Genomic DNA, 56,855 nt, shown 5'->3' on the forward strand with positions numbered 1-56,855 from the left:
AAGTAACTACTAGTGGGTTTAGTACCTAAAGTAAGTAAGTAATTACTATAGTATGTATAGTACCTAAAATAAATACTCAATTACTTTAGTAATTTCCATACCTAAAGTAATAGATTGCTTGTATCATTTTAGAACCTAGAGCAACCAATTACATTAGTAATTAATCCACCAAGTACAATGTTTGTTTGTTTGTTTGTTTTTTTAATTCAGCAGCTTTAGAACCTCTTTTAGCAAAACATTTCACAATTTTAAAATAAAAACAAAATACAAATTGGGATTGAATATCTGGACTCTTAAAAAACGTAAAAACAAGTTTATGGGATTGATTGAGTTCATTGCAGCATGTGGAGCATATTATGCCTGAAATGTGACTTTTTTAACACAAGCAGTAGTGCCTTCTGAATTACTCATAAACATCTAAACAATGTTTTTAGAGAAGAAACATATTTCTTATCAAGCCTACTGTACAATACCCCATCCGCCCTCAATTTGGAATCTTTTTATTAATTCGTATAATTCATAGGAATTGACCATAGTTGCACTTTTTTTCTCATAATGATTCCAGCATGTATAACTATGTGAAATGGCTTCCCAGCATTCACTTTTATTTAAAAATATTACAATAATCAATTAGCAGTTCCCACACAAATGGCTGTAAAGCAGAAAGGACGATTAAATAAAGACTTTTTGTATTATTCATGACAAGCACTTTTCCTAGGGGTGAAATTGAACACCCGTGCCTTTAAACGTGGACCATGTCGGCAATCGCAGCTGACACATTAAACATTAGAATAAATTACCTAACCTTTACAACTTGCAGTGCCAATAACAGGATAAATGACAGATCATGGCTTATTATTCACTCGCAGGTCCTACACACAATAATGATGTCATCAATAATGGCCTGCTGTATTGCTTTAAAAAAAACACGCGCGCACACATTCAAGGCAGTTAATTTCTCCCTTTTTTAAATCGGCCATCTGGAAAGAAAGACTGAAAAGATTGTATGGGACACAAAAAAAAAAGAAAAAGAAAAATGTGCTGCATTATGTTCCTTTTAGCAAAGTGCACTTATGAGTCAATTTGCCAAACAATTGTGAGGCCAACTTGACTGAGGAGGCACATCAGCGGCGCTGACACGGAAGCTTGTCAGTGACCAACCGACAACAAATGGATCTCATCTAAAAAATATCCTGCGGGGCTTTTTTTTTTTCTTCTCTCCCCTTTTTCTTACGCCCGTTGCTGGTCTTTCATTTTAGCCGCGTCATCTGCAGTCCTCAAGTAGAAGTCATCTTGATGGACACCCGCACATTAAGCCGGTAAGTGTGTATGTACGGCACACATGGTGTCTTAATGCTTGTCACACTCCACTGTCCTTGTCTTTGCCGAGGGAAAGGCTGTTGAGCTTCACACTCGTGAGGAAAACTGGCACATTTTGCACCCTAAATGGGCTTTTCAAATAGTTTGTGCTTGATTGGGGGTGCGTGCACATATGTGATCTGTTTATCTTTAAGGGTTTTATGTGCTCACTAATTGGAATAAACTTCCCGAATGGTACCAACCGCATTCTTCTTTAACGTCGGAAAAGTCCGTTTTGCTTATTTTCGACGCTGGAAACTTTTCAAAGGGCATGTTTCAAGGTCATTTAGGCTTGGTTAAATGTATGCAAATTAATGATGGAATCGTACCAATCGAAGAGCTGTATTATCCGCACTATAAGGCGCACTGGATTATAAGGCGCACTTTTAATTGATGGTCTATTTTAAAACTGTTTTCATAATATAAGGCAGTCCGCATTATAAGGAGCACGGAATAGAAGCTACAGTAGTGGCTGGGCTTGCGTTATGAATCTACTAGATAGTGCTGCGCTCAAGGGAATTGCAACAAAACAATCAGATAATTCAAACTTTTCAATCAGTAATTAAGAATAAAGATGATTTGTGGAAAGTACCGTGTTTTCCGCACGATAAGGCGCACCTAAAAGCCCTTTTTAAAAAAAAAAAAAAGCTGATGATGCGCCTTATATATGGATCAATATTGAGAATATTGGGATTCGTAGATGGGGAATGAACTGATAAAGTAATCTTAACCTGTTTCTTTTGTGTGTTTAAAGCTGAACAAGGTTGCTCATATTGACATTTCATTATTATGCTATTGAGAGTTTAGAGTTATTATTTGAGTTATTATTGTTATTACTTTGAGTATTACGATATTGTGATTGAAAAAGTTTCAAAACCTCATCAATTGAGGGTGCGCCTTATAATCCAGTGCGCCTTATATATGGAAAAGGTTTTAAAATATGCCATTAATTGAGGGTGCGCCTTATAATCCGGTGAGAGTTTAGAGTTATTATTTGAGTTATTATTGTTATTACTTTGAGTATTACGATATTGTGATTGAAAAAGTTTCAAAACGTCATCACTTGAGGGTGCGCCTTATAATCCAATGCGCCTTATATATGGAAAGGGTTTTAAATAATGCCATTGATTGAGGGTGCGCCTTATAATCCGGTGCGCCTTATAGTGCGGAAAATATGGTACTATCTGAAGAAAAGAACAAAATACCTCTTGAGTACATTAAAAGACTATTTAGATCAATGCCAATGTGAATCAAGCGTTTAAAAGGATATAACAATGATTCAATTAAACATTAAACTTAATTTTTTAATCAAAGTGCAACCGAAAACCTTAACATATATAGCTTTAAAAAAAACAGTTTCTGAATGTATTTCATAAAGTCTCACTTTTTTGTTTTGTCCCCACAATTGTTTCAAAATTGGAGCAGATATAGCACATCAAAGTTTGGATGTTATCGAATTTTTCATTATAAAAATAAAAAACATTTATAGCTAAAATGCAGAGGTAAAATTGGAAGAATCCAAGCTCTAGGGGAACTTTGATAGCTCAGATGTGACAACAAAAACATTGAGGGGGGGCCGTTTCAATTCATTTTACTGGGGAAAACTGATTAAACATACAAACCTAAAGAGTTCTAACTTTTAAGCGTCTTTCCGTATACGTCAAATTTACGTATTTGTATGTGTGCCGCGTCGCGGGAGCTGTACGCTCGTCTCATGGTTTTCCGAGATCATTTGCAACGAACAGCAGACGCGGCTCCTCACTTTCAGATGATCGCTCGTGATTGATGCCGTCTGTTCACGCTGATCGTCCATTATAGGACACATCACATGTGGCGCGCGGCATCGAGGGTCATTTCCAGACAGCCTCGGCTGAAAATCTTAAATAAATTTAATTGTCTGCATCCGCCATCAGAAATGACTTTATGGATTTTGCTTCATAATTAAGAGCTTCCACATCCATAAACTTAAATCACTGCGCACAGATGTTGAGGTGTAATTAAAGCATTAAAATGTGCGAACAATCAACTGCCACTAAAAATCATCAACAGCCACGCCGCCGCCGCCACTTTTATTCAAAAGAAAGGACCTCCAGCGTTTCTGCCTTTGCTCTGTTTTCCAACGCCGGCGAGTCATGGCCATAAATTTCAGCGCTCCGCTTCGCCATTCTTAGCGCGAGTGATGCTAACGCCATTAGCTGATGATTTAATGATGTTCTTTCCGTCTCTTCCCCTCCTGCTGGCTGAGGACGGCGGGAATGTGTGTGTTTTTGAGAACGAGGCGCCTGCAGACGCTCATATGTCATCCACCTCCATTATGCCAAGGTCACTCCATTGCTTTTCTTAATGTGATCAGGCAAAGTGTCACTTTTGCAGTTCCGTGGCAGTAAATAAGAAGTGGCTCTAATTTGAATGTAGCGTACCAAAGGCCCTTTATGGGTTGTTAATTTAGTGTTTAAATACGTTTAACAGTTGAGATTAGGCAGGCTCTCCCATTGACTCTTCTTTTTTCTCCCAATTACTGGACTATTCTGTCCGGATTTGTGTTTTCGACTGATGTAATTGTAGCACTCTTTTCCAAAACGTGTGTATAAGTGTTTGTAGATTGCTGGTGGGACATTTAAATTAGGATAGTTTAAAAAGCTTTAGCCGTAAATATGACAAATAAAAACATCCGTATAGAAATGCCTCTTTATATATAATATTTAAAGAATGATATTGTTATTGTGGAAACCTTTAACACCATAAAGTCATAATACTGGAAAAATATAATATTGACCTCTGCATTCTTATACTCAGAATTTACTTTTTCAGTGCCAATTTTTATGTGAGAAGGCAAACCCGAGAGTGCCAGCCCATTTTGAGCATTTTGACGCAACTTTCAAGGGCGACGCCATATAAAAGATTGGATTCCATTTTTTACCTGGAAAAACAAAATATGATACTTTCTTATTCCGTTCTTTAGTGATCACTGTTTGAAAATAGGTCATTTACATGACACCAAGCTATTTTGGGCAAAATTAGAAAATGTGCTTTTTTTTGTGAAAAGATGTGTTTACTGCACAACAGTGACTTTGATGCAATAAAAGAAATGTTTAGTAGCATCTGAAACATTCTTCCCTTCCATAAAACTTGAGCAAAAACAGCGAGAATGTGTTTTGATGGCAAAATAACTTGTTTGCGTATGTCTATAATTACATAACAGTGTTCAATTGGCGTAGTATTAAGAGGAGCACTGGCCACGAGTGTCATCTATCCATTTAGTCGATAAGAATTCCTGTCACTGGCACACAACCTAGTATAAAGTATTTTACATGACAAAAATTCTCCTCCATGGCACTGAAAGAGTTAAGATTCATCATTCACAAGACAGTTTTTGTTTTACAGTTTTGTCAAACTTTAGATTACTGTCCTAATTTTCAGCCCCTAAAATTGCAATACATAGCCTATATCCATTCATATAGAACTGTACAATAACAATGTGACAGCAAATATCCTAAGATGTAAATTGATACATAAGAAACAAGACATTTTGGGGAGGAAAACTGAATGACAAATTTGTAAAACTGTAAGTCAAAAATTTAACAGTGTGATTACCTAGGTCGGTGAAACTTTAACTTATCTAGGACTTTGAAGCCTGTTAAGTGACGATTATACTTAATATGCAGCCGTTAACTGGTCTCTACTGCCACCTACTGTCTTGAGGTGAAACACAAGTCAAAAGAGAATCTTTTGTTTGCTGACAGTTTGATCGCCGCTCAATGGAATATTGCAAAAATCGCAGGAAAATCAATGTCATAAATTCTATTCAAATGCATCCCAAAAATTGTAATTATAATTTGGTCCGAAATTTGGACAATGATTATTTTTGTACACAAAATCTCGCAGGTCCAGCTGCAATCACAAAGAAGCATCAGATTTGTTGCATTTTGAAATTTTACATGTTTTAATCATCCGCTGGAAATTTCAGCATCCTTGTCTTTTCCCATTGATTCTTTTATGACAGCTGGTGCGCCACTTCCTTTGAGTATTATTGCTCTTTAAGCCAAATCTTCCAGGCACTTCCTCACGCCAGCTGTGCGGCGAAAAGTGGCTGGTGAAAAGCCAGCGTGCTTCCCGACACGGCAGATTCTTCCTGACACCTCATGCCGTTTATGAAATTGGGGGATAAGTTAATGTGTCACAGTAACATTGATTTTTCATTTGCCTCCCTCTGCCCCGCGTCCCTGCAGCCGGCCGGCTCCTTTCCTTCAGGCGTCAGGATGGATTACGGGCCGCCGCCGTTGGGAGCCAGCGCGGCGCTGTGACGGGGAGGAGGGGGCGGCGGATCACGCGGGTTCACCTGAGAGCTGCCGCGCCTGATTACAAGTGACGTCATCTGCACGCGCAGGTAAAGTGATAATTGATCTGATAAATCTGAATTTTAATCCGAAACTGTAAAGATTTAATCAATGCGTCCACTATCAGCCTTTCAATATTTTTTTTAGGGGGGGTTGTAATTAAAACCAGAACTATGCTAATTTCTTAGCACATCATGTTAGCATTGTTAGCGTTGTATGTTAGCGTTGTATGTTAGCATTTAGCTAACTGATTTTCATTAGATGCAATTATACTTTTTACATTTTGGTGTTTAAATTTACAATGTTGAATGTTTCTTTGTCTTATTTGTTAGAATAAGTTCAAAAAAGTACTCTACAAGTATGTTTTGATAAGTTTAAAGGTGCTAATCAAATCTCATTTCTTTCAATATTGCAATTTATTGTGATTATTTTTTCGGCATCCTCTTCCATTTTATGTTTTAACAAACACAAATAGAGCAGTCACAATTGATGAATGACAAGTAATTGATTATCAAAAAAATAACTTCAATAAGTGAGTAATCATTTTGGGCTACTTAAAATTGATTTTAGCCTCTCAACAGTAATAATCCCCCAATTTCTGTAGTGTAGACAGAATCTCTTTTGGGTTTAATCAAAATACGATATTTGCCAACATCTAATTTTACTTTGGAAAATGATGACCAGACCAGTAACTCAATCAGTTTCAGATGTTTTGATGAGCACAATATAATATGGCATTCCTTAATTGTTGATTAGTTGATGTTTTTCCCACTTAATCACACTAAATAAACAGTTATTGGTGAAAAAAAAAGATTTTGCAATACCCTTTAAGGCAAAATGATTTTTCTTGCGCAGTAAAATAATAAATAGGATTATCGATTAAAAAATATATATTTGATGGTGACAGCCCTAAACACAATTAGGAAATCAAACTGTATTGATTAAAGGTTTTGATCTTGCTGGTAAGTCTAAAAAATACTTTATTATTAAAGACTTTTTATTTTGTTGCTTAATTTATAGTTGAGTTCTTCTGCGCTAGCTTGTGTTGGGTCAGTGAAACCAGGAATTATTTTTTGATCTCTATATTGCTTCTATTCACCTACTGCATTAGTCCATGTTGAAATGAATTAGGAATCAAAATAAGACGTCTGATGGATTATTTTTGGACACAAACAACAAATCACAATTACTTTTTGGATCATATTAAGAGTGTTGTTTTTGTAGAAATCCAAAAATGATTTTTTTTAAAGTAGAACTAGTTTTAGCTAGCCCATGTGCTAGCCCTTGTGTTTGCATTAAGCTAGCCGACTTTAAACAAAGTTATTTGGTTAAATATATGTATAGCTGTTTTTCCATGTAGTTTTACAATATTCTCAAGCAAACGTGTTTTCTGCTTTTGTGAAATTTAATGCTGCCATCTAAAGTACGAAAGACAAAAAAACAAATCAAAGAAAAAAAAACAGTTCCGTAGTAGATCCCATCTTGGGAACTCCTATGTCGGGTCACTCTTAAGTCGAGGTATCACGTTATTCCTATCAAATACTTTCATTGTAATTTAGACGCTACAGAATACCTCCCCCCCCCGACAAACACACACACACACCAACACGCGTTGTGCTTGAGAAGACAGGCTCAGATTTTCCCTCTTAATTGCCTTTAAATCTAATCGAAAGTGAAGCGAAAAAGTCAGGAAGGCTGGCTTTGAACTCCTTTGAAAATAAAATAAAATTCTTGTGACAAGATGATGGATCACCTGTAAGCCTACCTGACACTGAAATTAGGCTTTTTTAATGACACGCTGCCTCCTCCTAGATGTGAAATTCAAATTGGCTCCCCTGCTCTCCCTCCCTGTCGTCACCTGTCCCTTTGACTCGCGCGTACGCCAAACGCAGGCACTTTGTCTTTGTCACTGGCAGCAGGACAATGTTTTTCGCCGGCAAGCTTTTGTATTAACCAATCTCATATGGAACTGACGACATAGCTCATTGAGCAGGGCGTAGTTGTTACGGGAGCGCTTTCTCCCCCTTCCTCTCGCTCTCGCAGGAGCCAGGTAGATTTCTTACCCCTCTCGTTTTAGGCCCGGCCGTGACTACGGAAACCGATTGCTAATTGTCGGCCATAGAGAAGAAAAAAAATGCTCGAATCGTTATATGAGACACAAGGGACAGTTTATGCTCTTATTGTAGAGTTTAATCTTTTTGCAGTGTTTTGTCAAATCCTCTGCTCTTTACATCAAATGCATTTCACATCAAAGGGAAAGAGTTGAAAGAGGACACCAGGGAGCTGAAATTTCACCCAGTTGTCAAAGTTCAATATGGCACGACCACTTTGTTATCACACAACCAGGAGTGTGCCATCTAGTGGCTAAAAATGAGCCAAAACTGAACAAATATGTTCGGAATTTTTCGTATAGTCATTGCTGTTCTGTTACATGAAAGTCTGGACTTTCATTTCCCAGCAGCCAAAAAGTTCAAATTGTAATTGGAGTGTATAAAAGATTAGTGGGCAACGTGCACGGTTGCTAAGATTTTTGTTTTATTTTATTTTTTTAATCGGACAAGCTAGCTAGCGTGCCCTTGTGAGACTGCCTTGAACGACCTGAGGTTCCTCATCTCGAACGTCATTTCACGAACGAGTTACTTGAGTGGACAAAACGACCAATGATCGTCGAAGACACCAATAACATGACCCTTTCGCACCACATCCAACCGAAACTGATGAGCAAACATCATGCTATAAACTATTGCATCATGTACAAAAATGCTATTCCTTACTTCATGGCAGGCAGATCATCATGTCATCCCAACATCAGCAAATAATCTAATTGCGATTCTTCGTCAATTCTAGGGTGTCTTTCCTTAACGAGTCTATTTCTACTTTTAAATTGATATGTTCATTTGTTTACTCGAGCAAGTAGTGTCACAAGGCCTTTCGATGTTTTGTTTCTCTCCCCTCCCACATTGGAAAAATGAAAAGTTTAAAAAAAGTAAACGTTTTGAAATACATATTGAAATATCATCACGCACTCTAAAAATGTATTATATTGTAAAAATAATGTAATGTGTTGATCCCTCCTCAATGTTTGTATGTATGGCATTGATTTATTGACAGGGTTATGTTCCAAAAACATATGCGGAAGTTAAGTGAAATATTTTAAGTAGGGTTAGATTTTTTTTTTTCAGTTATGACTTTCATTTGTTCTTTTTTTATCAGCTGATGGTTTTTTTTCTCTCTTGTTTTTTTTTTATTCTGTTTTTGTTTGGTTTTCTTTTATCGTATGGTTTCTTTTTTAAGCTTATATAAGGATACTATGTCATTTTATCCATTTTGATTTGTTTTTGTAAGTTATTTTCCCACTTTGATAAGATTTCCTCACATACAATGTTATTTTATTATGTATCCCATTCATTTTTTCCGTTATTGCTTTTATGTTTATTATTTTCCTTTTTATTACTGCATACTCGCTGCCTTTTTTTAATTGTATTTTTTTTTCAACCACACATTTCAAATCTTTGTAGAAGGTAAGCAAAAAATTGTACTGAAAAAAAATCTGAGAAACAGCGAGGCTATGAAATGCTAACCGTGATATAACGAGGGAACATTGTATTTTATAGTTCTGTTTTTCCTCTTAAAGAAAAACATTTTAAACATCATTTTTGGATAAATGGCATATTCCGTTCATTCCTACAAGGAACGATGATTTGAGATATGTCACTAAATAATTTCAAGTCAAGGTGCCACTGTACTGTGTTGCACACTTTGGCTCGTCAGATCGCCCCAGCAAAGTGCACATCAGCACCCCAAGAATGCCATTTATTGCTACATTTCTGAACCTAAACGCCTGTCAGCTCCAATCTCTCCACAGGAAGGCGTCCTGGTAATAAAATACATCTGAGGGGGGCGGCGAAGGGGGGGGGGGGGGGGGGGGGGCAGCGAGGGCTACACGCGTTTTCCCAGATAGGCTGTGACAAAACAACATTACCATGTCCGCTTCACATAGCGACATGTACAGGACAGATGGTTGTCTCCGCCGTCTACCCGAGCCTCAGACACATACACGTGCACGGAGAACATTTTTAACAGACTGTGGTGATTTTTTTTTTTTAATCTTTTAAATATGTCACTATGACCGAAATCGTTGCATTAGTTTATATTTAACTCATTCACTGCCAATGTTGTAGCGTATAGTCTGAAATGTACGGTATATGTCTTTATATTATGTGGGGAGCCCATTATTTTTTGCAGTGATAATTGGAGTGAAACATTCAAGAACCTGTAGGTTAGTTTATTAAGAATGCTTAATGGGATATAAATGCTGAGTTAAAAAAAAAATCTTGCTAGTTTGCCATTTATTTGACACTGTTTACCACTGACATGAGATGAAATGAGATGTTGTAGATATATGGTACATCTCTTTCAGCTCCATATGGTCATCATAGACATATTTTATAATACGCGTTTTAGCAATTTGGATGAGATGTCCACTAGTTTGTATAAAGAAATTGTCACTGGTGTGCATGACAGCATTACTATTCCAATATTAAAAATGTGGCGTACTGAGAAACACATTATGTCCTTTAAAAATGTTCTGTTTTTATTAACTCATTCAGTGCCAGTCCAGGAAAAATGGATGTCTATAGCCGTCATTGGCAAGCTGAACAGTTTTTCCGCAATGCTCGTGGAAGTTGGCATGGACAAACACCTTTATGATTTGAGACTTCGGTGATTTAGGGCCATACAAATAAAATTTGATTGATTTGATTATGATTCGTCTAAAAAGGAATACCGTGATCTAAATGGGGAGAGATGTGGAGTCTGTTTAAAATCACTTGGAAGAATTTAAATCGTTTGAATGTAGTAGGATTGTCCACCTCTTTTATAGGGTAATGTTGTTTGTATGCTGTAAAGTCCATTTACTGCCACCTAGAGTATTGGAGAATATCGTCTGACTGCGGGAAAAAGACGCCTCAGAATAAAGTGATACAAAACACGTGCCGTCGCGTCAAGTATAAACCAAGGTAGACTTTTTTTCTGAAGGCTGGTTTTCTCTATAGTGAATTTCAGTGCAACGCGAATCCGAAAAAAAAAAACATGTCGTATTGTGCAAGGGGGTCTTTTTCTTGTATGAGGAAGTAAGAAAGAGGGAAAGGCTTCAAGGCTTGGATTTTTTTCACACTGGGGGTATTTTTACACATGCAGGTTTCATTGTAGAGGAGTTTTACTGTATTTCTTAATTTTCATCCTTAGTCTGGCTGTAGTTAATAATAAATCCAACCTTTGCAGAATTTGATCTTTACTGCAAAGGCATTTCATATCAGCAGAAAAACATTGACACTAGGGAGCTGAAATTTCTCCCAGATGGTAACAACACATCTTAAAGCTCTACATGACACAACTTCAGGAGTGTGCCTTCCCTTGGCAAAATAATATGACAAGAAAATGTCCCCCAAAATATTCAAAATACTGCACAAAGGTTAAATTAGCATTTGTATCAAGTAGTAAATATTACTTTGACTCTGTTAACTTCATCGATTGCTTCGTCCGAGCAGCCAAAGTTCCTTGTGACTTTGCTCACTCAAAGAGGTGAGGGAGGAGGGCGGGGGGCGGAGTCCATACGTGCGGGGAGCGCGTACAATGTTGGCAGAGCTCCGAGGGACGCGGCGTCGTTACATGGACATGTAAGCACCGTCGCCGGCGCATCACGCCGCCTAAGTGGACAAAAACGCCAGGGCAGCAAAAAGTGGCGAACAAACGCGCGGATTCATTAGGCGAGCCCTTCCCGGCATGCTTTGCAATGACAAATGATTGACTTGGAACAATATCTAAAGTGATCAGGATAAAGTACCAGCCATTTCAAGGCTCAGCAAAATTCAAATTCTAATTAGACCTTGCACCACATTCCAAATAAAAATGGCTCCCTGGGTGCTTCAGCCTATCAGGTGTCTCTCCTAGACCACTGGAACAAAACGAATAAAGAAAATGATTAAAGCGATAACAAAGGCATAAAATTCAAATTATAGCAGCATCACATCTGGGATCTGTATGTCACCGCGCTGCCGTTTCTGCCAACCACACACACACGCGCTCGCTCAATTTCCACACGAGGACAAAAATGCGAGAAGGAAAGACGTGAAAAGGGGAATTAAAAGGTGGAGAAGGAGAAGGCAAATAGGCTCTCAGCTTTAAGGTTATTAATGACTCCTCCCAAAATGTGCGAGCTTTCCAATCTCCGCGAGAAGCGCTTGAAGGAGCCTGCAGATGAAGCTGACCTTCACAATGTTCTTTGGTCTTTAGTTAAGAAATTCACTCACCATTATGGCATCATTAGGGAAACAAGGATAAAATTACTCCATGCTTAATGACCTATAGGATCCCCACCAAAATTTGTTTCAGATCTAATAAAAGTGAGCCTAACACAGTCCAATGAATTATGAGGACTGCTACGCCGGGTATTAAAATGTGCGGGGAAATAGATTTTCTCAAGCTAGGAGGACTGGACTTTTCAAATCAGATAGTAGAATGGAATTTTATGGGCAATAAATTCCACCATGTCTCAATTTCATTTTTTTTCTTGCCCTCACAGAATTTTTCAGCCTCTGATGGAATCTGTGAGTGGGATGGCCTCTAAAAATTCATTGCCAATTGCCATCTCCTCCTCTATCCCCTTAAGGTAGATAGATTGATGGATGAATGGCTAAATGGGTGAATAAGTGGAGAAAACGTAGAAGCCAAGGAAAACTCGATGTATGATGGAAATAAATGATTAGATACACATATGGTTACTGTGGAAGAAAAAAAAATCCCCAGAAGGGGTGATTAAGAATAAGATCTCTAGAGAAGTATTTTTCAAGGAGAAATTAATCCCAAAATTTTCTTCACAATAATATGTTATATGTAGCCCTACAGTTTTTAACCAGTTTTCTAGATAATATTGTGGAATATGACCTAAACTGCAAAATTTTATCCATCTCAGAGGGAGCCGTTTTGCCTGTCAACTAAAAATGACATCACAGTTCCTCAGGGCAACTGAGATACCGACCAATCACGGCACAGCTTGCAAATATGTGTGTGCAATGTGTACAAGTCTGCGTTTAAACTCTTGTGTAGTATTTTGACCATTTTTGGCTCATTCATTTCTATCCAAAGAATGCTGCACTCCTCGTAGTTTTACTACATCAACCCATGTCCAGTATTTCGACCGTTTTTGGGTCATTTTCTTTCATTTCCGCAGAATTTTATCCAGGGGGATGGAACACTCCTGGTTGTCTGATAAGTAAGTCATCGTGTCTTGTTGAACTTTGACATATTGTCACCATCTGGGTGAAATTTCAGCTCCTTAGTATGTTCTCTCAACACTCTCAATGATGTGAAATGTCTTTGATGTAAAGATAAAAAGATTAGCCAAAATCACGCACAAGGGTTAAAAATACGACGTCACTCCTGCTATCATGTAAACATTCCTTTAGCACATAGCAACCTGGCCGTTAGCTTAACGCGGAGGCAGTCGAGAACGCCTGCAAACTCAAAAGCCAAACCATCCGCGTTCAAGAAAGGGGTCGTCATTTTTTTAAGCGCTACTTTAAAAGCGGCGTTGGATTATGGCTAGTGGGATGCAGCCCCCAAGAAGGAGCTTGTGAGCTAATGGCATTTGCTCTCTTTAAACTTTAATCTTTCCTATTAATTCCCTGCAACTGGAGAATGTGCGAGAGTTAATGTTCCATGAACGTGTTTCTCACTCTGCACTCTCCTCAAGCTAATTACCCTCAGGTGCTAAATGGGGGGAAATTGCAATCCATTTGGAAGGGAGAAATTTTACCTCCCCTTCATCGCCCGCCCTCCCGCGCCCGCCGCCCCCTCGTGTGCGACGGGTGCAGCGAAAAAGAGAAAATCAAACATAGAGTACGTGGATTCCAAAATGGACAATCAGCGCTAATGTGCGATGGGCTCGCCCTTCTCCAAGGTGGCTTCAGGGAGGGTAAACGGCTCGCCCCCGTTTCCCCGCCTCACCGCTTAGCACGCGGGTCACGCCGAGGTCATCTGGCTCAGCCGCGGACGACCCGATGCAGAACAGATGTTTGATTGACGTGGATGCCGCAGATCGGCCATCAAAGTTTTTTTTTTTTTTTTCTGATGGCGAAGGAGAAGCAGAGAGGGCGAGACACCCGAGCAAGTCAAAATCCAAATTAAAAGCGACTTATGCGGCGGCTGACGGATTGGCAGTTGCCGTCACGGGACATTAAACGGAGGAGAATGACGGCGTATCCGTCAATGACAAAATCAAGTTGCCGGTATACAAATGGTTCCAGAGTCCATCGCTAATCAGTAACGCGGGATCAACGGTTGTCGCGGCAGACAAATAGCTCTGATAAGTTTTCGCTTTTAAAGGGAGTAGAGGAAGGAGATGAGAATGGAGTCTGGTTTGGGAGGCCTGGAGGGGGGTCTCCTCTCCACTGAGGAGTGTCACTTTGTCCTCCGTTTGATCTTTGTCTTCACACGACATGGCAGGAAATTAAAGATGAGAGGAGGTGCTGACTACTGTCTCATAAACTCTCGGGCCTCCTTCTCTGGACAGCGAAAGTCATGGCTAAATTTGCTGTTTTAGCAATAATAAAGATTATACGCAGTTGCGCCTTGGGATGCAAGTCGCTCGATTTAAAATATTTATTACTTGAGATACTCAACTCAGTTCATAATGAAGGAACAACGCTTTTTTATTCACAACAAAAGCAAAGCTTGCGCTAGCTGAATGCTAGCGTAAAATGTAAAATTACAGTTTGTTTAATGCTAGCGTAAAATGTAAAATTACAGTTTGTTTACGTTCTAAATTTGCTGTTTTAGCAATAATAAAGATTATATACAGTTGCTCCTTGGGATACAAGTCGCTCGATTTCAAATATTTGTTACTTGAGATACTCAACTCAGTTCATAATGAAAGAACTACGCGTTTTTATTCAAAACAAAAGCAAAGCTTGCGCTAGCTGAATGCTAGCGTAAAATGTAAAATTACAGTTTGTTTAATGCTTGCGTAAAATGTAAAATTACAGTTTGTTTACATTCAATCTCATCTTGCAGCAAGTGTGAGTGAAAACGTGCAGGCTGTCATCATGGGATTACAATTTTCTCAATTTTTCAACTGTAATGAGAAGAAATATAATTCCTGGTTTGACTTACATATTTTTCTACCGACTGTCACCTTTCTAATTTTGACCATTCCCAATGATTCACACCATGCAGGCTATTACATTCCACATCCCTAAAATTCAGTTTTCCTACAGTTCCACAAAAACTCCACATTTATTCATAATGGCAGCTTCAACTTTCATATTTTTTGACAGATTGTTACCATTGAAACTTCAACACATTCCAAAACCTCGCATAATGCAGGCTAATACTTCATATTTTTAAAATGAAATTTTCCTACAATTTTTACCCCTTCAAAATCCACATTCATTCCCAATGATAGCTTCTACTTCCCTATTACTTGACTGATTGTCACTATTCCAATTTCAACAAAGTCCAACTATTCACCCCATGGAGGCTATTTTTTTTCAACATTATTAAAATCTATTTTTCATAAAATTCCTCAACTTCCACATTAAAAAAGTCCACATTTATTCCCAATGACAATTGCATAGCCTTAATCCCATTCAAAATTCAAAGTCTTCAACTTCTCCAGTTTCCAGCGAATGATTTTCAACTTTTTCCCATCCATACTAAAATTTTCACCATTTCAGATTGCCTATTTATTAATATCAATATATTGACATTCCACGCAACAATTTGTTTATTCATTATCCAGCATTCATATGCAGTTTTGCATTCTCCCAATATTTTAATTATTATTTATGCACTGCATTTTGTTAGTTGTGGTTGATAAAGTGCGGAAGAAACCAAAAAGTTAATAACTACTAACAGTATTCAACAAAATGTCAGAATTCCAACACTTTTAAATTAAAAGGAAGAAAAAAAAAAAAACAGAACAGTGCACCCCTACCCCGAGCATATTTCTTGTGTGCAATAATAAATGAATTAGTGGCAAGGAGGAGGAGTGAAAACAGCCCATATCTTGGCCAAACAATCGTAGTACCAGCTCTGAGCTCCCACTGTGTGGAGGAATCCCTCCCTCCCATTCAAAGAGCGAGCAAACATCAAAAGAACAGATAAGTTTGAGTTTCTTGAGGAGAAAAAAAAAAAACACTTCCACGCTGTAACTAAAACCTGAAAAAGCCAGATAAGTCAACTCCATTTCACCCTGTGTGGCCTTTCCCGACATCATCTTTTTGCCGTTTGCTTCAAGGCAAAAGTAAACAAAACAAAAGTAAAATATGATGCCATCCCAAAAAAAAATCCCATCCTGGAAAATGTCAAAGCTATTTGGTTAAATCATTAGAGGTGTGTGGCATCTCTGTGAAAGGTTATTTTCTTCACGAACACTTGAGGGTCCGCTGAGCTCCTCGTAAGCGTCTGCTGGAAAACGCATTGACATTTTACATGAATAGGGAATGGACCCTCCTCGATCGACTCTGTCGGCGCTCCCCACGTTTCAGGTCATTATAGCAGCAATAGAGGACCACTCAACCCGTGTTGGTATTACCTTGGAGGAAAGCCTTATACTAGGAAGGCTATGCTATCAAAGTGGGAGACGTTAACCTTTGACCTAAGCATGTTTTACACGTGTGACGCTCGGACTGTGCCATTTTTATTTACCTTTTTATGTCATAATATTTTTGTCAGATTTCAAAGGGGTCAGGTGTCCAAACTTTCTTGCGCCAAGATTTTAATTTTATAAGTAATTTGTTTCCACGCTAATCAACATTAGCATTATTAGCTTAGCCCTTAGAAGACTAAAGCTCCAAATGTCACCTAGCAACTGAATAAACGAGCCGGGATATCTTTACAATTGATTAATCAATATAGCGTGACCCAATTACTGTACCTGAATTGTATTAGTTAAATCATTGAGAGTATGGGTAGAGCAACGTAAACAAGCCAAGGCAGAGGCACGTGCACCAAGCATGACGTCACCAAGCAATCCACAACTGCTCACGAGTCATAAGATAGAAATAGAAAACAAATAATGTATTATTATTCCGAATAAAAGATGCTTTTAGCGGAACAAAAACAAGGTTGTTTTCCTAAATTATCTATATTTAGTAACCCTCTGCAACTGATTGCCAAGTTTGAGCCATTAAATGAACCGAATATTTTGTTTAGTTTAGTTTAATTAATTAGCATGTACAGTTAATACATTTAAAAACTGTCAATTGAACATAATGTCTTATTCTCAAAGCCCAGGTAACGACCAATCTTGACTTTTCTGAGTTTGGTCATGGAATGGCAAAATGATTGGTTGTAATTTATGCCCTGATTAAATAGGATTTAATTTTCAGTTGTCGACAAGTGGAAAAATGTGTTTTTGAAGTTATTAATTGCATAAAGTGATTGAGTCCTCAAATTACTTCTTGACAAAGTATCAATGTTTTCTGTTGAAAATAGCTAAATAAGTAAGGAATGCAGTAAAAGTAATAGATTCAAGTATTCAACAAAATCAAGGTTTTACTCTTAAAATGTATTGTTTGTCAAATATGCCCTTTTTGAACATTGGCACTGTAATAATTTAAGTAATTATTAAATTAAAATGTGTGGTGGGAAAAGGTAAAAACATGTTACAGTACATGAAGAAAAATCGATTATCTGATTAACTGAACTGCATTTAAACTAAGTACAGTGAATTAAAAAAAATATCCGGGGGACAAATTGAAATCATTAAAATTAAAATGCATTGCACTAACATAAAAAATAATTGTACACTGAAATAATTGGGATGAATTTACAATCATTTAATGAAATAATCTGGGCTCATATTCTATTTAAAAAAATATCTGTATTGACATGCATTTTTTTTTTGTGCAGCACCTTGACAAAGTGAAAATTGAGTTAATTCGACGCAACACTTTATTCACAGGATAAAAATTTGATTAGAAGCCATTCCTAAAAGAAATGCAAATGTCAATGGAAACCACAACGGTACTGTACTTAGTGTACTTTACTAGATTTAAAAGAAAAAAAAAAGCTTAAGAAACTGCCAAATTATGCAGTTTAATGAATCTTGCGTGTACCAACAGTGTTTGATAGCACAAATCTGATACTAAATAAATTTCAAACTGGTATTGACAATATGTGCCGGTGTGTCTAAGAGTGTGCGTGTTTTTGCGGAGAGGAGGTGTCCGGGCTTCCAAGTCCACTCAGGCTGAGTCGCATGCGGCCGATAACGTAGGTAATGGTGTTTCTGGAAGAGTGAGGCCAGATGAAAGCGGCACATGGCCAGATAGCACAGGCATACTGGCCTCTTCTGTCGGAAAATTCCATTTTTTCCGGCAGGGAGGCATGAATGCCAAGGCTGAATCCAAATCCGGTTTTCCGCACATTATCAGCGTGTGGCCCACCAAGTGGTGAGATTGTGTGCAGGGAAGGGGGGTGAGGGGGTTGGGGGGGGGGGGGGGCACTGTGGGGTTGACGGTGCGGAGGTTGGCAGGGCGGGCTGTAGGTGGGGTGGGGGCAAGGGGAAGGGGGTGGTCACTCAGGCGAGACCCTCCACTTTAATCCAATTTACAGCCTCCCCCAGCAAAAGATAATTACAAGCCTTAAACCAGCTTGGAAAGGGGCAGGAAGAAAAGACCTCACTCGAACCCAAACGGTGCATCGGGCCCCCTGAAGTCTCCAAGTAGACAACAAGGGGGTGGTGTTGGGGGGGTAGTAGGACTCAAGCTAAGGCTTTGTGATAAACTTTGAGTGTGTAGCTAAAGAGACAAAGCGACTTTTCCACTTTTTTCACTTTACTGTCTTCATTTGTTGTCCAACTCACTCTTACGGGGATGGCCAAGTACCGATACCGGGTCCTGGTGATACCAGTATTCGTCGCCAAATTGGTTAAAAAAAAAAAAAAAAATCAAAGTTTCTTGCAGATTTCAATTGCCGTGTATTGAGTTACACATGACTGTCCAAAGTTATGTCATTGTTTTTTTTTCCTCAAGAAATGTTGTGTATCAAAAGTGATACTTGATGTCATTATCAATGACTTCTCACAAACTGACTACATATTCTTGCATCTTTGTCGGATAGTCTTTGAAGTGAGCGTGGAGAAACGGGGGTTCGCTATGGCAAAAGAATGCGAGGAAATAATGAAGGGCGACTCGCAGGGGAGCGGAAAGGCCGCCCGCCCGCTCTTAATTAATAGAAGGAGAGACACTCCCAAATTCTCCCATTCACAAGCTCACAATGGCCAACTCCAGCAAGCAGAACCTGGAATGGACCTTGAGAGGACTGAATGGAGCGGAGGGGCCAATTGCGTAATCTTAAATCCTTTTTGCTTTGAAGTATTTCATTGTAGGTTTTTTTTTTTCATTCAATGGAAATGTGTTCTAAAGGATCCCATCAATTTTTTTCATATTTTTTTTTTTTTCACCACTAACAAGGCCCAGAGTCAAGAGCATCCAGCCAAGTAGAGGTGGGGGCATCAAGGTGGCGGCCGGGGGCTTATTTTGCCACAAGTCAAGAGGTGGCGGCTGTGGGCCCACCTGCCACTGATTACCCCTTCCAAGATAGTGGCTTTAGTCTTGACCTTTGAACTTCAGAGCTGCCCCACACCACTAATCTGTTAATTAACTGAGAAATACCCTGCAAAAACTTTGAACAATCTATTGTGTACATGCCAGCGTGTGTGCGTACGGGGTCGTACGGATGTGCGCACGCAAGTGTTTAAGGGGAAGTGACAACAAGAGCAACGGTGAGAGAGGCGTGTGAGGATAGTTGTTCCGATCATTGGTTGGTCTTCAAACTTGTCCCCTCCCCCACCCCCTGACAATATAGTTTTTTTTTCTTTTGTTTATATTCAATTTAGTTGGTTTGAATTTGTTTTATGAGTGTTTTATTAGCTTGCTTTTTTCAAAAGTACTTACTTGAATTTATTTGCAATTATTATGAATTGTCCAAGATGAAAACAAAAAAATTGTTGCCAGAATTAAAATGCGGTTTTTTTTTTTTTTTTGAGTTAAGAGATTTTATTTTGCTGCAGGGAAGCATTTTATTTCATGCACCTCATAACATTATATCGTCATTTTCCCTTCTGCAAAATCTGCGGCATTTAATGGTTGTTGGGTTTTTTTCTCACAAAATGAAAATTCATCAAAACCAAACAGCCTTGGAATAGCTATATGTAAATATTCATATGTATGGATAGAGCTGATTCCACTGAACATTTTGAGGGGTTGTAAGTAAAAATATATTTATAATTTGACAACGTCATGAGACTTTCAAAGTCAGCCCAAGTTGGATGATGAGGCCAGATTAGAGAAAAATCTTTTAGAAATTCGTTTGTTTTTCTTTTTTGATTTTTTTATATATATAAAAGAATTAATGGGGAAAAAACACTAGAGACCTGAAATTTCCAGCAGATGATTAAAACACAATTCTGACATTTCTATGCGATTGCAACTGGACGTGCGAGATTTTGTGTACAAAACTAATCATTGTCCAAATTTTGGACTCTATAAAAGCATTATAAATACAATTTTTGAGATGCATTTGAATAGGATTTTACATTGATTTTTCTGCGATTTTTGCAACATTCCATTGAGCGGTGATCAAACTATGTCAGCAAACATAATATTATCTGTTGACTTGTGTTTCACCTCAAGACAGTAGGTGGCGGTAGAAACCAGTTAATGGCTATGTCTTAAAGTGTCATTGTCACTTCACAACTACACTGACCATATAATTTTTCAATTTTTTTGTGAGCGTTAATAAATGTAAGCTTTTTTTTAGACTCGTAAGCCTCTGAATCTTCAGAAAAGTATTTCCATTAAAAATATACATCCGATGTTGCCTTTCTGATTTGACGAAAAAATATGAGTGGAAAAATACAATAATTAAAAAGCTCCTTCTTTAAAGGGCACATCTTCTTAATGTCATCCCCGCTTCTTTTCCCGAACGACGCCCCTCCTTAAGAAGAAAATAACGAGCTCTACTTGGAGGAGATGAGGCTCACCTTGCCGTAAACAAACATCTCAGCGCTCGTGCTGCCTGCTGAGGCGGCTGATAAGTGGGGCAACAAAGTCAATTAGTTGTGTGATTATTAGTATGTGACAGGCGCTGGGGTCCCGCAGATTAACTCGCAAGCCTTGAAGGGTTGGGACAACAATAATGGTGAAACATGTCCGTCCGAGCAGAAAAGTAAAGGTAGCAAAAAGGAACAACAGCCTGTTCAATTAATTATGGTGAATTAATGAATTTCCGCTTGATTAAATGGTGATCCCGTCAAAAAACGCCTCATTTTTCTCTGACATAATGGCCACTTTTACATAAATTACAAAAGCCTTTATTATCACAGAAAACACTGTAGTATCTGTTTAAAATGTTTTGTCAATTTTGTTGAAAAGTATTGAGTTCATTTAGTTACTTTAGTATTACTTGATTTCAGAAGTAATTCAATTACTTAATAGAGTACTTGATAATGAAAATATTTCACAGTTAACTTGGTATCAAAAACTAATATACCGTATTTTCCGCACTATAAGGCACACCGGATTATAAGGCGCACCCCCAATTAATGACATATTTCAAAACCTTTTCCATATATAAGGCGCACCGGATTATAAGGCGCACCGTCAATTAATGACATATTTTAAAACTTTTTCAATCACAATATCGTAATACTCAAAGTAATAACCATAATAGCTCAAATAATAACTCTAAACTCTCAATAGCATCAAAGTCAATATGAGCAACCTTGTTCAACTGTAAACACACAAAAGAAACAGATAAAGCTTACTTTATCAGTTCAATCCCCATCTATGAATCCCAATCTCAATATTGATCCATATACTGTATAAGGCGCACCTGATTATAAGGTGCACCATCAGCTTTTTAAAAAATAATTAAGGCTTTTAGGTGCGCCTTATTTGCAGAATATACGGTAGTTATTTTACTGATTACTTGCTCTTAAAAGTAATTTACTTCACTGATTACTTGATGTAACCTTCCTGTTACCATGACTGGTAACTTGATAATAAAACTATTGCAGTAATTTCCTGGGTAAAAAAAAAATAAATAAAAATAGTCGTTTTTCTAAGATTGTTTTCCATAGATAATTTGGACAAGTAACTTTAATCTGATTACTAGTCTCTAAATAGTAAAGCTTTAGAATAGATGACGTAACAAGAAAAAAGTAATACATTATTGGCATGACTAGTCTTAAAGCACGCATCCCCTTGAACTCTCAATCAATTCATTAAGGCTATTGGACTCCATTAACCAATCAGCTCTCACGAAGCGTGACCTCCAGCCTTCACCCATCTCTTGACGGAGCCATATTGATTTAAGGCAATGTTTTATTTTCAGTCGCAGCCTGTAAAAAGAGTAGCTGATGAAGTGTCTTGTGATGGGCCCCAGAGGGCCATAACTATTGTTTCTGTACACTTCAGAATGAGCGAGTGCCTCACATGGCGCAATTGTGACCATTTAGACTGCTATTAAATGAAATAATTGTCAGGCAGGATCGATAATATGTGTCCTCTGAAAGCCACCCATGCAAAAAGTGACTGTTTCACACGCAATAATGGGTCTTTCTTTTTTTTTTTTTTCACGTTCAATATAACAAATGAATTATTTCTCGCAGGAGAGTCGGTGTCAATGACAGAATTGTTCTTTTCCCCCTTGGTCATTAATTATAAGTGTGGTTCTTCTGTGTAATGGTGGAAAATCTTCCGTTCTTTTGTGACAAATGACACATGCGATGTTTGCACTAGCAATTACAACTTAACAGCTGTTTGGGTAAATAAACAATGCATCGACACACGTATGCCAGGCAAGAATTCCCTCCATCTTGAAATGTTGTTGTATTGACCCCCAAAAATGACAATAAAACTGCAGAACAAAATGACAAAATACACGAGTATACCTATGCACCCCCTCCCCCACAGTGCCATCCGTCCCTGTCATCACCAAGGCGTATGACTTCATTAAGTGTTTGCTAATATTTAAACCGGCAAAGCAATGCAGCTTGAAACTGAATTCCGAATGGATGCTTTGTGTTAACAATTGACTAAAGGCCATGTTAGTCTTTGACACTCACTAAAAAATGGTCAAGTGTGATCTTTCATGGGTTTCAAACTAGACTATGTAATATTTGTCATCATATCCTGTAAGCTCTGAATTTGCTACCTGTTTGGTTTATTTGATATTTTTTTTTCTTGACTTGCCACCAAAAGGTGCTAATAATTGCATATAAATGAAAGGATCATAAAACATCAACACCAACCGTCTAGCATGTACATGATCATGAACACTATGTTACATCAATGACTATGTTCAGTGAACAATTCAACACAAATAAATCACCTTCATGAGGCTCACCAGTTGGGTTAGCTAGCATATTAGCATACAGGCAAATTATCATAGTAACAAAGTAAACTATGCTAGCTTTTCTTAGTAGCTGCATTGGGAGAGAAGCATAGACGTACTTTTGATGAAGAAAAAAGACACAATGTGACAATAAACCTACATAAGTAAAGTGTATTTTTTCAATTAACTGATGTCACAAAATGGCAGCAACGCACTTAACACGAAGGATCATAAAACATCAATGTTATGCACCTAGCATGTATACAATCGTGAACTCGTGTTATATCAATGACTATATGCAGTAGTTCAACATTTTGACACAAATCACCTTCATGAGGCTCATCAATATTAGCTAGCATATTAGCATATGAGCAATTCATCGCAACAAAGTCAACTATACTCGTTTTTTGTAGTTATATTGAGAGAAAAGCAGAAATAATAGGAAAAAACCAACATACATGTGACAACATACATAGGTAAAGTTTGTCTTTTCAATTAGCTAATTGATCTTAAAACGGAATTATAAAACATTGTGATATAGCTAGCATGTATGCGATCATGAACTCATGTTACATCAATGATTGTATTCAGTAGTTCAACAATTCAACACAAATCACCTTCATGAGGCTCATCAATATTAGCTAGCATATTAGCATATGAGCAATTCATCGCAACAAAGTCAACTATACTCGTTTTTTGTAGTTATATTGAGAGAAAAGCAGAAATAATAGGAAAAAACCAACATACATGTGACAACATACATAGGTAAAGTTTGTCTTTTCAATTAGCTAATTGATCTTAAAACGGAATTATAAAACATTGTGATATAGCTAGCATGTACGCGATCATGAACTCATGTTACATCAATGATTGTATTCAGTAGTTCAACAATTCAACACAAATCACCTTCATGAGGCTCACCAAGAGTATTAGCTAGCATATTGGCAATCAGGCAAATTATAGCTACAGTTTTAGAAGCTCCAGTAGAAGTGAAGCAAAAGCATACTTTTTTGACAAAAAAAGACAGTGTGACAAAAACATACAGAGGTAAAGTGTATTTTTTCTATTCGCTAATTGATGCTACAAAATGACTGCAAAGTACTTAAAACAGGGGATTATAAAACATCAATGCTACACACCTAGCATGTACACAGTTTTGAACCAATGTTACATAAATGAGTGTATTCAATCATTTTAAAAACCACCTTCAAATCAATCTCGCCTAGTATTAGCTAGAATATTAGCATACAAACCAATTAAATCAACAAACAACTATTAGCTAGAATATTAGCATACAAACAAATTAAATCAACAAACAACTTTGCTAGCTTTTTTAGTGGCTGCATTTGGGAGAAAAGCGGAAGTATACTCTTACATTTGACAAGGGTTAAAAAATTAAAAAGATCCCAAAAAACACAGGCAAAGTGTATTTTTTTTCAATTAGCTAATTTAGCTTCTTTTTTTTTTTCCTCTGTGTATTTAGAGAACAGTTTCAAGCTACATTGCTTTGCCTGTTTAAATATTAACAAACACTTAATGAAGTGTACTTGGTGATGACAAAGACTGATGGCATTACGAGTGAGAGGCTACGCTTAGCCAGACAGATTTTTTCTTTAGTTTAGTCATTTTTACACTGTGATTTTTGTTTTCTTCCTCCCACTATGTCCTAACAATTTATCAACATTGGTATTTTGCATCATTCGCAATATAAAAAAATCGTTAAATTCTTAATTCATTTTATTTTGTCATCTGTTAAATTAACTGTATGAATGTTGTGAATTAATTTTACTTTAAAGTTAAATATAACTGAACTGAAAAAATGTGTACTCCAGTAAATTAAAAATAAATAAATAAATAAATAAGGGGGGGGGGGGGGGGGTAATACAGCAATTGTTTTAGGTACCACTAGAGGGAACCCACCTAGAAAAAAAAAACATAAGAGAACCACAGCGTTTAAAAATTGTAAAATATTGCCCGGAGAAACGCAAAAAACAACTCCACCCACCCCGTTTAGCGCGCATTCATGACTTTGAAATCTATGAAACAAGCGTTACATTGGGGTTTTGTCTCCAACCTGTTGCATAAATGAGCCGGCGGGACAGAGCTTTAATGAGTGGGGTTTAAGCCCCTCTCGTCCTTTGACTCCTGCAGCCTCGGCTTGGTCTCCTAATGAGCCATCATCATGCAAAACTGCCAGCTTGATACACATTAATTGGATTTTCACTTTTTCACCAATTAATTGAGCAGCATTGTCATGTTGGCAACACCCCCTCCCCTTTTCTTCCTTCTGTTTTATTGTACCCATTGGCTCAAATAGCCACTGTCTGGACAGGGGAAGCTTTTTTTTTTTTTTTCCCCTGCTCTTTTCTTCTCTAGTACAGATCAGCTATCTCATTAAAGGCTTATGACATTTTCTGAAGCCAACCCCTTTGTAGAGAGAAAACCGTTTGTGTGCTGCTCAGTTGCAGCCCTTACATTGTGTTAAGCTACCTCCCCCGGCGCCCGCTGGGGTGAGATGGGGGGGGAGTCTGGTGAGTCAGACCACTTGCACCCTGGAGGAGAGACCACGAGGCGAGGGAGAGCAATCCCACGCCGCCTTGTCCGACAAGCACCCAAACAGCGATATGTTGACACACGCTACATGGAATGTGAGGTTGTTTTCAATTCTGCCGGCGGCATTTTGAAACCTGTGAAAAATTACACGGGAGCGAGGTTGCAAAAGTACTCATACGCTGTACTTAAGTAGAAGTACAGATATTTGTTCAAATATATGCTATTACAGTAGGAAAGAATCAAGTACTTCACACAAAGTCCCTGTAAAGTGAAAATACATGTCTTGTAAATTTGAGGCACCGCAGGGAAGAGTGCTAACAACCCTACAAATTTGGAATGGCTTCCAAAAGAAATCGCAGTTTAAAACGAGCCCTCAAAATAATAAAAAATACACTTGAATCTTCCTCAACTGTTGATTAGCTTAATGGCTCTGTCAGCTGCAATATATTTTCAAGTGGAATTCCAATTTTTAAGTGCAACAATTAGGTTTGATTCAGGGAAATAACGATTTACTCCACTATAGTAGTAGTCTTTGGTACATTTTTTAATAGGTGCAATTTGATTCAAGGAAGGGCTGGGCAATAAATCAAATTAATTTGATAAATTTGTCATTTTAAAAAATTGGATTTGAACTTTTGCTAAATCAGGAAATCGAGTGTGCAAAAGTGCGAGACTACTGATTGATTGCTTTACAAGACATGTTTACAATACTTAATTGTGGCAATTAAATGAGTAGCCTCGAATATGATTTTTGTTTTATGCAACTATTTCTGCAAACGGCCTTTTAAAGAATGACCAACTCCAGAGGTTGAATTCTGTCTGAAACACAATGATGTATATGCTTGCTAGTATACTTGCTTGCTTATTGCAATAAAGGAGCACAATAAACCATTGTACAGTCTTCATGGTGTTGCTTGCATACTAGGCATTTTGATGTGGGTTTAGTGTTGTTTATCATAAGCATGTCTACTGCACTATGATGATTGAGTCATTGAAATGAAGACTGTTTGGTTTATCTTTGGCATTTATTTTAGTATGATGGAGGTTTGGTCGTTATATTCTTGCACATTTGACAGAGAGAGACGGACTGACAAAAACAGTTTGGGTGGACTATCAAGAAAAAGGAGCTGACGAATTTGGACTGAGTGGACAGGGAAGACAAAAATGGGCCAGAAAGAAAATGTAAAATGCCCACCTCTGATTGTACATAATTAAAATAATTCTGTGAGATAATCATATTAATTATAGACAAAATATTAACTTTTTACATCTAAAAATGACAAAATAAAGAGTATAGCTTTAAACAAATCATCTACAATCTACAGATGTTAAGTTTACTTTAAAACTTATTTTAAATCACTATTCATTATTTTTGTCTGAATGTTTTCCTTATTTTTGTTTTAATAATGGGTTAATTTATTGCAGCAAAATCCATTAAAATCATGATTATCCAGAATGACCGAAGAAAATCGAGATTTTGATTCTTCGTCGAACTCTAATTTAAGGATGGTATGTTTTCGAATGTAACAATTTGGCCCAGTCACTGCACTGGCTTGTGCTTGCGTACTTAATGTGTTCAACTCCATTCTTCAAGAACTCTTCATACTTTCATTTTCTTCAAATAAGCAGGTGTTATAAATGGCCTGGCGTAATGGCCTTTTCCAAGCTTTTCCAGCACGAGATGATTGCACTCTCACGGCCGCCACTTGTTAACTCCAGCAGTGACAAAATAAAAAATGTGCGGCCGTCCATTCTCGGGCAGCCGGCCCGTTGTTTGTCTGGCCTCCGCCTCTGTGATGTGTAAGATTAATACTCTTGCCACACGCTCATAGAATAATGTCACTTTAATCTTGTTTGGGGCAAAATTCCAAGCGGAGTGTGTCTACTTGTTTCCCGAGATTACTTCATCTTTCTTTCGGCACTGGCGTGTGACTGGGCCGCCTGCTGTCCCCTGGCGCTGGATGTCCCATTACCCTTCACACGCCGCGACTTTCTGCTGTTTGCACAAACGCTGGCCACAGGAGCCCAAAGCGGGGTATGTTTGCTATTGATGTTTTGGGGGGGCGTCGCTATCGAGGAGGAGAGGCCAAAACGTACTTTGTGTCATTCAATGGACATATTCTAAACTTACAAAGTAATGGCTTAATAACATAGAGTATCAAGAAGGTAAACTAGTTTTTGATACTTTTTTTTTGTTTCAGTTCAATAGACATTGCGCTGCTCCTTCGGGTGTGCGCGCTTTGTAACACAAACGTACAGATGTACTGGACATGGAATTTTTTACAGCACAGCGAGAAATCACGGCCATGATGCATTTTCACAAATGCAGGCTTATGTCGCAGAGATTAGTTTTGAGTTATTAACGAAAAAAAAGGAATTTTTTGACCCGGGTGTCCATTTTGGCATTTCTTCAAAAACAAACTCAAAAACAAAGTTCTTGGTTTTTTTAGTATAATTCCCAGCAGCCAAAGGGTTCAAATTGTAATCAAAGTTTATAAAAATATGAGATTACAAGATGATCCACACATAAGTATACATGTGCCAAAAATGTAAATATGTTTCTCAAAACTAGGGATTTCAACTTGGCAACATTTAAATCGCTAAGTTTCAATCAATGTTTGAGCTACTGCCAGGTATTAAAGTTCAATGTTAAAATGTTAAATGTAGAATTAGAATAAATTATCATTTTTGAGTCATAGCCTGTTTTGTGAAAATGCGTCACACACACACACACACACATATATATATATATATATATATATATATATATATATATATAATCTGGAGGGTGATTATGTTACTTGAGGTTTTGTTTTGTTTTGTGATGTGTTAAATCATCAGACATGTACAGAAAAATTTCTGTAAAACAATATTCTAAAAAATGCTCTGAAATAAAACAAGATCATTAAAGAGTGCGTATGTCGTTAACTAATTTTTCAACCAAACTAATTCAACAATATAATTTGAAAGAAAACGTGAGAGCTAATTGCAAACGTTTTAGGCGGGCTAACCAAAATTAGCATAGATGCTACAAACAAGCGTTTTTTTAAGCTACATGGAGCAGCAATGCATACAGCAAGACTCGGAGGGATATCTTTCAAATAAATAATGTTATATGTACTTACAAATGAGCAAAACCAGTTACAATTAAAAGATTTCTCGCCCATCAAACGACAGCGCGCTTGTTCTACGAGCCCTTTGGGCGGCCCGTATTTGTTTTGTCTGTCACCGGATCGTTGACGGCGCTGCGTTAGCGCCTCTTTTCCACCGTGTTGACCTCATGAATTCGCCGCAGCCAGCGAGCACGAAATCTCTAATGAGGCTTGATGTAAATACCACATTGCACAAAACCACATCAATTCCCCCTCGCATAACAACTCATCATGTGCACCTCGCACACAAGGAATGAAAAAAAAAAAAACTCGACCTTGTCCTCAATAGCCACAATTCATTCCTTTTCGTTATTGCTCATTGTCCTTTTTTAATTGCGCTGTAAATTATTTCTCTTGACTAGCACGTATAGCCACGCTGCTTTGGCTAATTGTATTGTTTATCGGGCTTGTTAGTAGAGAGGATTTACATTTTATGGCCGATGACGTTGACTTGTGCAGCTTCTTTTAAGCGGTTGGGAATGTATGTTGGAAAAAAATTCTTACAATTTATTAAAAATGCTGATTGGAATTCTTTTACAAGAGACTACTTACGAGTTTTGTTAGGATGAAATGAATGTTTTTTTTGTTTGTTTGTTTTTTATGAGATACTGTAAATTTTAGCTGATAAGCCGATACTTTTTTTCTCACACTTTGAACACAGAAGAACATGCTATCAAAATGTTGATTTTGAGTTTGAACTGCTATTTTACCGCCTCCCTTTTTTTCCTCACTTTGTTTACCAGGAGATTGCCCTCTTGTGGCTAGTAAAAAAAACTGCGGATAAGCTGCAAGGGATAAAATAGCGCTACTTTTTTCTCACACTTTGAACCCTGTGGCTGATTGTCCTTTGCAGCTTATCTGCAGTTTTCTTTATTAGGCATAAGGGGGCAACCTCCTCGTAAACAAAGTGAGGCCAAAGAAAACACATAATTTTGATTTTGAACTGCTATTTTACTCGCCAATAATGTATGAGTAATATGATGATGTTACTGTTGTGTTGGAGCAGTATTCTAACAATCCAAGTGTCGGAGTTATGTTGAAAATATGTTGGTCCTGCTCTTGTTCCTGAATATACAGGCATGTTCAGTTTGTGTTGAAAGCATTATGTTGCTTTATCCAGGCATTATGAAAAGAAAGTTTTAATAAAAACAAAAATTTGAAAGCTTCCATGCACCAACTTTCTGCTCAGATATCTGATGTTACAACGTGCAGGTTATAGTCCGGTGTGGCTTGTATGTGACAAATATCAATTTTCTGTTGCATTTTTGTTTGTAATGCTTTGCGGCTTATAGTCTGAAAAATATGGTTTTCTAAAAATGGGGGTATTTTTATATCATCTGTATGTCTTCTTAAACACTATATAAATTCATTCGTTGTTTTTTTTTTTTTGCTTTAAAATAAGACATCCTGTCTCGTATTGTACGTTTGTGCATTTAGGATCTTTTTTTTTTAACGTATCAAATATTTCAAGCAGCTCATTAAAGGTGTACCACAAACAGGACGAAGTGAACCAGTTCCGAAACAAAATCTGAATCACTGACAAAAATGTAAGAGGAGAGGCCATTTTGAACAATGAAAGAAAAAAAATCTTTGTATTAATTACGATGTAGCTCGGAATGCAATTTTGGCAAGACTGCAAAATTATTTGCCTTAAGTGACTTTATTTTTCACCCCTGAGCAGCTTAAGACAAGAAATTGTGGGGTAGACTGAGCCGGCGTTGGTGCTGAGGGTGGGGATGGAAATGGAGGAAGTGAAGTTCACTTGAAATAAAAAGCCTCATTAATGCGCTGTCACAGCCTCCATTGGACCCTCGCAGCAAGTAGCGGCAATATGAATCACAAGCAAAAACTCATAATGGAACATGACTCCAAAGTCAACTAAATAATAAACATGTTAAGGACGAAAGTGGATTGAATTGTTGTGGCGTGTATTATACTATAAAAGCAAAAGTGAGATCACAATATGCTGAAATTTTACATTTGTCTCTCAGTACAGAATTTTGCAAATTACATTACAATACAATTCTGTATTTTGGAGATGTTCATACTGGAGGGTTATTTTCAATTTTTTTGCAGGAGGCATTTTGAAAGCCTTTGCATCTCTTACCTTACGCTGGGTAAATACTTAATGCAGGAAACATTTGTCAATGTATGCAGCTGGCTGAACAGAATAGATTATTAGGAAGTAGAGGGCGTGTGTTGCGGGGTGCACACATGAGCAAACAAACATACACACACACACGCACTCACTGCTGCTTTTCCAGAGGTTCTCAAACTGAAGCCCGAGGACCCCCAGAGGCCCACAAGTTCAAAGTTCAAATCCAACTACGGCGACTAGTGCGCCAATTAAATGTAAGCCAATAACTTCTCGCTACACTACAGCTTTGGGCCAATTAAAAGTTCATATGATGGTGATGTAATGACGTGAATTTTTAAAAAAAAAGATAAATGAATCTTTTTTTGCCTTGTACATTGTAATTATGTGACAGCACTGACGTAATTCAAACTCGTTCAATCCCAAAGACTTATTTTTACGTGTTTATGAGTTTAGATGTATAATCCCTCATACCATATTTTCTGCGCCATACAGCACTCCTTATTATTAGGCGTAATCTGGATGGTGGGGTTGATGGTGGGCACGGTTTATGCTCAAACAAACAGTGGCAAATAAAAAGGAACGTACGTAATGTTCTCTCACTAGGGTTGCTTGCTAGCCCACTAGACGGGGGACACTCTGAACCTGTTGTAACCCCAATCGCAGGGCATGCAGAGACAAACAACCACTCACAAAAACACCTAAGGACAAATTGGAGTGTCCAATTCACCGACCAGACACATTTTTGGGGGGATTGTGGGAGAAAATACGGATAAATCCCACATGGGCATGGGGAGAGCATGCAAACTCCTCACAGGAAGACTTCTGAACTGTGTGGCGGACGTGCTAACCAGTCCTCCACTGTGCCACTCTATATGTAAATTGAAATTTATATACTGTATTATCATATAGAATTTTAATGTATATAAATACATATGTATATACATATAAATAAATGTAAATAAATGTATGTGATGTGTTTTCACAGAATAAGGCTTAAATAAAGCATGCATATATATATATATATATATATATATATATATATAGATCTTATTCAGATCTTATTTATTTGTGTCCGAGCTCCCTCCCAATTACTTGAACTATGACTTTGGAATGAAAGAATGTGTTTCTGGGTTTAATGGCTAACTCCATTGAGAGACGCCTCTCTGTTCTTGGCAAAATGACCACAGGCGGCTCAGGAATTTGACGAGAGTTAACACCGGTAGCCCGTTCCCATACATATATTGTTATAGTCGCGGCGGCCGTGATTGAATTTCTGACCTTTCGCCGGAATGAGAACACGACGGGGTGGGCCGGGTTGAGGCGGGAGCGGGAGGGAGGGGTGCATTTCAATTTTTGTTGTGTCATTGACGTCCTCAAATAACTACAGGCGAGGAAAGATCAGGGCTGCGTTCAATTACTCTGCTTTGTAAAGGCTAAAGATGACTGTTTTGGACAAAGGACCTACAACGGTGGACAGCGTATCTGAATAATAATGCGTTCGGCCAATCACAAGAGCGCTTTAGGAAGGCATTCATGCCACACCTTATTTCAAAACTGTGTTTCTTGTTTTGTTTTCATTTTTGTTTTTTTAGACCAAAAACTCCATTATAATACAGAAGCGTTGTAGGCCCAAGTAATAAAAAAGCTTGTTTGTTGTTTAGCCACCTTCAGATTATTTCAGTTTTTATGCTTGCACTGTGTTGAAAGAGTGCTATTTAGAAAAAAAAACTGTACCCACTAATATATAATTTTAACAGCTTTACTTCACATATGTTTTGGAGGGGAAAAAATAATAATTCAGTTTCAATGCATGCCACATGAAAGTTGAAAGGTTTACCTCAACAAATGTTCGTAAAATGACATGTTCTTTTATTGTTCTGACAAGACCACAAAGCGCAATTCAAACTTCAGCACTGTGCTTGAATATACACCTAAATTAATGATTGTTAAATTGCACCTGAATTTAAACAATGCCAAAGAATTGTACTTTAAAATTAAATACAACTCAACTGTGCTTAACAAATGTGCTATACTGAAATAGAAAAAGAAAATAACCGTGTATCCTACTGTAAAGTTAAATACAACTGAACTGTGCTTAGCAAATATACTATAGTGAATTTGAAAGCAAAAAATAAACAGTTGCCATAATGGGCTTCTTTATATCCCAAGTGTTTGCTGAGCTACTCACAATTTCACAAGGTTACAAAAAAACGTGCTTTGCCTTTTGTTTTTGGTTGCTAGTTGGAATTATAAATCAACATAAGCGAAGCTTCCAGGATGAGGCCAAACTTTGACGCAAATGAAAGCATGACGATGAAGTCATCGCTGCTAGATTGTGCGCTCACATTAAAAAGTGCTGACAGCTGAAGGGTCGCCTTCCCACTTTCATGTGGTCCAAATTCTCCCTCCAAAAGCCCGATGCTCTCTGCTACTCTTTTTCTTTTTTAATCACATTTCAATCCCCCTGTCTGGCCCCCGCAAGAGACACTGCCACCGAAATTTTTTTATCTTAATTTGACTCCCTGTTTTTATGAAAGAACATTTCATTCCGAAGCCTTGAAAACGCCAGCTTCACGTTTGTCTTTATACGTATAGATCTCAATGTTCTACTATTAAGCTCCTCAACAGGAGGATTTTTTTTTTTTTCAAATTTTCACCCCTCAAAATACAATTCTGCTCAACGTTTTGCTGTCATAATTATAGCAAATGATTCATTTGAGGTTGTCTGGTGAACTTTGATCATTTGCTTTGACCAGTGCGCGTAATTCTGGGCTCTCTGTTGTGGACCTCTGCTGCCCCTTAGCGGTCAAATGCTCAAATTGAAAAATCATCGTTTCAATACTATTCATCGAACATTTTCTATACAGTACTGCTTTTAATAGTGATGATAGTTATAGCTTTTCCCCCTTCGTTCATTCATTCATTTCATAAATTAGATTCAGTTGTTTCCCATTAGAAATTAGGATGTAATTTTGTTCCCCATCCAAAATAAAGTCATACTGATGTATAAAACACAGAAGCAACACTAAAAGATTCCAAGTGAAAAACTGTGGTCGTAACTAATCTTGAATATATCCTGTAAGTATGTAACTGTGCTCTTAAAACAAATAGAAAAAAGAGAGTTTTGTTTGAGATGCCCCCCCCCCATCAACTGTGCTTGTAAATGAATAAAACAGCACTATGCAGATTCATGTAGTAGCAATTTGTTTTCAATGAACAAAGCCATATGGACGGAATATAAACATTCAAATATTACAGACATTTCAAAACTAACATGAGCCTAACCATAAAATTACATACAGTAATTTAGTGTTGTCACAATGACTAGTTAATAATAATAATATTAATCATCATCATCATCAAAATAATAATAATTGTAGTATAGTAATATGATAGTGATATTATTATAATGCATTACATTTAAGACATTTTTAGCCCAAAACTCAAAAGTGCTACAAAGCATACCAAAAATTGGCTAAACACCTAATAACAAAATTGGATGAAAATAAAACGGTATCAACAAAAGTTTGGAAAAGCCCGAGTGAACAAAAAAACAAAAAGATACAAAGCTTCGTACGAGTTACTCTTGACATGTTACTTTCCTTGAGACTTGGAAATCCCACGGTGTCCTTTGAGACGGGACGAGGGGTGGGCAGGTGGTGCGGGTTCAAGTATCCTGGGGCATAATTTATGAGACAGGTTAAAAGTCAAATGAAGACAATGGGCAGCAATTAGATGTTGGTGAATACTGCAGTGTGTGACATGAGCCGGCGCTCGTTTCTCTCCAAGCCTGTTTTTTTTCTTTTTACTGTTTAACTCGTTCAACCTCCACACTCAAGAACTTTAGTACACGCCATTTAAAATACGAATACAATAATCCCCCCCTCCATTGTGAGTTCAATGTCCCATAATTTATTTTTTTAGTTGGCTATTTTTTTCTGTCTCTTGTTTATTTTGGGTGCAATTTCACTTTTGGCCATTAGATGGCAGGAAAACGTACGAACAAAAACAGGAAGTATGTCATTTCTGCTTAGTGTTTGCCGAAGACTAGGTGTGCACCGAATTTTCATCCACTGTGTATCTGCTGGTGTCTGCCTGAATTTCGAAATTTCCAAAAACTTATCTTTGGCCTTTTCAAGGGATGTCCAAATGGAGTTCTTGGGAGGAAGCGAATGAATTCTCATCATGTCCTGAGGTGTTAAGTTGCTTTTTGCTAGTATCACTACATGCACTTAACCTTCAGTCCCCGGCCGTAGCGCCCCTTGGGCTTGTTAGCTGAGAAATAAGTCTGCTCTTTTCTCTCCTCTGCTGAAATTCTCTCTGAAACACGTCAAGGAGACAATGTAGAAGGAAGTGAGAGATAAAGTTGCCGGCGTTCTGTTTATTTGCTGTGTCAACGATTGAGAGATGACACCATGTCTGTGAGGAGGAGGAGGAGGAGGAATCTGGCCTAGCGTTTCCTCAGGCCAAACATATCACTTGAAGAGGCCGACTTGCCTCCAGAGCCCAATATCCTCACTTAATGCCCATTTACTGAGAATAGAGTCATCATCAATCATTTATTTTTTTCCTGCTCCCTTTCTGATATCATGGTATTCTGAAAGAAACAAAATATAAATTGAGGCCAGACCAGAAGATTTACTCCTGCCAAACAAGATGAAACCAAAGCACTAAATTGTACATGAATAAATGTATGTATGCTGCTATGTAAACCACGCGTCTCCCCCTCTCCCCAGAAGACCCGATTCAAATGATCAGCAAGTTCTGCGGGAGCTTGACAATGATCCTAATTATTTGAACCAGGTGTGTTGGGCAGGGAACCATCGAAAACGTGGAGGATACCGGCCCTCGAGGACTGAACTTTGAAATGTATGAATTGTAAATGTTCGTTTTCAAACACCAAAGCCTGATTTTGGATTTTGTGAAAGCACCTCACACACACACCTACACACGCATACGCACACATGCACACACACACACACACACACATAACATAACATATACTGTATACAGGCTTGCTGGTGCCTATCCCAGCTGGCTTCAGGCAGTAGGATGGGCACACCCTGAACTGCTTGCCAGCCAATTGCAGGGCACACAGAGTCAAACAACCATTCACACACCCAATCAAACCTACGGACAATTTGTATGTCTGATACACCTGCCATGCATGTTTTTGGAGTGTGATAAGAAGCCAGATTCCCCGAAGTGGGGAGAACATGCAAATTCCACACAGGAAGGCGTGTGGGAAGTCGTGTATATATATATATATATATATATATATATATATATATATATATACACACACACACACACACAAAAGCAGGTTTGCTAGAAGTCAAAATGTGGACAGTATCCCAAAGTTGTTCTGTAGTTACACCTTCTTAGCTGTCCTTTAATCCTGAGTTTTTTGCAGCAGTAACTCTAACCTGCAAGCTGTCTGCAGCGTGATTGATCACCCGCAGATAAACATCAGATAGAACAGGACAGACATTGATCCCCAGGAGGAAGAGAGGACTTGTCACACACGCACAGCGGCGTACACAAACCCGTGTGAAGCATCTGCCAAAATAGCACAACACAGAACTGTATGTTTGTGACAATCGCGCAGACAGCTGTCAGCTCTTTGGGATGCTGCTTGATGAACGCGGGCAGCTAACTGCTGCTTAGCTCAAATTTCAATTGAAATATTAACTTTCTGCTAGTGTGCCTAATGTATTTTTCTTTGTGTGCTGTTAAAACAAGAGTTTTTTTTTTCCTCCAAAGAAAATGAAAAACAATGAAAAAGATTACTTGATGTGACCGTATTCAAGGTAGCCATTAAAGAGAAAGCCAACTCGAAAACTCTTATAAAATGTTCTGTTCGACCCCGTTAGGAGTTGGAATTATAAATAAAAGCAGCAGAATCAAGTCATTTTAATCCATTTTAGGCCATTTTGGCACTTGCTGTCGACTAAAAATGACATCACAGTTAGCACTCAGGTAACAATCAACCACAGCTCACCTGTTTACTGAGTCATGTGACACAAGACGAACCCTGATTGGTCATTACACGAGTCCTGAGAAGTGTGATACTGATACCATCAATATAATATAATAGATCTTTATTCATAAAGTAATTTCACAACATAGATACTAATTTGGATTTATGGTCCGGGGCCCCCTCTGTCTTACTGTGAACCAAGCAAGCATCTCCAAAATAACGCAGTGAGAACAAAAGCTTTGACGAGACTAAGAGATGTGAGCTTTGTCATATTTGCTCTTTGGATCTGATCCCCTGCAGCCCGATGACCTACGATCAACTCCTCATCTATTATAAAGCAGCCACTGGTAGGCTAATTAAAATTGCAACATTATTATTTTTCAAGACACTTGGTTTTGTTTGGGGCGGGCTCGGGAGTTACCTCTCGGGTTCTCTCTGAAGGGGAAAGTCTCAAAAAGAATAAGCGGGCGCTTGAATTATGCAAAGCTTGATTCATACAAGGAGAAAATGCTGGCCGTCGCAACTTGAGAAGGTCGGCCGTGCGGCCTTGATGGACTAAAGGGTGACCCAAGAAGACGGCTGGAGATTAAGTGACGTGGAGTAGAACCGTCCCCAAAAAGAATTCAGTCCATTTGCCTTAATCATTTTCATCATTTTCTTTTAGTTTCAGTCACTTTGGTGCACTTGCTTTTTTTTTTTTTCCATTTTAGACTAAGCTGTAACCCATATAAATGCAATAAAAATAATTAGCAGTTGTTGAAAGTTGATTTATAATGCGTTTTTCTGTTGTTAATGTTAAAAAGGATACATGTGTAGATATACTTAAACAATTTTCATCAATAATAATCGTATTTATAGTCAGTGCATCGAATGGGGGGGGGGGGGCAAAAAGTTCTCTCTTTTCTAGGGGGGGGCCTGGCAAAATATAGTTGAGAAACACTGCCTTAATCTGACATTAATTTTAATGCTACTAAGCAATAGCATTGAGATATGAGACAGTAAGGTCAGGCTAATTTGTTGTTTTAAGTGCACTTTTTCTATACCTATAACACATATTATACAGTATATATAGTCAAAAAAATGAATAAAATAAGTCTTACGTACACTTTCAACTGTTAACTGCTTCTTACTGTGTTTAAACAAGTTACAGGTTAGTCTAAAATAGAAAAAATAAGCGCCCCACTTTTTGAGAACCACTTATCCAGATGAAGAACGTGACTTTGTGTAAAATAACTCACTTACATGGCTTAATTTGGCACCATCATGTGGCTTGGAATATTAGGCACAGCTTGGGTGCCATTTTGTGGCTTTTCAAAGCCTGAAAACAGCATTTGAAAATAAAAGATGTGAATTGGTAGAGCTCATATATTCAGGCGCCACTCCGTTCCATTGATGGTGTTTTTTGTCGTTTATTCCCACCATCCACTCTGTCACAATGACAAAGTGTAGGTGTGGCAGGTGTTCTGATGCCCCCCATTGTATTGAATTAACACAGGAAGTGGTGGGGACACAAATGATACAGGTGAGTCGAAAAGAATTTACCCCGGGGGCCACTGCTGCCCACCTGACAGCTAACAATGCTTTGGCCTGTGTGAACCTGAGTGTCTCTCACCCCAGCACCAGTAACAAGCAAACGATAAGCATGAAGAGGTTGTAAATCCTGAAGAACCACTAAACCGTGATATGCTAACATAAGCTAATGTTGATGTTGGTTTGTCAAAAATATAATAAAATGTTTCCATGTACCCCCTGCGGTGTGCTCACGGACTAGTCATTGCTGTTTGAGTCGTTGAATTAGCATGAGGATTGACGTTTGAGATGTCCTACTGTGTGTGTGGTCATTGAATGCATCTCTCGTGAACTACATAAGAGTACAGTACTCGCTTTCTTTAGCTTCTGCACCAAGACTTTGTTTTAAAAACTTTGTTCATGAAACTTAAAATTCTTTGGTACATCATACCTCAATGTCCAACATTGGAAACGTGCCGCCAGAAAGCTAGACCCGCTATGGTCTGACTTTATTTCCCATGACTCGCCGACACGGTAGCAACTTCTAGTAAACAGTTTTGATTCATTTTTAATTGATTTATCATATATAACGCTATGACAAACTCCTGGAATGTTACGACGAACTGTGAGTGACATACACATGGCTCAAATATTTGGCTTGCTGAACTTAAAAAAAAAAAAAGTGACATTCGGTTGCCACCTATGTAAAATCAGGATAAAACAATGGGGCTGACGAAATCCATTGACTCCCCGGTCACGTCTCAAAATCGGGACTGTCCCCGTTAAAACGTAACGTCTGGTCACCCAAGTTTAATAAGCCTTCGTCACGATTCCCAGATTCGGTGTTCAGTGTTACGAAGGCTTCCGGCCACATTCCAAAAACATACGTTAGGTTCATTGATTAAATCGTCTATGTGCGCCGCCATGTGCAACGTTGTTGCCCAACCTGGCTGTCATTATTTGCGGATTAGTAATACTGGCCTACACCAGCTTTGATGTGGACATCTTTCCCATTTCCGTCCCAGTGAGCTCTTGAAGAGCCACAACAGCAGCGTTACTAGAAGTGCATTACGCTGTTAATTAAGACTGCACATATGAGCAGTCACCCAAAGACGCCGCCGTCCTCATACATGCAAAATCATGTCCTAGCATTTCTGCACTGAACACACTTTGTTGTGTTAACATGTTACTTTGTTAACATGGGTATTACAAGTGCAGGCCATATAAATAAGACAACGAACTACCTGCTGAGGACCCATGACCAGACGCATGTGTAATGTCAAGCTCCTTAGCACAGTCTATGAACGCCCTCTATTGGTGGAAGCTGATACTACAGCTCAATAAGCACCAGCAAGTCCGCACAAACTCTGCTTTTTATTGCTAGTTTTTACATTACGTTGCTGTGCTAGTGGAGATCTTTACTCTTCGCATGCCATCACAAAACTGATACAACAAAGTCCAAAACAGCAAAGACAAAGCCAACAGGTTCAAAGCATCAAAGGATCATAGCAACATGCCTACTGGGTGAGAGACATGGTCCTAGTGTCGGAGAGATCCTTGAAAGGCCGGTAGATGGAAGCCAAACACAAGACCTCTGTCAGCTCAGGAGGGATGTGAGGCCACTGTGTTCTGGCCCAACCACAGCATTTATTTACCTTGCAAATGGGGACGGCCAAGACGATGGAGTACACGCTCAAACCAAGGTAGGGCTACAGTGTGTATGGGTGTGTTTGCCAGAGGTGGAAAACTAAACATCACTCGTACGGTTCCCACGTGACACCGAAAATATATACCTGTCACAAAAAGTTAGGGATACAGATCAGCTTTAGTGTGAAATGTCAAGATTAACGTAAAATGCACAATAAATTTACATCCAAACTTAAATGTATTTTATGTAAGTCCGCTTAAAATCTCTGGGATATCCCATGATGTCACAAAGGTTTCAATGTTGCGACAAAAGGTGCTAGCTAACAACGAGCTTGCGAGTTTTTAAAAGTCTTCCGGAGCTTTCATCAACCAGCCGACAGAGAGCGGGCTCCTCCTGCTGCACGAGAATTTAAATTACAAATTCGATCAGTTCTGTAAACTCGATGAAGTTTGAGGTGTGGGCATAGCTAGCTAGCTAACTGCGTGATTCAACGGTGAAAATGGGCCTTGAATTAGAGCTACTACAAAGTTCTCTGCCTGCTTATATTTGAAAAAAATATCTTAAAATAGTTTCTGTACAATGTATATCGAATCAAACCCCTGAATTCACTTAACATGGTCTCAAGTGACCTAGCATTGATAGTTAGCTAAACACATGATACATTGGTGAAAATGGAGCTTGTCACAGAACTGGTCAAATAACAAATAAATTGAACACATAGTTTTCAGTTTTTGCCAACATTTTCAACAGTGAGGTCAAAGTAAATACGGTGGAATGGATACAGAATCAAATCTCTGAAATCACTTCACATCATGTCAAATGACTTGAGAAGATTTGTGCACTGAATACAGATGGGACTCAGATGAGGCCTGTACGCAGGCGGGTGCCAATGTTTCCTGTCTCTTTTACCCCTCTCCATTTCCCTGAAATGCACAAGCCCTCCCATTGACTGGGCGAGCGTTTAAAAAAAAAAAAAAGATGTATTTACCTTTTGGTACAGTAAAGTCATTTTGGTTTTAGTAAGCAAGTGTCTCCTTGTTGAGCAGGCACTACCAAATTGTAATTTATGCTCTCTGTTACTATCAAAAAAAAGTCAAAGATATGTAGTTTTTATTTGTCTTTATCCTTAAACCAAAAAAAGTTCAAATATCATATACACTATATTATGTCTGCATCATTATTTAACAATAGGATATTTGATTATTCCTTGTTTAGGTCATTTTTATCTTTTTTTTAAGCTTTATCGTCATTATTACCTCTCAAAGTAGACTCGCGACTGGTATAAGGGGGCATCTTGATCAACAGCTGCGGTTTTGAAAGCGCTTTCACATCACTGGGGAGTTGAACAGGCTGAAATTATGCCGACGTGAATGGGCTCGCTGTCCTCTGATTTTCCGCCCGCTGCCTTTCGGGATCTGTAGTAATGGTGTGTATTTGGGGAAGTAGTTTTAGCGCATGTTTTTTGCCAATGTTTCCATCTGTAGGTGTAGTACACAAAATTTCCAAAAGTCTGTGTTACACTTGAAAGTTCAATAGTAAATTCAATAGTTAGCATTCTATATTATGAGATTGTGAAAATGTGATATACTGTAAAGGTATCCAAAACGTTCTGATCCAAGGTCCACAAACAGAAATACCAAAGGGTCAATGACCACTTTATTTTTTATTTTTTACCCTATAAAATGGGTGCACATCATTTGCATAATGGGTTAGACTTACTGTGAGACCTATAAGCCAAACGGGTTTGGAATTTTACAAGGTTTGTGGGTCGTCTGAGACACTGTAAGCCACTAGAAAATGTCAGCAAATGATAAGAAACACTTGACTTTGAACAGCAAGTTGAATTACATCTCTGCATTCACAACCAAAACAGGAGTAATCTGTCATAAGATCACAATTTTTTATGGAGTTACTTTGGAATCATTTGGGATATTTTGGACCTTGACACAGAGCCAAAATGAGGATTACTTTGGAATCATTTGGGATATTTTGGACCTTGACACAGAGCCAAAATGAGGAACCTATTTTACTTGTAAAAAATATTTATCTTTAATCATTACCATGCTGTGAAGAGCAATGTTGTTAAAATGTAAGTTGATTAAAGTTAAGTTGTATTTTTGAATATCTAGAAAAGCTCTGCAGCAGGGGTGGCCAAGTCCGGTCCTCGATAGTCATTATCCAGCCCATTTTTTATTTTTTCCCTTGAATCAACACACTTGATTCAAATGATTAGTTCATCAGCATGCTTTGCAGAATCCTGATAACAACCCTGATCATTTGAATAACGTGTGTTGATTAAAGGGAAACATGGAAAACATTCTGGATTGTGGCTCTGAAGGACTGGACTTGGTCACACCCGCTCTACAGAATTTAAAAAAACACAACATATTTGTCGCAAATTTCATGTTTAGCCTGTGCTGAGGGCCGTTTAAAAATGGGCGGAGGACCACAAATGGCCCGAGGGCCATAGTTTGGACTCCTCTGTTGTAGAGAGACCATATAAGACATTTAAACATTTTTAAAACACCTTTGACTTTGTGAGTTTGTGAGTTTACCCCCCCACCCCCACCCCATCCCACCCCCAAAAAAAACACTTTCAAACAAACCTGTGATTACCATTTCAATTCTCCTCAAGAAAGAGAAAAGTAAAAGTGAGTTTTTCAGGCCTTTGCGTCACATATGACCTTTAGGACTTGAACAACGGGCATACTTATACTAAAAAACATAATTAAACGCCCAGAAGCGTGAGTCAGGCATCTGAATGAGTTGACTGTATGACTTGTTTCAGGTTCCATTTTGACTTCACTGTACTATATATATATATATATACTATATATACTGTCTCTATATGCTTCCCCGGTGCACCAGCTTTCATGTTTGCATTTTAAACCAAGAAGAATATAACCCCTCTTGTATTTGCACATCCAATGCATATCCGAATTCCCTAGCACCAAAAAGGGCAATTTGAGTAAAGCCTAAGCCAAAGTAAACACAATGCGGCCATTGATGCTGAGTCACAGTGGATACCTTCATACACCAAGAGGGACAGTTAACGCTACGGCACCTGGGTTTCACATAGGGCCCGTTTGTGTACACTAACATCTTGTCCTGACACCATCCAGAAAAGTATAACCCATAAAGGCAGAGAGCATACGATTAGATTCATTACCTTAAAGGGTCTGTATCATCCATTTTTTGCCAATTTAATCCATGCTACAATGTTATTTCTCACCCTAAACCATTAAATACACACTGACCTTAAAGACCATGTCTTTTAGTTGTGTTTTTGTTCCGGCGTTGAGGAGGAGAGATTTTGCACCCAAGTAAGCAGCAACCTTTCATTTATTAGTTACAATGTTTTACTGTAGAAAATGCCAAAATGGCGGAAATGTGTGTTTGGGAGCACGCAGACAGGAAATCAACATAAGAAAATTAAAATAAACAGTGGGCAGAATTGTTTTTATGAATACTGGTTTCCCTACAGGAAGGATTTGTTAGAAGGAACTGATGTTGGTGTAGCAGTCTCTTGACGCTGTTTTGCATTTTAATTTCTGTAAAACAAATGTTTTACTGCACTGAACACACACAGTACATCAATTATTGTCTTAATATAATTGTCCAGCACAGAAAATACACTTTTTGTCGATATGCACAGGTATATTTATTTGTGTGTGTGTGTGTGTGTGTGTGTGTGTATATATATATATATATATATATATATATATATATATATATATATATATATATATATATATATATATTTTATTTTTTTTCTGCCTGTCAAGGACAGTAATCTTGTGATTTTTATGGCTCAGTTCTTGTATTCTTTGCATTTTCCAACAGGGCTCAGTACCAAGCCCCCACCAGTAGTATGAATAACAGTAAAGCAGGGTTTACAGTAAAGGGGGGGGGGGGGGTGCCTAAACTATAACCTGGAGCTATATTGTGGCCCACCATCCATTTTAAGATGCCAAACTGCTAGTTTTTGTTCAGTATGTGGAGATGGGATTCTAGACAGAGCTAATTGACCATCGACTTAAGGAAAATACATGATTAGCTTCTCAAGAAAAAAAAAATAATTTTTAGCAAGTTCATATGTTTTATTTTATTAGTATTGTGACAGTAAGTTAAAAACAGCAGGTAGTCATGCTATTTGCTAACAATACCATATACTTACACTATTAGACTAGTGCAAGCATGTCAAATAAATTAAAGGTGAAGATGTCTACATGGCTCTTGTAACATTACATTTTTATCTCTGCAGAAAAAAAATGTTTGGACATCCCTGCTGTAACAAGAGTGAGAAAATTTAGTGAAATCTCCTGTCCTCAAACAAGCTGACGGATTTATTCACGAGTGTCTTTGCGTCGGCCACAGACTTGTAGCCAAACAGCTTCATGGTGGGCCCGCAAAGTCGCTGCACCATCTGAGCCAGTGCGAATGGAATGCTATATCTCCATTTGTCCGCCTGCTCCGAAGAGTTCCTCTGGGTGGAGAAGACGTTGGCATCCAGCGTGGTTTGAGTATTCCTAAGGATCCACTCTCGGGCTTCATGGCTAAAGGGGATCCCCGTGAACCTGTACATCTCCTCGGCTTTCTGCATGGGGTTACGTGCGACGTCCTCGTAGCGCACTAGCATGTAGCGTCCCCTCAGCCAGCGAGGTTGGCTCAGGCCCAACTCGGCCAAACGCCGAATGTGCTCGCAGTTCCCCTGTAGCCCCTGCACCACCGCATTGTCTTCATGCACCTGACCGTCCTGAATCAAGGACTTCCACGTATGGTACTTTGAGAAGGCCACCATGCGTGACGCAAACATGGCACGTGGATCTCGGACTAGCTGGATTATTTTGATGTTCAGGCGAGGGTCCTCCACGAGAGGCCGTAGCGTTTCCCATTTTTCTACGCGGACAGTCTTAATGACATGGAATTGTTTGGAAAGGCACGACTGCGAGGCGAGGGTGAAATTGAGCGGAGCGCACTTCTGATTTTCACAGTGGTACCTAAAACAAGAGCACACATTTCAGACCATGTTTGAAGAGCTCGTTTCCAAAAAGATTGCTCATCAACCTCCCGAAAACACAGTCGAGCACAAACTGCGACATCTGCGCGTCAAGAAGAAGAAAATGACAAAGACGAAGAACAGGAAGTTATTGACCTCATAGCAGCTAATGGACAGTTCCACTCTCAAATTTAATCAAGGAAGTTTGTTGAAGTTTATGTGACTTTAAGTACACTATTACATTTCTAATGAACATATAACAATGCATATGTGTGAACTAAATGATCATTTTAAATGTACAATGTTACACATACACTATTACACTTTTTTATTTTATATATACATAATATATATAATATAAACTATTTATCTTGAAACATCATTATTCAAGATTACCTCTCAAAGACCTCCTTGATGTTAGGGGTACAGACAGGCTTGTCACACAGCGACAAACTGGAATGCCTGCGGAACAGCCACGTGGCCACATGCTCCTTCGGTGGAGGAAAGAGGAACTTCTCCAGAGGGGAGAAGTCACAAAGGAAAAGGCCCTGAAGCACGTCACGATAATTTCCCACCAACAATCCGCTGTCGTTTGTCCTATTGGTCATGTGTTGTACATGCCACAGAGGCTCAAAGAGGTAGAACATGTTCTCTCCGTGCTGGTTAAACATCTGACCAATAAATGAAGAACCCGATCTTGTGGTGGCCATGAGCAATATATTCTTATGACCCCCGTTTTGAAGTTCTTCCTCATGCTGCTCATCGGTTGGAGAGGTGCCACTCTCTTCTGCGGATTTGCCTTTGGAGCACAGCATGTTTAGCACGGTCAAGTTCTTTGCTATCCCAGCGCTGGAATTCAGTGAAGATTGCGTGGTCTGCTGGGGAGTTTGCCTCTCCATCATTTCATCACACACCCTGATGAAAAAAACAATTGAAATAGATGGGCCAAAAAAGGCTTAAAGCGTTGAAATGTCAAATTGCATTCAACTCTTACCTGGATAAAATATTGCTTTCCTTTTTGATGATGACCAGCGCCACCATAAAGATGAGGACAACAGCATATTTGATCTTCATTTTTTTAAGTCCTTGTGTGGCAACTGCAAGTCCAGAAGGTTTGTGAGGGGTTTCTCATACAGCAGCTGTGGGTTCATTCTGCACCAACAAAAACGCAAATCATAAACATTCATTAATTACCCTAGGAGAAGACTGCTTTAAATGGATGAATGATTTGCGGAGTGGGGGCATGCAAACAGGAATGTTTTTTAGTCCTCTGTGTGGCGATATTTACCACAATTATAGCTTTCTACTTAGTATTCCTTATACCACCGATGTTAAAGTAGATTTGTTTTTCTCCCTAGCTGGACCCCAAGTGAAGTTTGTCTTTTTGAGGATCTGTTTTATGATATTCCCATTTCCCACCATATGATATGGACTCGTCGAGATTGATTCGTTTTCACGTTTCAAGTATATCATTAAGCACCGTTTTCAGGCCCTTGTTGGGTGATTGTGTGCTCTGTAAATAAATATCACCCAATTATCTTAGTTTAATACGTTACGAGCGTCAAAGAGGCACTGGAGCCTGCACACTTTTACATATTCAGGAGTTGCTGGAGCGTTTGGCAAGTCGGACTATTTGCTCAAGCAGAAACTCGCATCGGTCTGTTTATCATCTTGCTACAAATTTCATTAATGGCTGCCTTCACAAGTGGAAACGCTGAAAGCCGAATTCCCACTGGAAGCTTAGCTGTTTTTGTTTTTTTTCCTGGGATGTTAATGTAAATCACCAACTGTCATTGGATGGACAAGAAATTCATTGAAATTAATTAAAGCTGTAAGCAATGATGAATTGGCCCTCAAACGTGTGCAGGAAGAGATTTTTAATCTTAAAGAGCCTGTAAAGTGATTTCAGATGCGCCTTCAAATACATTATACAGTGATACCCCCTACTTCGCGGTTAATGGGGGCTGTCAACCCCCCGCGAAGTAGGGTAACAGCTCCTAGATTTCTATGTACGCCCCAATATAGCCTGCAGTAACCATAAACAATCTTTTTTTTGCCTATTTTATTTCCTTTCTCCTATTATTTAACATTACATTATCCTTATTAACATTATTGTATAATGTTATAATATTACTAAGTTTGTTGAGAATTTGTTCTCAGGACTGGTTATCTGCACCAAGACTCCGGTGAAAGAACACGCAAGTCATCACGTTGAACTTCACATTTATTTTGGCTCATATATGATGTATCATGTAGTATCTGTTGAATAATAAATCAACAACAATCTTAGTCAGTAAACTAACATTTAAACACTTCATCTATGAATTTACTGTATTTTTAGCCGACATTAGCGGGTTAGCAACAACAACTAATTATAAAGTGCAACCTCGACACAAACGAACACAAACAGAATGAACACTCATCGCTTACAAAACATAGGCAGTAGCGTGCGTTATCAACATAAATGATAAACTATAAATATGAGCTTATGTTGTCATTCACTACGTCACCGTAAATAGCCAAATGACGCACAGAGAACGTAAAACAGGAAACGGAAATGCAACGCGACCCGACAAATTAAAAGTATGCATTTCAAAATAAGATAAAAAAAAACGTCACGAACTCTAACGCTCGAAGAATTCTTAACATAGTTATTAACTAATATTACTTCGTTATTTGATTAATACAGTACTGTATAATGTACTTTTTGCACATTTTTTAAATGATTTTTTATTTTGAAATATTTTTTGTTTTTGAAAAAAACGCGAAGTACTGAGACCGCGATATCTGAGACCACGAAGTAGGAGGGATCACTGTACATCAATCCATCCGTTTTTCGAGCCACTTCTCCTAATGAGGTTGTTGGGAGATCTATCCATCCATCTTCTACCGCTGCCTTCCAGGGTCGGGTCGCGGGGGCAGCAGCTTAAGCAAGGAAGCCCAGACTTCCCTCTCCCCGGCCACTTCATCCAGCTCTTCCAGAAGGATCCCCAGGCGCTCCCAGGCCAGCCGAGAGACATAGTCTCTCCAGCGTGTCCTGGGTCGTCCCCGGGGCCTCCTTCCAGTGGGACATGACCGAAGCACCTCACCGGGGAGGCGTCCGGGGGGGCATCCTAACCATATACTTGAACTCCTCCACTTGGGGCAGGACCTCATCCCCGACCCGGAGAGGGCATGTTGGCAGATATGCCTGAAAACCTGCAAAGACTGAAAACTATAGTGGTGAATAGTACATAGATATAATTGCCGTAAATATATCTCTACGGTTCTATGGTTTTACACCAATAAAGTGGGCCTTGATGGAAATCTACAAGCCCACCGACCTCTACTAAATTCATTTTTCAGTTCATTTTTCTCAAGATGGACACATTTGTATAACTTGTGATTTTTTGATTGTGGCAAAGTTCTCAAATTGGCCATAAGGATATTGGTGAAGCATTTTCAAAAAGTCTACTGTCCAGCTTCTGCTCCAACCATCAACCAAGCTTCTGCTCAAACTATCAACGTAGCTTCTACTCCAACTACCAGCCAAGATCCTGCTAACTACCTACCAAGCATCGGCTCCAAATAACAACCATGTTTGTACCAAATAAAACTTTAGTCCAGCTAACAACCAAGCTTCTGTTCCAACCGCAGTCCATGCATTCATTCTAACTACTGACCAAGCTTCTGTTGGAGCTAACAACCAAGATCCTGCTCCAACCAACTACCAAGTGTCTGCTCAAAATAACAACCAAGGTTCTGCCGACCAGAGCTCTGGTCCACCTAACAACCAAGCTTCTATTCCGAGTGACCAAGCTTCTGCTCTAAAAACAGAATGGACCTCTGTTCCATCCACTAACCAATCTTCTTCTTCTATAATATCCAAGGATCTACTCCAATTACCACCCAGGGCTCTACGGCAACTACCAACCAATACTCTGCTCCATCTAACCAATCAAGTATCTGTTCAAACTACCGAAAAAGTTTTTGCTCCAGCTATCTGGAGCTTATGCTTATGCTTATGCCAAGCTTCTGCTCAAACTACCATTTTACCTTCTATTCTAGCTACCATCAAATATTCTGCTCAAACTACCAATTAGAGGTCTGGTCCAGCTAACAACCAAGATTTTCATCCCACTACTAACTAACCTTTTCCTCTAACATCTGGTGTTAGAGGAGAAGAACTCTGCTCCATCCAGCAGCCAAGCTTCTGCACCAACCTCCAGCCAATAGTCTGCTCACACTACCAACCAGAGGTCTGGTCCAGCTAACAACCAAGCTTTTCATCCAAGTACTGACACCAAGCGTCTCCTCTAACACTGGACCAGAGCTCTGCTCCAGCCTGCAGCCAAACCTCTGCTACGAGTACCGACCAGGAATCTGTTCAAACTACCAAGAGTGATTCTGCTCTACTACCAAGCTTCTGCTCAAACTGGCACGAGAACACATCAACTCGCCTCAGTTCCCTCACTGCTGTCTTCAACAAAGAGCTATTGTCATTCAGGCTTAGTAAGAGCCCAAGTGAAATTAACTCACCTCCCCCCTCTTGTGCTGCTGGATCAGCACCAGGAGGTCCAACACCAAGATGTTACCAGCAGTTCCCCAATAGAAGCCAAGTGAAATCAAGTCCTCTCATCTCAAGCACTCTTATTCATTTGAAGAACATTGGCATAACTGTGCCCCAAATATTCCCAGTGAAACATCAAAACCAGATCAGATTTCATATTCATGGTTTGGGGCCTGGTGCTTAATCGGTTGGAGAAATAGCTCAGCGGACCTGTGCTGTGCTTCACAACATACATTTTAATAAATGAACTGAACTTATTTAAAACAAGTATGAAAATTTGGATATGGTTGCTCCCCGCCACTTTCCCCCCATATTATTTTGTATGGCCCTTAGAGAACTTCAGAACAAATAACCCCTGGTAGAAAAATGGTTCTCATTCAGCTCTTTAGAATGCCACCATTGGACAGCATTGACTCTGTATGTAAATGTGACAGCTGAAGCGACAGGAAGCTTATTCAAATGCAGATACTTTTGCCACATCGAAAGCTGACAACCAAATGTTGTGTAATATATATATATATATATATATATATATATATATATATATATATAAAAACATCGACGAAGAAGCAGTAGTATCGCCTGTGCCTATTTCCCGAAATATAGCAAATCAAATCGATAATATATTATTTTAACAACATACAGACCAGCTTTTCCGACATTATGGTAGTAAGAAAACTAAGGCATAAAAAAGCAGAACACTGACAAACATTGATGAAACACAGTAGACAACAAACGCTATTTTACATCTCATATCTTCATTAATGATATAGAAAATGAATGCAAATGATGATCACAGCAAATGGTGTTGTGAGCATGGCTGCGAATCTGGTTGTGTGTGTTGTGAGTGGGGGGAGGGGGACGTCAATTCACCCTATAGAAAGCATTTGGTGGGGGGGGGGGGGGGGGGGTGTACTGAAAAGAAGCATTTCATACATTTACACGTGTATAGTGAATTCACACTCATGAATATTGCGCAATGCCCAAAATAAAGTGAACAGAATGCTCAGTGCTAGTAGAACACATCCACAGATGTTTCAAAAAGAAATGATGCCCACATTTGAACAAGAAACGAAAAAAGATCGAACCTTGTGAGCCTGCACGGCTCATGATTTTACATGAATATTTTGCTATTGAACTTTTCCTTAAGGAGCGTTCGTTTGAAAACGGTTCGTTCAAACGGCAATCCCGTATTTATTGCTTTGCTCTGCTCTTTATCATTTATTATTTTATGAACTGACCTTTTCGTTGCTTTTTGATCTGTCTGTGTTGGGGGGAGAAGCATCGTCCACGCAGCATCTTGCTGCGTTGTCCCCGGCAAGGACACACTGTTGTGTCCACTGTCCGCGAGGAAGGTGAGCAAGAATAAAAGTGGCAAGAATGAAAAAAAAGGACTCCAAATATTATCTCGACCAACGAAAGGTTGTCCAAGAAGTTCCTCAGTGTGTGTCGCAAAGCGAAGGAGCGTGGATCGATGACGCAAGCAATGACGTTTCGATCTTCAAATCGCGGACAATTTATAGCCCTTTTGAAAAAATTGTAATGACCATCTATGGCCACTAGGTAGAAGCAGTGTATAATTGGGAATAGTCAGAGACTGCTTAAAGGCAGAAAATACTTCTACATTTCTTGTTGACACTGAATTCGTTAAAAAAAAAAAAACATTTGCGATGAGTTTGTTCGATTAATGCAAATGCCACAGTACATGACATCATAGACATGTTTCTGCCTGTGAATGTGCTTTGTCCCACCGTTATTAAATTTGCAATGCAGCCACGTTTTGAATAAACCCGATCACGTGCATATTCACGTATATCGTAAACCTAGTTACTCAAGTTTCTGACTTTTTGCAGCCCAATAATAATTACAATAATAATTTTGGAGACTTTCTTGGAGTTACAACTTTGTGTAGTCACTGTGTGCACATTAGCTGTGGTTTGTTGGGGGGGTGACCCCACAGTACACTCTGCGTGGACAGATTAAGGGAGTGACCTAGTTTTATTGGAGTGGACCAGGACTAAAAGCGAACCTCTGCCCTTGGCCAACCACACTGGAGATTATCAATAATAATCCAAAATGGGCAAAGCTGAATTGGGTATCCTGACGACAGGTGCTCTGGCAGACAGTGTGATCCTGTTCTCACACAAATGAAGTGAAAACTTTGCCCTTTTACTGTCACATTTACTTTTTAATATGGACCTGTCAAAAAGTAGTGCTTTGCCACCTAAACTTCATGCCAAAGAACTACATTGACCTGAGTTTAAGAGCTTCTTTTGCTCAACGGTTGCGCTTCGCCACCATTATGTGGCATCGTAATGGCAAGAAACTGAGTAAATTGTGAAGCTTCATTTGGACAAAATTAGTGCTTTGGCACCATCTTGCGGTAGACTAGTCCCAATGAATCATGTTCAAATGAGTTGGGCATTATTTTGAAAAAAGCAATAATTTGCCAAAATCTTGTGGCATTTTATCACCAAGAAACAGTGTTCAAATGAGTTGAGTTGCTTCATTTAAATGAAAGTAGTTATTTGCCACCGTGTTGTGGTATTTTAATCAAGTGAGTTGATGTCAAGAAACTATGCTGAAGTGAGTTGAGGAGCTTCGTTTGTAAAAAAAAAAGTGGTATGTTAGTGCCAATGAATTATGATCAAATGAATGAAATAACTTTTTTTTTTTGACAAAAGTAGTTATTTGCCACCATCTTAGGGTGTGCTGTTGCCAAGTACTTATGGTCAAATGAGTTGAGGTTAATTTTGATTAAGGTAGTCTTGTGTGGTATGTTAGTGCCAATGAATTATGATCAAATGAATGAAATAACTTTTTTTTTTTTTACAAAAGTAGTTATTTGCCACCATCTAATGGAATCTGAGTGCCAAGGAACTATGTTGAAGTGAGTTGAGGATGCAAAGAAATTATGCAGAAGTGAGTTTAGGAGCTTGCAACCAAAGTAGTGTTTTAGCACCATTAAATGGTTAAATCAATGGCACATACACCAGTTACATTGAATGAGTTGATTTTGGACAAAAGTAGTGCTTTGCCATCATCTTGGGGTATGCTGTTGCCAAGTACTCATGGTCAAATGAGATGAGGAAGTTAATTTTGATTAAGGTAGTCTTGTGTGTCATTTTAATGCCACGGAATGTTGTTCAAATGAGTTGAGCATCATTATTTAGACAAAAGCAGTGCTTTGGAGCCATCAATGAATGAAGTGCTATCTTAAATGGAGGTTAACAAAAGAGCTCTTTACTGCCATCTTGTGGGATCTTGGTGCCAAGAACTGTTGGAGTTGAGAAGCTTGGTTTTGACAAAAGTATCTCTTTGCTACCATTTTATGACGTTTCGGTAACAATAAACTATTTTAAGTAAATTGAGGGGTTAATTTTTGCATGTACGTGACATGGTTGTGTTTTTTTCTGTTATTTTGCATAATAATTTCTATAATTTTGACATGATAGTGGTGGAATTATAAAGTGGATTAAATGGGGTTAATTCCCAGTGGAGGCCCAGGTACCAAATGCATGTCCCGCCACTGTGTACATTTGGTGTACTTTGGATTTCAGTAATCTGAAATGTCCTTGGCATGTGTTCTCTGCGCTCGACGTGTATTCCCGTCACTTTTCCGCAGCATTCCAGAGACACGTAGCAGACCAAGAACTCATTCTGCGTGGACATCTCTCCTTGACCACAGGCCAAAGAACACAACACGCCCCAACATATTTTTGCATGTAATCCCAGCATGTCATTTTTAAATACACTCAACACAAAAATGTTTCATTTTGATAAACTGATTGACCAGATCAGGTTCTATAATATGGTTTGCGCTACTCATCTTCAGAAACGTGATCATATGTATTGCTGTTTCTTACAATGTTAGTTCAATACCCAACATTATACATACATTTATAGATATAGATATTTTATGGATATTGGTAAGTGATGTTAAAATTTGGGGGAGGGCTCACCATAATAACCATTATCCATGACGGACATCGGTCTGCGATTGAACGCAATTTTTCAAAGTTATGCCAAAGATATCTTAAATCATAATATCAAACAGCAATGTTTGACTACATAGAGATCAATTATTCAGAATCAATATAACACTACCCCTTTAGATGATGGCCGATGTGGTGACTCCCATTTAACAATGAAGCAGCCACATTCCCAATAATAAGAGGGGGTGCACACTTGTGCAACCATTTGTGTGTGAACCATATTCGCTAGAGTTTTAAAGGTTTAGGTCATATTAATGAAGGTATTTTTTTTAATACAACAATAATCATTTGAAGTGAGGTGTGAGAGAGTTGTTGGATTGCCAGTCTTCCTTGGAGGTGTTTGAGTGAGTGAGCAACACTCAGACTCATGTGATGAGTGGATCGAACCGTGAATTGGACGCAGTTGTAGAATCTTTGCGTGGATCGGCTGTTATCGCGAAAAGGTTGGCAGTTTGCCACAAAGTAACTTTGCTAATTTGCCTAATTGAAGCCCCGCTCACAGTGTCATGCGATGGATCACATTGTTTGTCTGTTCCCAAAACAACTGTTATCTGGACTCTCTCCCCTCTATCGAATTTTTCCATTGATACAAGTCTACCCCACGTGCCATGTGGAACATCATCATGGTTCCAGATGTGGCTTTTAGCAGACATGCTGGGAATGTTTCAAATTTAATGTACACTTGGCCAAGTCCATGGATGACAAGTAATCCACATGAGATGATGGCTACACTATGACGGGCTCAAGTCATGAGGACGTGACTGGCTTTTCACCCTAGTCAGAATTAGATCAACAGACGGCTGTTTTCTCACTAAAAATAAATCAAAGTTTATTTTGACTATGTATAGAATGTATAGCACAGATTTCAATGTTGTCAAAGAAACAACACAAAGATTCTTGTAAACATGAACTCATATTGACCATTTGTTTGTACGCATTGTGCACATCCATTGTGATTTACATTTAAGTCCAACGTCCACACCGACAGAGGCCGTGCATTACAAGATGAGGCTGGATTAGACCACAGTGGGTTAATCTTTAGGCTTGCCATCTGCCAGTACCATGAGAATTAAACCTGAAGCCAGTGGTCTTCACCAGACATCCATTCACAAGGTAGCCCATCTTTTCCAATGCACTTCAATGCCGGATGATCGAAAATCTGAACACATGCGTGCGTATAAGATCATCCAACATGGCTTTTTGCTGCCTTTCGCTTTGTACTTGTGTGTTTGCTTCTTTAAGCTGTTTACATACATGTACAGTACTTGACTACATGTTCTTTGCAACAAAGCATCAAGCTGCCAATGAGCTTTACAATCGTCCGCTGCCGCTCAGATTATGAAGTCCATTGTACTTTAGTACGAGAATGGACGGTGCTTATTCACAATTCTTAATCCATTTGCGTGCAATGACTTTTAATAGGTAGGAAGTGATCGCTGAACAATGTTGGCTTCTTTAGGAAACATTGATTATTTTTTTTCAATGGAAATTTGAAAAAAAAGTTGCGCTAGCATCATGTCTATTTTCTTCTCATTTGTTTCGAACATATATTTAGACTACAAATACAGTGTTCCCCCGAGGTAAACCTGTAGTAGCAATGATCGTAAATGAAAATCCATGTACATAGTTACATAGTTGATTTATTTGTTGTTTTTATTTTGTAATAAATATAACTGGTCAGACTTAAAGGAAAAAAATGCAAGGAAAGTGATGACGTAAACCAGTAACAGAAACAGTTATAGTCATAAATGAAATCTGTAAAACCATAATAACCGAACAACAATGTAGAGAGTGAATTGCAGTATCTGCACTCCAAACCAGGTGACAGTAAAACGCCTAAATCAGTTTGAAAACCGGCAGTGAAGTAACACAAAGAAAAAAATGTGTAACGACGACTTGAGAAGTTACACCATCAGCGATCTAAATCGATTGTTGTCCTGTCTGTCAAGCGTCGTAGGCTGGGGGAGGAAACGTAAATAAAAGTGGGGATGCCAAGATGCGCTAATGCTAGGCTAAGCTAAATGCTAACCATCCAACTCCGCTGCCTGTACTCGAAATCCAGATCCATAACACACCAAATGGGTGAATTGAAAAAATATATAAATAGCGGAAAATGACTGCGTTCTGGACTTTTGCACTTAATAAATCACGGAAATTGGATTTTCACTCAGATTTCCATCGATTCAGAGCAACAAAGCAAGACAAAAATGAAAATTCATCGCTAGATTATTATATCCCACAATGCACATAAATACAACTCCTAACAACTTATTGCACGCTCACGACCCTAGTGAGGAGGCATGGTTCCGAAAATTGATCGATGGATAGCAAATACATACAGTGGCCACGCCTCAAAGAATTTATAGTGAGTCAAATTTTGAATTATTTGTTGATTTATTTTATGGTTTTCAATTTCTTATGAACACTCAAATATTTGGGGTTTTGACTATCTGAAAACGTGTACACATATTTTTGTGTGCAGTATAAATTGTTGGAAATTCAAGCTAAGTAAATAATTTTGTAAGTCACAGGTGTCAAACTCCAGTCCTGGAGGGCCGGTATCCTACATGTTTTTCCAGTTTTCTGTCCCCAACAGACCTGGTTCAAATGATTAGCTTATTAGCAAGCTCTGCAGGAGCTTGAAAATGATCCTAATCATTTGAATCAGGTGTTTTTTGGGTAGAAAACCGGAAAACATGCAGGATACCAGCCCTCGAGGACTGGAGTTTGACACCAATGTTCTTTGAAGCATTAATATTAAATATATAAAATCACGCTGTTGTACCCAACTTGAACCAAACTGCAGCTGTAAAATCAAGGTACGTGGCGATCCATGACTTTCATGAACCGATACATCGTTATGTATCGAAAACATGATTAAATTGTGTTTCCTGGAGAAATGCACATCCTCCGTGCATGTCCCTTTAAAAGGCGGGGCTTGGAGGGGTGAGTAAGTGAGTGGCAATTCTGTTTGTTCGTGTCTGGGCGTGAGCTGTGGCTAAAAGTATCTTTAGCGTGAATTTGTCAAAGTACATCTGCGAGTGTGGCTCTCCTTTGTTCACATTTGAGGGCAATACAAGTCATTTTACAAAAAAAAAAAATGCCGGTTGGCTGTAAACATTGCATCACTTGTAATGAATTTCCATCACTCCAGCCACAATGTGAGCGATGTAATCCCATCAGATCATTCACTGCTTTCATCTGCATCATCCTCTGTTTTATGATTCGACTAATTGGAGCAAATAGTGACTTTTTTTCTTGGTGCAACAGATGGCA

At 38.7% G+C, this 56,855-nt stretch overlaps 1 protein-coding gene across 1 annotated transcript; it reads right to left on the minus strand.

The window, feature by feature from the left end:
- Positions 1-44,040: 44,040 nt before the first annotated feature.
- Positions 44,041-51,059, minus strand: chst3a (carbohydrate (chondroitin 6) sulfotransferase 3a). The gene is made up of 4 exons (XM_088421910.1): positions 50,826-51,059; positions 46,030-46,187; positions 45,432-45,950; positions 44,041-45,036 (listed from the first exon to the last, which is right to left on the minus strand). Exons 2-4 carry the CDS (start codon positions 46,107-46,109, stop codon positions 44,346-44,348), a joined length of 1,290 nt encoding a protein of 429 aa, XP_088278036.1. The 5' UTR covers positions 46,110-46,187; positions 50,826-51,059; the 3' UTR covers positions 44,041-44,345.
- Positions 51,060-56,855: the final 5,796 nt, after the last annotated feature.

The sequence above is a fragment of the Hippichthys cyanospilos genome, chromosome 8 (assembly GCF_059441005.1).
Source record: "Hippichthys cyanospilos isolate Australia breed blue-spotted pipefish chromosome 8, RoL_Hcya_1.0, whole genome shotgun sequence".
Taxonomy (NCBI): Eukaryota; Metazoa; Chordata; class Actinopteri; order Syngnathiformes; family Syngnathidae; genus Hippichthys; species Hippichthys cyanospilos.

Coding starts and splice junctions, on each gene's coding strand:
- chst3a (XM_088421910.1), bottom strand. CDS start 46,109: ATGAAGATCAAATATGCTGTTGTCCTCATCTTTATGGTGGCGCTGGTC. Junction 45,951..46,029: donor GAAAGCAATATTTTATCCAG/GTAAGAGTTGAA, acceptor TTTTTTCATCAG/GGTGTGTGATGAAATGATGG. Junction 45,037..45,431: donor ATCAAGGAGGTCTTTGAGAG/GTAATCTTGAAT, acceptor CTCTTGTTTTAG/GTACCACTGTGAAAATCAGA.